Source organism: Triticum urartu, chromosome 3A, assembly GCF_056163025.1.
Source record: "Triticum urartu cultivar PI428250 chromosome 3A, HENAU_Tu73, whole genome shotgun sequence".
Classification (NCBI taxonomy): Eukaryota; Viridiplantae; Streptophyta; class Magnoliopsida; order Poales; family Poaceae; genus Triticum; species Triticum urartu.
Window position 1 is genome coordinate 546728272 of NC_141875.1, and position 60948 is coordinate 546789219.

Sequence of the window (60948 nt, forward strand, 5' to 3'; positions counted from 1 at the left end):
ATCTAAATAAATAAAAAACAGCAAGTTAGCAAATAGTAAACGGGCACAAAAACGGTATTACAATGCTTAAAATGAGGCCTAGGGTCCATACTTTCGCTAGTGCAACCTCTCAACAATGCTAACATAGTTGGATCATATGATTATCCCTCAAAGTGTAATAAAGAATAACTCCCGAGTTCCTATTAGCGGAGAACAAAAGATAGGAATTGTTTGTAGGGTACGAAACTACCTCAAAGCTATTCTTTCCGTTCGATCTATTCAAGAGTTCGTACTAAAATAACACAAAGCTATTTTTTCTGTTCGATCTATCCTAGAGTTCGTACTAGAATATCACCAAAGCAAATTCATATTCGTAATACTCAATCCAACACAAAGAACTTCAAAGAGTGCCCCAAGATTTCTATCGGAGAAACAAAGACAAGAACGTGCATCAACCCCTATGCATAGATTACCCCAATGTCACCTCGGGAATCCGCGAGTTGAGTGCCAAAACATATATCAAGTGAATCAATACGATACCCCATTGTCACCACGAGTATTCAATTGCAAGACATATATCAAGTGTTCTCAAATCCATAAAAGTATTCAATCCGACAACAATGAAATCTCAAAGGGGAAAACTCAATTCATCACAACATGATAGAGAGGGAAAACACCATATGATCCGACTATATTAATAAAGCCCGCGATACATCAAGATCGTGACATCTCAAGAACACAAGAGAGAGAGATTAAACACATAGCTACTGGTACAAACCCTCAGCCCCAAGGGTGGACTACTCCCTCCTCATCATGGTGGCCGTCAGGATGATGAAGATGGCCACTGGTGATGATTCCCCCCTCCGGCAGGGTGCCGAAAAGGGTCTAGATTGGTTTTCGGTGGCTACAGAGCCTTGCGGCGATGGAACTTCTGATCTAGGTTAACCCCGATGGGTTTTGGAATATTTGGGAATTTATAGTGGAAAGAAGGGGTGCAGGAGGCCACCAAGGTGGTCACAACCCACCTGGGTGCGCCAGGTGGGCCTGGCGCGCCCTGGTGGGTTGTGCCCCCCTCGGGGCACCCCCAGGTGATGCTCTAGCCCATTGGTTTCCTTCTAGTCCATAAAAAATCCAAAAAATAGTATCGCGGTTTTAAGCCTACATTTGATATTGATTTTCTACGATGTAAACAACAAGCAAAAACAACAACTGGCACTGGGCACTGGGTTAATAGGTTAGTCCCAAAAAATGATGTAAAGTTGCTATACAATGATTGTAAAACATCCAAGAATGATAAAATAACAGCATGAATACTTCATAAATTATAGATACGTTGGGGACGTATCAAGCCACTTCTTCATCCAGAGATCGTTGCGAAGATCGGGGGCGCGATCGAGTTGCGTCACCCTGGCGTAACAAAGACTACGATCGTGCCCTGATGCCTCCACCACGGGATGTCGCATACAAGCGCCAGCCCTACAACGACAGGCGGACACACGGCGGCGACCGCAGGCCGAGTCCTTCTCGTCCGACGAGAGACACTCGAGACCCCGTGTTCAACGCGAGATCTGTTCTCGCTCATAACCTAGTCGACAGAGGCCGGGCCCTGCGAGAAGGCCAAGATCATGATGCACCGAGTGGTTCCGTACCATCTGGTCCCGTGTGCTTCAGCCGTTACATACGAGCGCCTGAGATTCCCAACAACTTCAGGTTGGCCACGGGGATCAGTAAATTCACTGGCGAGTCCAAGCCTGAGATATGGCTAGAAGATTACCGAGTGGCAGTCCAGATCGACAGCGGCAACGACAATGTGGACATGAAGCATTTCCCACTGATGCTAGAGGGATCCGCTTGAGCTTGGCTTACTCAGCTCCCGACAGGCAGCATATTTTGTTGGGATGACCTGGCGAGGGTATTCATCAAGACTTTTGAAGGCACTTACAAGAGATCGGGTGGCCTAGCCGAGCTGCAACACTGCGTGCAAAAGCAGAGTGAGACTCTCCGAGAGTTTATTCAGCGGTGGACCACCCTACACAATACGGTGGAGAACGTCAACGAGCACCTGACAATCTACGCAGCTATTATCAGGGTGTCGGCACACCAAGAGGTCTTGCTAGACTTGTTTTACCATTATCGAAATGTCTTGTGATCCGGGATTCCGAGTTTGATCGGGTTGTTCCGGGAGGAGGATTTTCCTCCGTTGATCGTGAGAGCTTGTCGTGGGCTAAGTTGGGACACCCCTGCAGGGTTTAAACTTTCGAGAGCCATGCACACGGTTATGTGGCAAATATGAATTTTCAATATCCGGTTGTAGAGAACTTGACACCAGATCCGAATTAAAATACACCAACCGTGTGTGTAACCGTGTTTGTCTCTTTTCAAGTGAGTCGAGAATAGAACACGGTGGCGTTATGTTTGAACGTAAGTAGGTCAGGATCACTTATTGATCATTACTAGTTTGCGACCGTTTTCATAGTTTCTCGTCTTACTCTTGTACTCGTAAGTTAGCCACCATACAATGCTTAGTGTTGCTGCAACCTTACCACTTATCCTTTCCATACCCATCAAGATTTGCTAGTCTTGATACCCCTGGTAATGGGATTGTTGAGTCCTCGTGGCTCACAGTTTACTACAACAACAGTTGCAGGTACAGGTAATGCGATTATCATGACGTGAGAGTGATGTTTGCTTGTTTTGGAATTCATCTTCTGCTTCTTCTTCTTCGATCAAGGATAGGTTCCTGGTCGGCAGCCTGGGTAGCAGGGTGGATGTCGTTTGAGTTTCTGTTTATGTTTCATCCGTAGTCGGATGTTGTCCTCATGTACGATGTTCGACATATTCTCGTGGCCTTTGTATGCCTTTGTATGTATCCCCATCTCTTATGTAATGGTACGATGTAATCATATCCACCTTGCAAAAGCATCTTCAATATGTGGATCTATGCTTGGTAGGACCTTTGAGTTCCTCTCGGATAGGATCGCATATCAGGCGTGACAAATCTCATCCAACTCCTCACCGACCAGCGAGCCTACGAAGGAATTACTCACTCCCGGTGGGAGCATCATGGAATTGGCGATGGAGAAGGGTTGGTGATGACAAAGATCAAAGATCCCCCTCTCCAGAGCGCCAAACGGACTCCACATCTGGCCACCCAATGAAGAACATGAGACGGCGATGGCTCTGTCTCATGAAACGCGATAATTGTTTCTCCCTAATTTTTTCTGGAAAAATAGGATTTTAGATCGTCGATTTCAGGGTCTGCGGGGCCACCAGGTGGGGACAACCCACCTGGGTGCGCCTGGAGGGGGTGGCACACCCTGGTGGGTTGTTCCCACCCAGGTTCCCCCCTCCGGTGGTTCTTGGCTCCAGAAATTATGTTTATTCGTATAAAAATTCCTCGCAAAGTTTTGTTCCAATCCGAGAACTTTTATTTATTCACAAAAACAACACCATGGTAGTTCGGCTGAAAACAACGTCAGTCCGGGTTAGTTTCATTTAAATCATGCAAATTAGAGTCCAAAACAAGAGGAAAAGTAGATACGACGGAGACGTATCAACTCCCCAAGCTTAAACCTTTGCTTGTCCCCGAGCAATTCAGTTGATAAACTGAAAGTGAAAAAGAAAAACTTTTACGAACTCTTTTGCTCTTGTTTGCATAAATAAGCTTAAACAACACCCAGATTTTCAGCCAGGATTATAAGTAACCATGTCAACAATAACTCTTAAAAATTGTATTAACTCATATCAATGACATAATCAGCTAGCGAGTAATAATAAGATATCTGAAACAACAACACGTTGTCAAAACAACCATGATATAATATGACAATAGTGGTATCTTGCTAGCCCTTTCTAAGACCGCAAAACATAAATGTAGAGCACCTCCAAAGTTCAAGCAGCGACTAAACATTGTAATTCATGGTAGAAAAGATCCAGTCATGATGCACCCACCATTAGTTACACACAATGCATGAGCATGACAGCAGTACTCTCAGGTTCTGGCGCTTATTTTGGAAGGTGATGACACAACATAAAAGTAAATAGATAGTCCCTTCACAGAGGGAAGCAGTGATTTGCAGAGGTGCCAGAGCTCAAGTTTTTTAAAAACAGAGGTAAATGAAATTTTTAGAGGTGCACCCTTCTTGTTTACTTCGTGACCATCAGTTATCAATATCTTCCATGCTAAACACATTACCGGTGGTTCCCAAGCGATAAAAGTGAAGTTTATGACTCCGTAGGAGTTTTTGTTTGATTATTTGTAAGCTCTTTTCTGTTTGCAATTTGGGGCTGCAAATTAGAGTCCAAAACAAGAGGAAAAGCGTTAGGAAAAGTAGATATGATGGAGACGTATCAGCCATAGAGATCCTTCTGCTGGACATCAAGTTTGAAGCCAAGAAAGCCATCAAGTCGCAAGCTCTCGTGGATTTCCTTGCTGAGTGGATCGAGCAGGAATAGCCTGTCCCAAGTGTTCCCGAACACTAGATGATGTTCTTCGACGGCTCCAAGATGCTCCATGGCTCCGGTGCCGGAGTAGTCTTGGTGTCTCCTAAAGGCGACCGACTCAGTTATGTACTTCAGATTCACTTCGACTCCTCCAACAACGAAGCTGAGTATGAAGCTCTCCTCTATGGGCTGTGAATGGCAATTTCTCTAGGAATTCACCGACTAATGGTCTATGGCAACTCGAATCTAGTGGTGAACCAAGTCATGAAAGAGTGGGATATCCGCAGCCCTACGATGACCGGCTATTGCAACGCCGTCAGGAAACTGGAGAAACACTTTGAAGGGCTGGAGCTCCATCACGTGCCACACCTCAAGAATCAAGTGGCTTAGCTGCGAACCAGCTTTCACCTAAGTTAAAAAATAATCCGAGTGAGGATCTGCTCCACACTCTAGCTGCGAACCAGTTTTTGCCTAAGTTAAAAAAATAATCCGAGTGAGGATCTGCTCCACACTCGGGGGCTTAGCTGCGAACCAGCTTTCACCTAAGTTAAAAAAATAATCCGAGTGAGGATCTGCTCCACACTCGGGGGCTTAGCTGTGAACCAACTTTCTCCTAAGTTAAAAAATAATCCGAGTGAGGATTTGCTCCACACACGGGAGCTTAGCGGCGAACCAGTTTCCGCCTAAGTTAAAAAAATAATCCGAGTGAGGATCTGCTCCACACTCAGGGGCTTAGTTGCGAACTAGCTTTTGCCTAAGTTAAAAAAATAATCCGAGTGAGGATCTGCTCCACACTCGGGGGCTTAGCTGCGAACTAGCTTTCGCGTAAGTTAAAAAATAATCCGAGTGAGAATCTGCTCCACACTCGGGGGCTTAGTTGCGAACCAGATTTTGCCTAAGTTAAAAAATAATCCGAGTGAGGATCTGCTCCAGACTCGGGGGCTTAGCCGCGAACTAGCTTTCGCCTAAGTTCAAAAACTAGTCAGAGTGGGATCTGCTCCACACTCGGGGACTTAGATACGAACCAGCTTTCGTCTAAAGTCAAACAAAACACGAGAAGCAAATAGAGACTCAAAGGGTTTCACACCAAAGTTTCGATCCGAATGTTTCCAAGACAAAATGAGCCCAAGGCTCGGCAGAGTATTTCATTACATCAACCACCCGACATTCCGGGGCAAATTCAATCAATTGTTTTAGGCCTCGGGCGGAGGGCTAGCGGGGTCAACGAAGGTCTCCAGGTCGATCCCATCGACGATGCAAGTGGCAAGCGAAGGTCTCCATGAAATCCTCAAACTTGAGATTCTTCTCGTTCACCACTTGGAGGTTCTTCAGCTTCTCCTCGTCCACGTTCTTGCAATGAACACGGACGAGTGACAATGCCACATCAGCTCCACTTCGGGCGGCAGACTTCTTCCAAGCTTTCACCCGAGCGGGGACTTCGTTCAGCCTCGTCATCACCGACTCCAGGTCCATCTGAGTCTCTTCGCCTGACAGCAATTCCTTGTCGATCCGACCCAATGCACCTTGGGTCCGAGTGATATAGCCCAACGCGTTCTCCAAACGGTCTTCCAACCGGAGGATAGCGAGGGCTGCCTTGTCGGCGACAAGGGACCTAGCAGGATTCAGGTCACTCTCAAGTCGCTCCAGCTCCAGCTCCTTGTTGTAGCAATGTTCTGGTTGAAAAAAGAGGGTCCATGAGTGAATGAGTGAAGAAGATTTAGTGGCATATGGATCATGTCCACTCGACCAAAGAAGAACTTACCGTGAAGCTTCCCGCTAAACTCCTCACAAACTTCCTCAATGTGTGCCTCCAAAGCATCCTTCTTTTCGGTCAACTGGGTGAATTTCTCCTCCAGAGTCTGCCTCTCCTAGGCGAAGGCACCAGCGGCAGCCTTGAGGTCCTTGATCTCATCCTCCAACTTGCCGACTAAAGCCATCTTCTCCTCAGCACGTTTGGTCTTGGTCTTGGCTTCCTTCTAGGCCAACGCCAGATCTCTGTCTTTGCCTTCCAGAGCCTGCTTCATGGTTTCTAAAGAAATAGAAGTACTGAGCCTCATTACGAGTTGGGTGTTCTCGCTACAAACATCTGTCAGAGTGAAATGATTCGGATCAAAGGGGAAGAACAAAATTTAGACACGAGATGGAGGAAATAGTGTTGGGGATCGTTGCAGAGATTAAAAAATTCTACGCATCACCAAGATAATCTATGGAGAGACTAGCAACGAGAAAGAGGGGAGTGCATCTTCACCTTGAAGATAGCGATGCGGAAGCGTTACAAGAACGCGGATGAAGGAGTCGTACTCGTAGCGATTCAGATCGCGGTTGATTCCGATCTAAGCGCCGAACAACGGCGCCTCCGCGTTCAACACACGTGCATCCCGGTGACGACTCCCATGCCTTGATCTAGCAAGGAGAGAGGGAGAGGTTGGGGAAGACAACTCCAGCACCAGCACGACGACGTGGTGGTGTTGGAGCAGCGTGGTACTCCGGCAGGGCTTCGCCAAGCACCGCGAAAGGAGGAGGAGGTGTTGGAGAGGGAGAGGGCTGCACCTTTGATGTGGTGCGGCTGCCCTCCCTCATCCCCTCTATTTATAGGGTGAAGGGGGAAGGGGGCCGACCCCTCTAGATGAGATCTAGAGGGGGGAGGCGGCCAAGGGGAGGGGGCTTGCCCCCCAAGCCAAGGGCGGCGCCCCCCTTAGGGTCCCCCCAACCCTAGGTGCATGGGCCCTAGGGGGGATGGCGCCCAGCCCACTTAGGGGCTGGTTCCCTTCCACATACAGCCCATAGGGCCCTCCGGGGCAGGTGGACCCTCCCGGTGGACCCCCGAAACCTCTTCGGGGGTCTCGGTACAATACCGGCACACCCCTGAACACTTCCGGTGACCGTATGATGACTTCCCATATATAAATCTTCACCTCCGCACAATTCCGGAACTCCTCGTGACGTCTGGGATCTCATCCGGGACTCCGAACAACATTCGGTAACCACGTACAAACTTTCCCAATAACCCTAGTGTCATCGAACCTTAAGTGTGTAGACCCTACGGGTTCGGGAGGCATGTAGACATGACCGAGACATCTCTCCGGCCAATAACCAACAGCGGGATCTGGATACCCATGTTGGCTCCCACATTCTCCATGATGATCTCATCGGATGAACCACGATGTCGGGGATGCAATCAATCCCGTACACAATTCCCTTTGTCTACCGGTATGATACTTGCCCGAGATTCGATCGTCGGTATCCCTATCCCTTGTTCAATCTCGTTACCGGCAAGTCTCTTTACACGTTCGTAACACATCATCCCGTGATCAACTCCTTGGTCACATTGAGCTCATTATGATGATGTCCTACCGAGTGGGCCCAGAGATACCTCTCCATCAAACGGAGTGACAAATCCCAGTCTCGATTCGTGCCAACCCAACAGACACTTTCGGAGATACCCGTAGTGCACCTTTATAGCCACCCAGTTACGTTGTGACGCTTGGCACACCCAAAGCATTCCTACGGTATCCGGGAGTTGCACAATCTCATGGTCTAAGGAAATGATACTTGACATTAAAAAAGCTTTAGCAGACGAACTACACGATCTTGTGCTATGCTTAGGATTGGGTCTTGTCCATCACATCATTCTCCTAATGATGTGATCCCGTTATCAATGACATCCAATGTCCATGGTCAGGAAACCGTAACCATCTATTGATCAATGAGCTAGTCAACTAGAGGCTCACTAGGGACATGTTGTGGTCTATGTATTCACACATGTATTACGATTTCCGGATAACACAATTATAGCATGAACAATAGACAATTATCATGAACAAGGAAATATAATAATAACCACTTTATTATTGCCTCTAGGGCATATTTCCAACAGTCTCCCACTTGCACTAGAGTCAGTAATCTAGTTACATTGTGATGAATCGAATACCCATAGAGTTCTAGTGTTGATCATGTTTTGCTCGTGGAAGAGGTTTAGTCAACGGATCTGCGACATTCAGATCCGTATGCACTTTACAAATATCTATGTCTCCATCTTGAATATATTCATGAATGGAGTTGAAGCGACGCTTGATATGCCTGGTCTTCTTGTGAAACCTGGGCTCCTTGGCAAGGGCAATAGCTCTAGTGTTGTCACAGAAGAGAGTCATTGGGCCCGACACATTGGGAATAACTCCTAGGTCGGTGATGAACTCCTTCATCCAGACTGCTTCCTGCGCTGCCTCCGAGGCTGCTATGTACTCCACTTTACATGTAGATCCCGCCACGACGCTAGCTTTGCTTGCAACTGCACCAGCTTACTGCCCCTCCATTCAAAATATACACGTATCCGGTTTGCGACTTGGAGTCATCCAGATCTGTGTCGAAGCTAGCATCAACGTAACCCTTTACGACGAGCTCTTCGTCACCTCCATAAACGAGAAACATATCCTTAGTCCTTTTCAGGTACTTCAGGATATTCTTGACCATTGTCCAGTGTTCCATGCCGGGATTACTTTGGTACCTTACTACCAAGATTACGGCAAGGTTCACATCAGGTCTGGTACACAGCATGGCATACATAATAGACCCTATGGCCGAGGCATAGGGGATGACGCTCATCTTTTCTCTATCTTCTGCCGTGGTTGTGCATTGAGCCGTGCTCAATCTCACACCTTGCAATACAAGCAAGACCCCCTTCTTGGACTGATCCATATTGAACTTCTTCAATATCTTGTCAAGGTATGTGCTTTGTGAAAGACCAATGAGGCGTCTCGATCTATCTCTATAGATCTTGATGCCTAATATGTAAGCAGCTTCTCCAAGGTCCTTCATTGAAAAACACTTATTCAAGTAGGCCTTTATGCTTTCCAAGAATTCTATATCATTTCCCATCAATAGTATGTCATCCACATATAATATGAGAAATGCTACAGAGCTCCCACTCACTTTCTTGTAAACACAAACTTCTCCATAAATCTGTGTAAACCCAAACGCTTTGATCATCTCATCAAAGCGAATGTTCCAACTCCGAGATGCTTACACTACCCCATAGATTGAGAGCTGGAGCTTTCATACCTTGTCAGCATTCTTAGGATCGACAAAACCTTCCGGCTGCATCATATACAATTCTTCCTTAAGGAAACCATTAAGGAATGTCGTTTTGACGTCCATTTGCCATATCTCATAATCATAGAATGCGACAATTGCTAACATGATTCGGACGGACTTCAGCTTCGCTACGGGTGAGAAAGTCTCATCGTAGTTGTAACATCCCAAAATTCTAAATTTTGGAATGTTATAATAAATAGATAGATTGATTGATTGTTTGATTGTTGTGTGATTGGTTGAGTGAAATTTGAAACTTTTTGAAAGTTAAATGAGAGGTAATAAAAGGACTTTCCCAAACTTTCATTTTGCATTTAAGATCTCCGGGAATTCAAATTCTTTTCACCATGAAACCCTGGAGAGAAGATGACATGACTTCTTCCATTTATTTAAATGGCAAGGGGTGTTGAAAATATTTGAATTTCATTTGAGAATATTTCCAATTCTGAAACTTTATGCAACTCAATGATTTTCACGAGCGAAGATAAAATGACTTCTTCAAATTATATGAAATATGAGTTGGGAGTTTTAAAGAATTAAATTCAAAGTTCTTTTGAATTTATTTTTCAATTTGGAGTTATTTGAGTTTTATTCAAATTATTTTTCTCCAAAAATAAAATATATGGGAAATAGGGTAACACGATTCCCTACATTAGAAAATTGGAGAAAAATTAATTTGAAATCATTTTGGTATTTTAAAATGATTTTTGTTGGATTTTAATAGACGAGTAGCACTCTTTGAACTATCTGAATTTGGGTGGATTTTATTTGACATTATAAAAATGTTCACGTTGTAGACAATCTTTTTCTGAATATTTTGATATATTATATGCCTATATAATATTTTTATTTCCGTTTGTTTTTATTTGTTTTTTTTGTCTAAAAAATTCTTTAAAAAAAACCTTTCCGTCGAACTGGGCCGGCCCAGCCAACCGGCCAGGCCACGGCCCAGCCCAGCCGCACCGCCTCCCTCCACCCGAGCGGGAGACCACCGCCGCCACGACTGCCGCCACCGACCTCGGCGTCCGTGCCGAGGCAGGGCACCTCTGCCCCCTTGCCCAAGGCGCTCCGCCTCCAATAAATAGGCCGCCCCGTTCCTCTCCTCCCCGCTGCTCGCAGCCACGCCTCGCGCCGCATCTCGCGCCGCCGGCGAACCTCCGAGAACCACAAATAAAACCACCGGTAAAACGCCGACCCGCCGGTTCATCTCGGTTTATTGTTTTTGGTCCGGTTTTCTTTTAAAATCGAACGGTTTTCTTTTAGATGGAATCTATTTAGAGAACGTTCTCTGTTTAGAACTAGTTAGCGAACGTCCGTTAACTAGTCTTTTCTTTTTCTGTTAATTTTAGTCAGGGACCTATTCGTAATTAGTTTCCCTACAGTTTAGTCCCTGAACTTCAAACGATCATTACTTTTCACTCGTTTGTCCAAATCCAACGAAACCAACGCCCACGTCTTCGTTATGATCTCCTCTATCCAGTAATCCAACTCAAACATGTTTTTGAAAAGTTTAAAATTTGAATTAGATCAGATTTGAATTCAAACTTCGTTTGATCATAACTTGAGTTTCGTAGCTCCGTTTGAGTTGATTCTTTTTGCAAATCGAAGCTCTTGACCTAAACTTTCCGGTAAGGACAAATTCACATAATTTTGGTACTGTTAGAAATTGTTTTATGTTGCAAGAGTTATTTGCTTGGTTTTGATGTTTTCCGAATCGTCTTCTTCGTTCTTTCTGATCTTTTGAGTGATTGCTTATGTGTGGTTACCATTGCTTGCTTACGATAGATTGACCGGAGTGTGACAAGTAGAACTATCAGGAGTTATGAGTGCGAATCATCTTCATCAACATTGCAGGAAAGTTCACACTTTGATCATATCCCTTTCATACCCAGTTTTTATTGCATTAGATCAATCCTCAAACATTGCATGGTTAGGATCTAATTAAATTGTGGGATGGGAAGTAGTTGAGGTAGTACCTATTACCTGTTTATTATCCAACCTTGGGAGTTACTATTACATTATGCTTATAGTGCCATGCTATGCTCGTAGACGTGGATTGGGTTTTGAGAGTATTCATGACAGATGTGAGATTGTTAATTAATGGTTTACTTAAGGTGGCAACTTAAACACACATCTGGGTGGATTGAGGTACCTAGGTATTCCAGGATTGCCTGTCTAGGCACCTAGGTAGACCAGGATTGCCTGTTTTTTATGGACCGCCACCCAGGCTCAAAGGGATCATGAGATTATTCATACTAGAAACTTCCGTGTGCAGCCACAAGCTATTATGGGCTCTAGCATAGTTGATTAAGTCGTGCGAACTCTTACAGGGTAGACTAGCAGATGTAGGGGAAAGTAGGTGTAACGGTCTATCCATCGTAAGGTGCTAGCGCTTCTGAAAGACTATGTCTCGGTCATCCGTCTTCTCAAACACCATGAAGTGCGAGAAACCAAACGGAGGCGATCGAGTCTTGTGGGGAAAAGTGCGCAAACCTCTGCAGAGTGTATAAACTAATCATGATTAGCCGTGTCCCCGGTTATGGACGTTTTGAGTATCTAGTACTTGGATTATCATGTGAATCTCATCACGTTACTTTAAATGAATATTGTTGGGTTTTAATGATGATATTTAATTGGGATTGAGAATGATGTCAACCATTCTCAATGTTTAACAACCACCATGATAGTTAAATAAAAATTTATTCCTTTGCAGTAGGGAAAAATTGGCTTTTCGCAAAAACCTTATAACCATAGAGCTTTTCCACCAGCCAAATATGCATGTAGTGATAGCCATTGTTCATCATTCTCTATGGTGTGAATTTGCCAGTACATTCAATGTACTGACCCTTTGTGGCTGCAACGTCTCATGTTGCAGGTTTATCTTACGACGAGTAAGTGATACGTTAGGGTTACGATTTCTACACTCAACTTTGCCGTTGGTGTTGATGGGAATCCACAACCTTGTTACTTCCGCTATTTTGGATTGCGGTAATAGTATTTACGTTACTTTTACATGTGATTTACCTCTATTATAAATCCTCGAGTACTGTGTGTGTCAGCATACCGATCCAGGGATGACACTTAAGCACAGAGACTTGATCCATTCGGGTCGGGTCGCTACAGTAGTCAACCCCTTGAACTTGTCGATAACCCTTAGCGACAAGTCGAGCCTTATAGATGGTCACATTACCATCCGCGTCTGTCTTCTTCTTAAAGATCCATTTGTTCTCTATGGCTTGCCGATCATCGGGCAAGTCTTTCAAAGTCCATACTTCATTTTCATACATGGATCCTATCTTGGATTTCATGGCTTCAAGCCATTTGTTGGAATCCGGGCCTGCCATCGCTTCTTCATAGTTCGAAGGTTCATCATTGTCCAACAACATGATTTCTAGGACAGGGTTATCGTACCACTCTGGTGCGGAACGTGTCCTTGTGGACCTATGAAGTTCAGTAGCAACTTGATCCGAAGTTTCATGATCATCATCATTAACTTCCTCTCTAGTCGGTGCAGGCACCACAGAAACATCTTCCTGATCTGCGCTACTCTCCGGCTCAAGAGGCAATACCTCATCAAGTTCTACTTTCCTCCCACTTACTTCTTTCGAGAGAAACTCTTTCTCTAGAAAGGATCCAATCTTGACAACAAAGATCTTGCCTTCGGATCTGAGGTAGAAATTATACACAATAGTTCCCTTAGGGTATCCTATGAAGACTCATTTTTCTGATTTGGGTTCGAGCTTTTCAGGTTGAAGTTTCTTGACATAAGCATCCCATCCCCAAACTTTCAGAAACGACAGCTTAGGTTTCTTCCCAAACCATAATTCATGCGGTGTCGTCTCAACGGATTTCGACGGAGCCCTATTTAAAGTGAATGCGATAGTCTGTAAAGCATAACCCCAAAATGATAGCGGTAGATCCGTAAGAGACATCATAGATCACACCATATCTAATAGAGTGCGATTACAACGTTCAGACACACCATTACGCTGAGGTGTTCCAGGCGGCGTGAGTTGTGAAACAATTCCACATTTCCTTAAGTGCGTGCCAAATTCGTGACTCAAATATGCCCCTCCATGATTTGATCGTAAGAACTTTATTTTCCTGTCACGTTGATTCTCAACCTCACTCTGAAATTCCTTGAACTTTTCAAAGGTCTCAGACTTGTGTTTCATTAAGTAGACATACCCATATCTACTTAAGTCATCAGTGAGGGTGAGAACATAACGATGACCACCGCGAGCCTCAACACTCATTGGACCGCACACATCAGTATGTATGATTTCCAATAAGTTGGTTGCTCGCTCCATTGTTCCGGAGAACGGAGTCTTGGTCATTTTGCCCATGAGGCATGGTTCGCACGTGTCAAATGATTCATAATCAAGAGACTCCAAAAGTCCATCTGCATGGAGTTTCTTCATGCGTTTGACACCAACGTGACCAAGGCGGCAGTGCCACAAGTATGTGGGACTATCATTATCAACTTTACATCTTTTGGCATTCACACTATGAATATGTGTAACATCACGTTCGAGATTCAACAAGAATAAACCATTGACCAGCAGGGCATGACCATAAAACATATCTCTCATATAAATATAACAACCATTATTCTCAGATTTAAATGAGTAGCCATCTCGCATTAAACGAGATCCAAATACAATGTTCATGCTCAAAGCTGGTACTAAATAACAATTATTGAGGTTTAAAACTAATCCCATAGGTAAATGTAGAGGTAGCGTGCCAACGGCGATCACATCGACCTTGGAACCATTCCCGACGCGCATCGTCACCTCATCCTTCGCCAGTCTCCACTTATTCCACAGCTCCTGTTTTGAGTTACAAATATGAGCAACCGCACCGGTATCAAATACCCAGGAGCTACTACGAGTGCTGGTAAGGTACACATCAATAATATGTATATCATATATACGTTTGGCATTGCCGACCTTCTTATCCGCTAAGTACTTGGGTCAGTTCCGCTTCCAGTGACCGTTTCCCTTATAATAAAAGCACTCAGTATCAGGTTTGGGTCCATGCTTTGGCTTCTTCCCGGCAACTGGCTTACCAGGCGCAGCAACTCCCTTGCCGTCCTTCTTGAAGTTCTTCTTACCCTTGCCTTTCTTGAAACTAGTGGTTTTATTGACCATCAACACTTGATGTTCCTTTTTGATCTCCACCTCCGCTGATTTCAGCATTGAATATACCTCAGGAATGGTTTTCTCCATCCCCTGCATATTGAAATTCATCACAAAGCTCTTGTAGCTAGGTGGAAGCGACTGAAGGATTCTTTCAATGACCGCGTCATCCGGGAGATTAACTCCCAGCTGAGACAAGCGGTTGTGCAACCCAGACATTTTGAGTATGTGCTCGCTGACAGAACTATTCTCCTCCATCTTACAACTGTAGAACTTGTCGGAGACTTCATATCTCTCGACTCGAGCATGAGCTTGGAAAACCATCTGGCGTACACCCGTTGTATTCGAACGTTTGAATCTATCACACGCGATCATCACGTGGTGCTTCGAAACAACGAACCTTCACAATGGTGCATAGTTAGGGGGAACACTTTCTTGAAATTTTAGCGAGGGATCATCTTATTTATGATACTGTCATTCTAAGCAAATAAGATGTAAAAACATGATAAACATCACATGCAATCAAATAGTGACATGATATGGCCAATATCATTTTGCTCCTTTTGATCTCCATCTTCGGGGCGCCATGATCATCATCGTCACCGGCATGACACCATGATCTCCATCATCATGATCTCCATCATCGTGTCTTCATGAAGTTGTCTCGCCAACTATTACTTCTACTACTATGGCTAACGGTTAGCAATAAATTAAAGTAATTACATGGCGTTTTCATTGACACGCAGGTCATACAATAAATTAAGACAACTCATATGGCTCCTGCCGGTTGTCATACTCATCGACATGCAAGTCGTGATTCCTATTACAAGAACATGATCAATCTCATACATCACATATATCATTCATCACATCCTTTTGGCCATATCACATCACACGACATATGCTGCAAGAACAAGTTAGACGTCCTCTAATTGTTGTTGCAAATTTTTACATGGCTGCTATAGGTTTCTAGCAAGAACGTTTCTTACCTACACCAAAACCACAACGTGATATGCCAATTTCTATTTACCCTTCATCAGGACCCTTTTCATCGAATCCGATCCGACTAAAGTGGGAGAGACAGACACCCGCTAGCCACCTTATGCAACTAGTGCATGTCAGTCGGTGGAACCTGTCTCACGTAAGCGTACGTGTAAGGTCGGTCTGGGCCGCTTCATCCCACGATGCCACCGAATCAAGATAAGACTAGTAACGGCAAGTAAATTGACAAAATCGTCACCCATAACAACTTGTTTTCTACTCGTGCATAGAAACTACGCATAGACCTAGCTCATGATGCCACTGTTAGGGATTGTTGTAGAAATTTAAAAAATTTCTACGCATCACCAAGATCAATCTATGGAAATACTAGCAACGAGAAAGAGGGGAGTGCATCTTCATACCCTTGAAGATCGCGATGCGGAAGTGTACAAGAACGCGGATGAAGGAGTCATACTCGTAGCGATTCAGATCGCGGTTGATTCCGATCTAAGCGACGAACAACGGCGCCTTCGTGTTCAACACACATGCAGCCCGGTGACGTCTCCCACGCCTTGATCCAGCAAGGAGAGAGGGAGAGGTTGGGGAAGATAACTCCAGCAGTAGCACGACGGCGTGGTGGTGTTGGAGCAGCGTGGTACTCTGGCAGGGCTTCGCCAAGCACCGCGGAAGGAGGAGGAGGTGTTGGAGAGGGGGAGGGCTGCGCCTTGGATGTGGTGCGGCTGCCCTCCCTCCTCCCCAATATTTATAGGGAGAAGGGGGAAGGGGCCGGCCCCTCTATATGAGATCTAGAGGGGGCGGCGGCCAAGGGGAGGGGGCTTGCCCCCCAAGCCAAGGGGGGCGCCCCCCTTAGGGGTCCCCCCCCAACCCTAGGCGCATGGGCCCTAGGGGGGATGGCTCCCAGCCCACTTAGGGGCTGGTTCCCTTCCACATATAGCCCATAGGGCCCTCCAGGGCAGGTGGACCCTCCCGGTGGACCCCCGGAACCCCTTCGGTGGTCCCGGTACAATACTGGCACACCCCCGAACACTTCCGGTGACCGCATGATGACTTCCCATATATAAATCTTCACCTCCGGACAATTCCGGAACTCCTCGTGACGTCCGGGATCTCATCCGGGACCCCTAACAACATTCGGTAACCACGTACAAACTTTCCCAATAACCCCAGCGTCATCGAACCAAGTTTGTAGACCCTACGGGTTCGGGAGGCATGTAGACATGACCGAGACATCTCTCCGGCCAATAACCAACAGCGGGATATGGATACCCATGTTGGCTCCCACATGCTCCACGATGATCTCATCGGATGAACCACGATGTCGGGGATTCAATCAATCCCGTACACAATTCCCTTTGTCTACCGGTATGATACTTGCCCGAGATTCGATCGTCGGTATCCCTATACCTTGTTCAATCTTGTTACCGGCAAGTCTCTTTACTCATTCGTAACACATCATCCCGTGATCAACTCCTTGGTCACATTGAGCTCATTATGATGATGTCCTACCGAGTGGGCCTAGAGATACCTCTCCGTCACATGGAGTGACAAATCCCAGTCTCGATTCATGCCAACCCAACAGACACTTTCGGATATACCCGTAGTGCACCTTTATAGCCACCCAGTTAAGTTGTGACATTTGGTACACCCAAAGCATTCCTACGGTATCCGGGAGTTGCCCAATCTCATGGTCTAAGGAAATGATACTTGACATTAGAAAAGCTTTAGCAGATGAACTACACGATCTTGTGCTATGCTTAGGATTGGGTCTTGTCCATCACATCATTCTCCTAATGATGTGCTCCCGTTATCAACGACATCCAATGTCCATGGTCAGGAAACCGTAACCACCTATTGATCAACGAGCTAGTCAACTAGAGGCTCACTAGGGACATGTTGTGGTCTATGTATTCACACATGTATTATGATTTCCGGATAACACAATTATAGCATGAACAATAGACAATTATCATGAACAAGGAAATATAATAATAACCACTTTATTATTGCCTCTAGGGCATATTTCCAACAAATAGCTTACCTCCCAGGGCTTTCTTATCTTGCTCCATTTGGGCTCTCTTGAGCTTCTCAGCCTCCAGATCAAGTCAAAGGGATGTCACCTCCTTATCCATTGCAATATAGTGGGATACCATCTCACAGGTCCTCTGTGACACGCAAAAAACAGTCAGTGGAAGACCCAAAAGAGAAACCGAAACATTGGCTCATGAGCATCCGTACGGACACCAACGGAAGAGAAAGATCGTGGATGTCACCTAGAGGGGGGTGAATAGGCGCTTTAAAATAATTACGGTTTAGGCTTGAACAAATGCGGATTAAAACTAGCATTTAATTTGCCAAGCACAAAACCTAAAACAACTAGGCTCACCTATGTGCACCGACAACTTATGCTAAGTAAGATAAACAACTAAGTGATAGCAAGATATATAACAATGAACAATATGGCTATCACAAAGTAAAAGTGCATAAGTAAAGGGCTCAGGTAAGAGATAATTGAGGCACGCGGAGACGATGATGTATCCTGAAGTTCACACCCTTGCGGACGCTAATCACCGTTTGGAGCGGTGTGGAGGCACAATGCTCCCCAAGAAGCCACTAGGGCCACCGTAATCTCCTCACGCCCTCGCACAATGCAAGATTCCGTGATTCCACTAAGGGACCCTTGAGGGCGGTCACCGAATCCGTACACTTTGGCAACCCTTGGAGGTAGTCACCGAACCCGTACACTTTGGCAACCCTTGGGGGCGGTCACCGATACCCGTCAAAATGCTCGGGGCGATCTCTGCAACCTAATTGGAGAACCCGACGCTTGCCCAGAGCTTTACACCACAATGATTGAGCTTCGAAGCACCACCAACCGTCTAGGGCGCCCAAGCACCCAAGAGGAACAAGCTCAAGGGTACCAAGCACCCAAGAGTAATAAGCTTCTCAACTTGTAACTTCCATGTATCACCGTGGAGAACTCACACATATGCACCAAATGTAATGGTAAGGGCACACGGAGTGCCCAAGTCCCTCACTCTCAAATCCCACCAAAGTAGCGAAAGCTATGGAGGAAAATGATAGGAAGAACAAGAAGGATAACACCAAGAACTCCAAGATCTAGATCCAAGGGATTCCCCTCACATAGAGGAGAAAGTGATTGGTGGAAATGTAGATCTAGATCTCCTCTCTCATTTCCCCCAAAACTAGCAAGAATCCATGGAGGGATTAAGAGATAGCAAGCTCGAAGAAGGTCAACAATGGGGGAAGAACACGAGCTCAAGAAATAAGGTTCGATGGGGAAGAAGAGCCCCTTTTATAGGTGGGAAAAAATCCAACCGTTATGTGCTCAGCCCGCACACGAGCGGTACTACCGCTCCACCGAGCGATACTGCCACTCGGGTGGTAGAAACAAGAAACCAGAGCAACGGCCAAGAACCTTGGGGGCGGTAGTGCCGCCGGAGCGGTATTACCGCTCAAAGGAGCGGTACTACCGCTTGCTACAGCGATAGTGCCGCTTTCCCCAGCGGTATTACCGCTGGGGTCAGTGCACACAGGGGAGAGATGGAGGAAGGAAAACCACGAGAGGAAGTGGCAGCGGTGGTGGCCGCAGTACTACCGCTTACAAGCCAAGCGGTACTACCGCCCTATTGCCGTTGCTACTGTCGCTGCTCGATTGGATCTATCTGGGGTCAGTGGCAGTATGCCGGCGGGACCACCACTAGACTACCGCTGAACCCAACACGAGAAATGCAAACCCAAATCGAGGCGGTAGTAGAGCAGAACTGAAGCGGTACTACAGCCTGTCGCTCCAGGCGGTACTACCTCTACCGACCACGGTACTATCGCAGGCTTCATCCGAGCCACTCCCAAGCAAAACAGATGCACCAGGAAAACCAGAACTGCCACAACTTCCGCATATGAGCTCGAATTGAGCAAACTCAAGCTTGTTGGATAGATGACGACGAGTAAGAAGAGGCAGGGGAGATATGCCTAAGATATAGAAGAGTGAAACCTCCAATAGAGAAGAACTGGCATAACCTCCAACATCAAAAACATCATAGAAGATGCATGTGAACTCCGTTTTCGATGAACTCGAGCTTGTCATGAAGATGACCATAAGCTCCAAATCTCACAAGGAGAAGAACCAAACAAGAACCAAGAAATATGATGCAAGGATGCAATGGTTTGAGCTCTCTACAAATGATACGATCAAGCTACCAATTTGAGAGCCCCCCTTGATAGTACGATAATCGATCCTATAACCCGGTCTCCCAACTACCACCATGAGACTGGTAAAATAAAAAACCTATCAAGGGCAAACCTTTGCCTTGCACATAATCCACTTGAGCTAGATGATGACAATCTTGTCCTCCTCAAGATGGACCACCTTTCTTGATTGCGTTGGGTCGATGAAGACTAGTTGATTGCTCCCCCATTCTCCACTATGGGTGAGCCACTCTTTGGCACATCTTCACAAGTCCATTGTCACCACAATGGATGGCAAGCTTCAAGCATGATCTCTTCATGATGCTCCACTTGAACTTGCACACCGCAATCTTGATGACAATCACCACTTGATGGCATCCTCCATGGGTTGTATGATATCTTATTCTTGATGCAAGCCCATGGACACATACCTAATCCCAGTTAGAACTCTCACATAGACCACGGGATAGTACACAAAGCATAATGGACAATGCTTACCATACCATGAGATCACTCGATCCCACTTTATTGTGGATTTGTCACAACAGATGTCCTTAGTGTGATGACTTGTCGTGAGGCCAACGCAACTAGGTAGTAGCCTGAACGGGATTGATCGGAATTGAGAGACGTGTGGCGGATTAACACACAAGACAAGGGTTTAGACAGCTTCGGGCCCCGGGAAACATCATCCAGTAATAGCCCTACATGTTGTTTGAGGCTAGGTTTCATTATGCTCATGAGGGAGTCGCTGCATAAGCCAGCTCTCCTCTAGTTGTGTCTAGCCTTTAAGATTATCTCTCCTCTCTTGAGGTGCCCCGCCCCTCCTTATATAAGTTGGAGGGGTGGGTTACATGTAGAGTCCTAGTCGGATTAAGACTTAAACTATTCTGACTTCTCATCACGGGCTTCTCTCCATGGGCTTCTTAATGTCTCGGGCTTATTAACCCCAGGCGACTCTGTCTGCCGGGTTATAACTGTCTGCCGGGTCATAACCATCTTCCGGGTTATAACTATCTGTCGGCTTACAACTGTCCGCCGGGTTAAAGACTATCTACCGACTTACAACTGTCTGCCGGGTCAGAGACTATCTGTCGGCTTACAACTGTCTGCCAGGTCAGAGACTATCTACCGGCTTACAACTATTTGCCGGGTCTCACCAGCCGGGTTAGCATCTGAGATAACTTAAGCCTCATGGCGGCTTATCCTTATGAGTCGAGTCTTGGTCGTGGGGTATATCCCCAACATTAGCCCCCAGTTTAGCTTTGAATTTATTCATGTTAAACTCTTAAAATAAGAATATGTAAAGGGACCGGCTCACTCAATAAATACCAGTTAACCAGCTCATGAAAATTCCGAATCTCTGTCATATCGATAAACTGACGTTGGCTCCTTAGAGAAAAAATAACCCTTATTATCTTCAACTTCCTTGACTTGATAAAATTCGTTTGTCGTTGTGCCAATTTTCAATACTTCTTCCTCATATCCATATTACCTATAGCCCCCAAGTCTTAAGAGGGGAGTGTAGTAACACTTAAGACTTGCTTCAATATAAATGTTGCAGCCTTGAAGAAATCCAGGTTGTTCATCTCAATCACTAGTTAAAACTGAATATCCCACATATGTTGCCCCCAAGTGCCGGGTTGTCATGCTTGCAGCAACCTAGGACTTGTAATTTCCTTATGCTCATAAAAACTTCAATCAGTGTAGCCCCCAAGGGTCGGGCCATTATGCAATAATGGGCAAGGACTTTGTAGATATGATCATGTAGACTTGAACACCAATGTGTAGCCCCCAAGGGCCGGCTCAGCAAGACAATACTGAGCAAAAACTTTATATATACTTCACTGGAAATATCATCTATGATGTAGCCTCCATCGTAGGGCTTGAACCCACGACCACAAGGTTAAGAGCCTTGTGCTCTACCAACTGAGCAATGGACCCTACAATAGAATGGATTAAAGCTTGTGTACTTTGAATGTTTTACACAAGCAATTAGTAGCCCCCAAGGGCCGGCTCATTACGATGTGATGAGTCCGGTCTTTAATAAAGCGAGCAAAAAAATGACTTTGCATTAGCCCCCAAGTGCCATGGCGCATGCTGGATGTGACATGGGACTTGCATATTTGATGTAATCTCAACTTGAATAATGTAGCCCCCAAGTGCCGGGGTGTAAGCCTGCAGCGACTCGGGACTATTCCTTCCATTGTAGAATAAATCATATCCATTGATAAAATAATAGCCATTGCGCTGAAGCGACCTTGAAAACCTCAATCATAATACTGGTTATTGATAACCATAATAAAAATCTAGCCATGTTGGCTATTCAAGATTTGAATAATGTAATCTGGTATGAAAATCTTAATCATTCAATATCATTATGACAATCCAGCCAAGTTTGGCTATAAAATTTGAATACCTTATCAGTTGATAAGTAAATCCGGAGTTTAAGTACTCAGTGGCTCTTGGCCAATGGCGACTTAATACGCATCCATTATAATCCGGGATCTTTGTAACCCGATGGCTTATAGCCTTTGTGAAAATCAATAATTGATAACCCTTTTGAAACACCAATTTCAATTCTTGATGATGGGCTTGAACTTAATCATTTATGTAAATCATATCTCTGCAAATCCTGCACAGAGTTTAAACAACATATGCCCTGGCGACTTAACATCAAAAGACAGGGCGGGTAACAACCCAAACATAATATAGTCTTATGCAATTATGGAAAAGACTAGCATTAAGGCCATTCAAGCCTAAACATACTGATGACTTAAAGTTAAAAGCCAGGCGGGTTATCAAACCTCGCATATTCACCCAACAATTTAGAACATACCTGGAGAATTGGCTCAAATTGCCGGCTTGCAGCGCCACATCCAGTGAGGGTAATAATCCAATGATTTATAAGCGCATAATCCCAATTGCGCAATCCAAATTATACTGGAAACTTAAAGTCCATAGCCAGGGCCGGTTTAGAAAAACCTCATATAATCATAACAAAATAAATATCATACTTGTGATATTTCTTAACACTGCCGACTCATCATATGTCGTGCAGTAAGGGTTACAACCCAAATATTGAGAGCACAACGCCCTATTCAATTTGTTTATACCGCCGTCTTACAACGCCAAAGGTAGTAAGGGGTAACATCCCAAAGCTTAGAGCCAGAACTCCAAGTGCATAATCATCATACACTGGCGACTTTAACGTCCAAAGTCAGGCCGGGTTAATAAACTTCGGATAGATTCATATATGAACCATAAGGCAACATAGCCCTCATCGGTTTTCAACCATGTATTAACATGTCACAAGAGATGAACCTTGTCGGTGTCAAAACCGGCGGATCTCGGGTAGGGGGTCCCAAACTGTGCGTCTAGGCGGATGGTAACAGGAGACAAGGGACACGATGTTTTTACCCAGGTTCGGGCCCTCTCGATGGAGGTAAAACCCTACTCCTGCTTGATTAATATTGATGATATGGGTAGTACAAGAGTTGATCTACCACGAGATCAGAGAAGCTAAACCCTAGAAGCTAGCCTATGGTATGATTGTTGTTGTGTCCTACGGACTAAACCCTCCGGTTTATATAGACACCGGAGGGGGCTAGGGTTACACGGAGTCGGTTACAAGGAAGGAGATCTACATATCCGTATTGCCAAGCTTGCCTTCCACGCCAAGGAGAGTCCCATCCGGACACGGGACGAAGTCTTCAATCTTGTATCTTCATAGTCCAACAGTCCGGCCAAAGGTTATAATCCGGCTATTCGGATACCCCCTAATCCAGGACTCCGTCAAACCTCAAAAAGTGTTCAAATCAAATATAAATCAAAAGACAAAACAAGGCTTTCACAGGCTGCCAAACCTTCAAGTCAAGTGCTTTCAAAGGGCCGCACAGTCGCTGAGTTAAACCTTCACACAACCTTATAAGTCGGGCCTCACATGACCAATCGTCGTTTTAACTTTAACAAGTTCAGGGTCTGTATAAGATTGACTGTCAAAAGTACGGCGAGTCATTCCAGTCAATCTGGGCGGAGTGGCAGACTTAAAAAGGCAGGATAACCCGGGTTTTTAGGTGAATACACCTGGCTTCCAAGCCTATTACAAGGGTCATAAAAACTCTTGTCCGTTGAACAAAGAGCCTCCAAGTAATATTTCATTCCAGGCGTACAAGCCGGATCAATAGGGTAATCATAGTTATGCTCAATGAGCAGGAAACCCCCAAGTATTTTGTAATCATGGCATACAAGCTGGATCAAGAGGGTAGTCATAGCTATGCTCAATGAGCAGGAAGCCCCCAAGTGATCATAATAAGATGAGCCCATAAGGCAGGATACCCATGTTTGAACCGCACATCATGGCACCAAGTTCTCTTTGGCAACCTTTAATTTTTCTAAGAACTCAAACTTGCGAGAGATGAATTATTTTTGAACCGGAATTCTAAACCGGATATTGAGAGCTTCAAAGCTTTGTGAGAGACAAATTTCTCTTGAGCCGGATTTTAAACCAGGATCCTTCATTTTAAGCCGGAAATTCTCTAACGGCCCTTTAATTTTCATCAATATAGCAATAACCTCTGGGACTGGGTTATCTACCCTCCAATGACCCGGAGTTCTTGAATCCACTCAAACTAGCAACATTTACTGGGTCATGTCATCATAGCCCCCGAGTCTTAAGACTACTCGAGGAGTGGGCTTGAGACTCTCCATACTTGACCGTGATATGAACCAACATATAGTTGAATAGCGGATTGCTGAAATATGTTGAATCTTGACGGGTTATAAATGACCCTATCCATTGATCCATCCGATGTAGGCAAGGGCCATAGTTTGATGGTCTCCTTTGCAATGATGAATTCTGCATAAGGATTTGCACAAACGAGAGTAATTGTTCTCGAAGAAAAATAATATGTACTAATAAAATAAACTTAGAGGGATATCACCTGATTTGTCCGGACGACAGATGATCCATATGTAATGTCCATAGATAACCTTTCAGTACTGTTACTGAATTCCCTTTGAGGAGGCGGATTTGTGGACTATGGGGACATCTACACCCTATATGAGAAAAAAATAGTAATTCAACAAAAAGTCAAAAATCCCTGAAAATAGTTTTGAAATAAACTTGACCTTCTATTGTACTCGTGAGAAAAAATCCACAAAAAAATTCTTCCTTTGACTTCTTTTCAAAAAAGACAAATTTTTGGCTAAAATAGTGTGAATAGTGACCTACAATAGCAAATAGATCAACTTTTGCTTTTTTGTAAAAATTTATATACTAGTGCAAAAGTAAGTCAAGTGTTTTCCCAAAATAGTTCAAACCTATTTTGACTTTTTATTAAAGTATTTTATAAAAATCCCCATATAGGGTGCATATACAACTAGGAACACAAGTGTATTTCCCTTCCCTTTGATCCATATGAATCGAGATTATTTTTACGTTGACCCGCTAGAGGATCCTGCCAGATACTGCCACAGCTCCTTTTTACCCACTGGGTCAACTCCTCCTCCTTTATTTTTCTTGTCTACACAAGATGAGCAGCGCAGAGCATAGAGCAGAGCAGCGTGGGCAAAACCGGCAACGGGGAGGCAGCTGAACATGTGAGTAGTAAAGTAGCTTGGCGGCTCGGGACCACATGCACGGCGACTTGGCAGCGGCAAGGTGACTTAACGGGGCGGGGCAAAGATCGGTGAAGGATCCCAGCGATTTTGTGCAGAGGCAAGGCTGACTCAACACGCAGGCGGCTCGAAACAGCCACAACGGAAGCCGGCGTCGGAGGCAGCGACTTGGGCCTGCGAGGTTTGAAGGCGGCCGTAGCGGAGGCAACCCGGAGCGGCACTAAACGAGGCGCAACAGCGGCTTGGCCAGGGTGGCTTGACGGCTCAGCAGCGGCGGCTCTCCTGCTGCAGAGACGGAGGCAGGGGAGGCCCAAAGGCGACTCAGACAGACGGCGAGCGCGAAGCAGATCAGCAGTGGCGAAACTCAGCAGTGGTGGAGGAATTAGGACCGCAGCGGCGGGTGGCTCACAGTACTGGGCGACTCGACCGGGCGCCTCAGGTAGCAGCAAGGGAGACCAACCGCAGGCGGAGCAGCACGAGGCCAAGCAATAGCTACGGAAGGCAGTAACCCGCCATCAGCGGAGATTTGAGGTAGGCGGCGGCTCGGGGCTGGAGCGGCTCGGAGTGGAGCAAAACAGAGGCCCGGCGAAGAGAAGCGGCGACTCGGTTGCCATACCCGGCATAGATGGAACGAGAGGCTAGCAACGGTGACTCAAAAGCGCGATGGCGCGGGTCCAGGGCGGCTCGACAGGCGACTCTGTGGCAGAGGAGGTGCTCGAGGGCGTGAACCAGCGGCGGCCCTCGGACGGCGGCGGCTTACGCAAATAAGCGAGCCGGCAGTGCGCAGGGGGGCGGCCGGCGGCTCAGCAAGGCCGAGCAAAAGGGCCGCTCAAGGCCGTGAAGGCGAACCAGTGAAGCAATAGCAAGGCCATGGTGGCTCCAGGCGGGCGGCTGTTGCAGACGTGACCCGCCCAAGCGAGTGAGGTAGGGCCGCGACGAAGGCGGCTCGAGATAGATGAGGTGACCCAGAGGTCGAGTCAGCGCCAGGGCACAGCCGTCCGGGTCAAGCTCGGAGGAGAAGCCTGAGACGAGTGATTTGCCCGAGGCGGCTCAGAACCGCGTGAGGGCGAATTCAAGGCCGATTTGGGAGCCGGCGGAGTCCCGCGGATTGATGCCTTGACGAAAACGGAATCTAAAAACTGAGTCCGGCGGGTTGACGCAAAATCAGATGCGAGCACCAGCAGCTCAGGAGTGCACTGGCGGCTCACGGACGAGCTACGACGGCGGTTTAGGCAAGCAGCAACTCGGAGGCGACTTAGCGCGAGACCGGATCGAATCCGCGTCAGCAGGTACGGGCAGAACCAACGGGCATGACCCGGCGGAGCAGAGAACAGAATCCGCGGGCGAAGCAGAGTGTGTACCACTGGCGAGACCAAAACAGAGCCGGCATGAGGCGGCGCCGAAAATTAATACGGACGTGGCTGATTTTTGTCTCAGCTCGCAAGGCGACCGGTGTAGCAGATGTCGATTCGTCCTCGGATTCGACGGATCGCCGGGTCATCTTTGAGAGCAACCCTAATTTTTCTTTTAACGCAGATCTCGCAGATTGCAAACGCAGACCCTTCCAAACCGGTTCCTCTTCATCCGAAAATTCATGAACTTCTTGAAACCCTGGGAAAGATCCCTCCAAAAACTCAACACCACCATGCGCAAGCCCCACGGTGGGCACCAACTGTCGTGGATTTGTCACGACAAATGTCCTTAGTGTGAGGACTTGTCGTGAGGCCAATGCAACTAGGTAGTAGCCTGAACGGATCAGAATCGGGAGACGTGTGGTGGATTAACACACAAGACAAGGGTTTAGACAGCTTCGGGCCCCGGGAAACATCATCTGTTACAGCCCTACATGTTGTTTGAGGCTAGGTCTCATTATGCTCATGAGGGAGTCGCCGCATAAACCGGCTCTCCTCTAGTTGTGTCTAGCCTTTAAGATTATCTCTCCTCTCTTGAGGTGCCCCGCCCCTCCTTATATAAGTTGGAGGGGTGGGTTATATGTAGAGTCCTAGTCGGATTAAGACTTAAACTATTCTGACTTCTCATCACGGGCTTCTCTCCATGGGCTTCTTAACGTCATGGGCTTCTTAACGTCTCAGGCATATTAACCCCAGGCGACTCTTTCTGCCGGGTTATAACTGTCTGTCGGGTCATAACTGTCTGCCGGGTCATAGCCATCTGCCAGGTTATAACTATTTGCCGGCTTACAACTGTCCGTCGGGTTAAAGACTATCTGCCGGCTTACAACTGTGTGTCGGGTCAGAGACTATCTGCTGGTTTACAACTATCTGCCGGGTCAGAGACTATCTGCCGGCTTACAACTATCTGTCGGGTCTCACCAGCCGGGTTAGCATCTGAGATGACTTAAGCCTCAGGGCGGCTTATCCTTATGAGCCGGGTCTTGGTCGTGGGGTATATCCCCAACACACTTGGTACATCTTCTACGCTTTGTGTGCTGATCAACTTGAATCACTCTTTGTACGTAGTTTTGATCAACCTTGAATCTTTCCAACTCTCTCCATTAAGATGATGTCTTGAAGGAGAACATGAATGTTCACACAATCTTCTTCTTCAAGACATGCTTGCAATAAGCTCAACTCACACATGATCAATCTTTGGATAAATCCTTAATAGAACCTTGGTCAACGCATAAACTTCTTGAAACCAACAGATGGACTTCAAGAAAAACCTATGGACAAATCCTTCAAATATAGCTGAAGGCAACCATTAGTCCATAGAGGATGTCATCAATTACCATAACCAAACATGGGGGCACCACGTGTCCTTTCAGGAAGGAACAAGCTAGACCAATACCAGATCTTGAAGTACTCTCTGGCTACACACTTGGTCTTACCCCTCCGAGAGGAACAAGCTTGAACAGTACCAAATGCTCAGGTGCACTCGGGTCACACAAGCACCCCCAGGAGGAACAAGCTTGACCAGTACCAAATGCTCAGGTGCACTCGGGTCGATGGGTCAGACAAGCACCCCCAGGAAGAACAAGCTTGACCAATACCAAATATTGAAGTACCCCTGACCTATCCTCACTCGGTTGACCCATGAGTCAACAATGAAGAAGATAAAGGACAACAACACAAGATGGCCGCTTCATTCAGCTGACTTCTGAGTCAGCAATGAAGAAGGCTCTACCTATCATCTCGCCAATACACGAGTGTCGTCGAGCGACAATTCTAAAGACTACCATCAGTCGCCCGCAATCGACGGCGGTCTCGGGGACTACACCCAGTGGGTGCACTCAGCGTGCCCCCACTGGAAAGTGACTCGTTGATGGAGCTAAAAAAACAGCCTAAGGGCGAAACGACCAATAAGTTCTAAGACTACTGATGCGGCTTGAACTACGTCGGAATTTCCCAAAAGAGGAAGGGATGATGCAGCACATCGACGGTAGGTATTTCCATCAGTGACGAGGCCAAGGTTATCGAACCAGTAGGAGAATCATGCAACGCTATGTAAACGGTACCTGCACACAAAGAACAAATACTTGCAACCCGACATGTTAAAGGGGCTGTCAATCCCTTTCGGGTAACGGTGCCAGAAATTGTCACATGGACGGGAGAAATTTGTAATAAATTGGTAGATGCAAATAAAATTCAGCGAGGTATTTTTGGGTTTTTGATAATATAGATCTGAAAATAAAAGTTGTAAATAAATAAAGAGGCAAATAGCAAAATAGATCTGGAAGTAAATGATGAGAAAATAGACCTGAGGGCCGTAGATTTCACTAGTGGCTTCTCTCAAGAAAAATAGCATACGGTAGGTAAACAAATTACTGTTGGGCAATTGATAGAACTTCAAATAATTATGACGATATCCAGGCAATGATCATTATGTAGGCATCACGTCTAAGATTAGTAGACCGACTCCTGCCTGCATCTACTACTATTACTCCACACATCAACCGCTATCTTGCATGCATCTAGTGTATTAAGTTCATGGAAAAACGGAGTAATGCAATAGAACGATGACATGATGTAGACAAAATATATTCATGTAGGAATTAGACCCCATCTTGTTATCCTTAATGGCAACGATACATACGTGTCGTTCCCCTTCTGTCACTGGGATCAAGCACCGTAAGATCGAACCCATCACCAAGCACCTCTTCCCATGGTAAGAAAAATCGATCTAGTTGACCTAACTAAACCAAAGATTCAAAGAAGAAATACGAGGCTATAAGTAATCATGCATATAAGAGATCAAAGACTCAAATAACTTTCATGGATAAAAACAAAGATCTGATCATAAACTCAAAGTTCAACGGATCCCAACAACCACACCGCAAAAAGAGTTACATCAAATAGATCTCCAAGAGACCATTGTATTGAAAATCAAAAGAGAGAGAGGAAGCCATCTAGCTACTAACTACAGACCTGTAGGTTTACAATGAACTACTCATGCATCATCGGAGAGACACCAATGAGGATGATGAACCCCTCTATGATGGTGTCAAGATTGGATCTGTGGTTTCTGGAACTTACGGCGGCTGGAATTGATTTTCGTTGCCTCCCCTAGGGTTTCTGGAATATTAGGGTATTTATAGAGCAAAGAGGCGGTGCAGGAGGCGGCCGAGGTGGGCACAACCCACCTGGGCGCGCCTGGGCCCCTGGGCGCGCCCTGGTGGGTTGTGCTCCCCTCGGAGGCCCCCTTAGGTACTTTCTTGGCCCATCGTGTGTCTTTTGGTCTAGAAAAAATCACCAAAAAATTTTGCTGCGTTTGGACTCCATTTGGTATTGATTTTCTGCGAAGTAAAAAACAAGCAAAAAACAGCAACTGGCACTGGGCACTATGTCAATAGGTTAGTCCCAAAAAATGATATAAAGTTGCTATAAAATGGTTGTAAAACATCCAAGAATGGTAATATAACAACATGGAACAATAAAAAATTATAGATACATTGGAGACGTATCAGCATCCCCAAGCTTAATTCCTGCTCACCCTCGAGTTGGTAAATGATAAAAACAGAATTTTTGATGTGGAATGCTGCCTAACATGTTCATTACATATTCTTTTCTTTGTAGCATGGACATTTGGAATTTTATATGATTCAAAGCAATAGTCTAGTTTTGACATGAAGATTTCAATACTCAAGCATATCAACAAACAACCATGTCTTTCAAAATATCAACACTAAAGCAAGTTATCGCTAGCCCATTTATGCATAATCATTGATCCATTCATGAAACACACTCGCATATTAGCTATACCCAATGCTCAAGTACGATCATAGTGCCCCTTAGCTGGTGCTTTGTAAGAGAAGATGGAGACTCAAATAAAAATAAAATTGCATAAAGTAAAATAGAAAGGCCCTTCGCAGAAGAAAGTAGGGATTTGTAGCGGTGCCAGAGCTCAAAGCGAAAAAGATAGAGATAAAACATTTTGGGTAGCATGCCTTTCCTGTCAACAAAAAAGATTGAGTAGTTCCCAATACTTTCCATGCTAGATATATCATAGGCGGTTCCCAAACAGCAAATAAAGTTTATTCCTTTTTCCATCATACTTTCACATTCCACGGCTAACCGAATCCACGGGTGCCGTCCATACCAACACTTTCCAAGGAGTTTATTATTTGACAACATAAAGTTAATTTGTTTTTCATTTCAGGACTGGGCATCCCTAATACCTTTGTCGTACTCTCGTGCAATGACAAGTGAATAAACACTCATCTTGAGAATAACACATCTAGAATGGGAAAAATATCAGCCACCCACTACCGTTTCATTAGTGATACGAGCACACAAAAGTGAAATTTATTTTGTAATTTAGAGATGGCACATACAAATTTTCTTAGAACGACAAAAAAATACCACATATGGGTAGGTATAGTGGACTCATGTGGCAAAACTGGGTTTAAGGATTTGGATGCACAAGTAGTAATCATACGTAGTGCAAGTGAAGGCTAGCAAAAGATTGAGAAGCATCCAACCAAGAAACAAAAAATCTCATAAGAGAGCATTAAGCATAACTAACACCGAATAATGCACCACAAGCAGGATGTAATTTCATTGCATAACTATTGACTTTCGTGCTTGCATAGGGAATCACAAACCTTAACACCAATATTCTTAATAAAACATAATTACTCATTAACATGGCTCACATATCACTATAAACATATCGCAAAACTATTACAAAGAATCAAGTTTATTTTGTCCAATGATCTTCATGAAAGTTTTTATTATATCCCTCTTGAATATCTATCACTTTGGGACTAATTTCATATGTTGCTTTTGATAGCTCAAACAAATCTAAGTGAAGAACATGAGCATAAAAAAATTCTTCTCTCAAAATAATTTAAGTGGAGCAAGAGAGAATTTCTTAAAATTTTTGCTAACTCTCAAATAAATCTAAGTGAAGCATGAGAGCATTTCTTCAAAAATAATAAAGCACACCGTGCTCAAAAAGATATAAGTGAAGCACTAGAGCAATTCCATAGCTCATAAAGATTTAAGTGAAGCATAGAGAGCAATTCTAACAAGTCATAGCAAATTTTGGCTCCCTCAAATAGGTGTGTCCAGCAAGGATAGGTGACACAAAATAAAAATAAAAACAAGCAAAGACTCATATCATACAAGACGCTCCAAGCAAAACTCATGATATGTGACGAATAAAAATATAGTTCCAAGTAAAATACCGATGGTCGTTAGAAGAAAGAGGGGATGCAACTCGGGCATCCCCAAGCTTAGTTGCTTTCTTCTCTTTTAGATAGTATCTTGGGATGCCATAGGCTTTTCTTACTCCTCATTCCTTCATCCATCATGGATCTCACCCAAAACTTGAAAACTTCAATCACACAAAACTCAACAAAACTTTCGTGAGATCCATTAGTATAACAAAGCAAATCACTATTATAAGTACTGTTTCAAACCCATTCATATTTTATTCTTGCATTATATCTAATGTATTCCAACTTTACTATAGCTTATACCCTCCAATACAAACCATAGATTCATCGAAATAAGCACACAACGCAAAGAAAACAGAATCTGTCAAAAACAGAACAGTCTGTAGTAATCAGGTAACTTCGTACACTTCTGTAACTCTAAAAATTCTGAAAAATTAAGACAATGTGAGAAAATTGTATATCAATGTTGTGTAAAAAATTCAGAGCAAAATCATGTTTCTATGATTTATGAAAATTATTTTACTGGGTGCAAAAGTTTCTGTTTTTCAACAAGATCAAAGCAACTATCACCCAACATGATCCTAAAGGCTTCGCTTGGCACAAACACTAATTAAAACACAAAATACACAATCATAACAGAGGCATAATTGTGCAAACACTCAAGAACAGAAAGAGACGACAAAATAAATTTTATTCATTGGGTTGCCTCCCAACAAGCGCTATCGTTTTACGCCCCTAGCTAGGCATAATGCAAAGATCTAAGTGTTGTCATCTTTGTTTCCACTTCCCTTAGAAGTGTTTTTGTCAGGTGGTTTTGCAAAGACAACATAAAACACCTCATCCATAGAGACTTTAACACTATTAAGTTGCTTATCATCGTATCCCCTTTGATTTCCGGCAACAATCCAAGAATAGTGTTGATTAACATTATTGAAAACTTGCTGGATTATGTCTAAAACAGAGACTTCCTTTTAAAATTCTCATAAAAAAATTGATTATTTCCAAGCAAGTGTCTTAACATATAATCACTATTACAAAGGATCTCATCTATTACCCTTTTTTCACGGTTCATACCATAAAAATCAAAGATCTCCCTAGCTTCTCGTATTATATAGTCAAATTTATTCATAAGAACAAGGGTAGCCAACTTTTTAGCTTTGGGATTCTTTGTAACACGTAACTCATAAAACAATCTTTGCAAGGTAGGATGAGTACGGATGAACTTGTTCTCAAGTTTCAGAACTAGTGCTGAAATAGCTTCTGCGTGTGATTTTGTTCTTTTAAGTATAATAGCATCATCAAGAGTTAAATTTCTGACACAATTGAAAAATTCTTGGATATGTTCTTTTCCCATAATATTCTCTTGCCCCAAAACAAAAGTTTTAGCATCCAGATTGCTAGATCGTCCAATTTTAGGAGTTAGGCCATCATCAGTTTCTGCCATGCCAAAGTGACTCATGGTGATAAATTCAAGCAAATATGAGATATGACGAGAAAACGGCGAACGAAAAAGAGGGCGAATAAAACGGCAAAATTTTATGAAGTGGGGGAGAGGAAAATGAGAGGCAAATGGCAAATAATGTAAATTGCAAGGAGATGAGATTTGTGATTAGGAACCTGGTATATGTTAATGATGTCTCCCCGGCAACGGTGCCAGAAATTGGCGAGTGGCCGGGAGATTATCTTGACTTGATCCTCCCCGGCAACGGCGCCAGAAATTCCTTTTGATGCGGCTTGAACTACGTCGGTATTTCCCCAAAGAGGAAGGGATGATGCAGCATAGCGACGGTAGGTATTTCCCTCTGTGATGAGACCAAGGTTATCGAACCAGTAGGAGAATCACGCAACGCTACGTAAATGGTACCTCACACAAAGAACAAATACTTGCAACCCGGCGTGTTAAAGGGGTTGTCAATCCCTTTCGGGTAACGGTGCCAGAAACTGTCACGTGGATGGAAGAAAGTTGTAATAAATTGATAGATGCAAATAAAATTCAACGAGGTATTTTTGGGTTTTTGATAATATAGATCTGAAAATAAAAGTTGCAAATAAATAAAGAGGAAAATAGCAAAATAGATCTGAAAGTAAAGGATGAGAAAATAGACCCGGGGCCGTAGATTTCACTAGTGACTTCTCTCAAGAAAAATAGCATATGGTGGGTAAACAAATTACTGATGGGCAATTGATGGAACTTCAAATAATTATGAAGATATCGAGGCAATGATCATGATATAGGCATCACGTCCAAGATTAGTAGACCGACTCCTGCCTGCATCTACTACTATTACTCCACACATCGACCGCTATCCAGCATGCATCTAGTGTATTAAGTTCATGGAAAAATAGAGTAATGCAATAATAACGATGACATGATGTAGACAAGATCTATTCATGTGGGAACTAGACCCCATCTTGTTATCCTTAATGGCAACGATACATACGTGTTGTTTCCCCTTCTGTCACTGGGATGAAGCACCGTAAGATCGAACCCATCACAAATCACCTCTTCCCATGGCAAGAAAAATTGATCTAGTTAGCCTAACTAAACCAAAGATTCGAAGAAGAAATACGAGGCTATAAGTAATCATGCATATAAGAGATCAAAAGACTCAAATAACTTTCATGGATAAAAACAAATATTTGATCATAAACTCAAAGTTCATCGGATCCTAACAAACACACCGCAAAAAGAGTTACATCAAATAGATCTCCAAGAGACCACTGTACTGAGAATCAAAAGAGAGAGAGGGAGAGAGAGAGAGAGAGAGGAAGCCATCTAGCTACGAACTACGAACCCGTAGGTCTACAATGAACTACTCATGCATCATTGGAGAAGCACCAATGAGGATGATGAACCCCTCGTGATGGTGTCTAGGTTGAATATGTGGTTTCTGGAACTTGCGGCGGCTGGAATTGATTTTTGTTGCCTCCCCTAGGGTTTCTGGAATATTGGGGTATTCATAGAGCAAAGAGGCGGTGGGGGAGGCGGCCGAGGTGGGCACAACCCACCTGGGCGCGCCCTGGTGGGTTGTGCTCCCCTCGAAGCCCCCCTCATGTACTTTCTTGGCCCATCGTGTGTCTTTTGGTCCAGAAAAATCACCAAAAAGTTTCGCTGCGTTTGGACTCCGTTTGGTATTGATTTTTTGCGAAGTAAAAAACAAGCAAAAAACAGCAACTGACACTGGGCACTATGTCAATAGGTTAGTCCCCAAAAATGATATAAAGTTGCTATAAAATGATTGTAAAACATCCAAGAATGATAATATAACAACATGGAACAATCAAAAATTATAGATAGGTTGGAGACGTATCAACTACCGCCGACTGTTCCAGTCAACGGTAGCCTCGGGGACTACACCCAGTGTGTGTACTTAGCGTGCCCCTACTGGATCTTGTCCACTTGGCTACGCTCCGGCTAGACTCCGAGTGAATACAAAAAGAAAAGCACACGAAAAAGGTTCAAAGACGCATGCCAACAGGAGCCTCGGGGACCACACCCAGTGGGTGCACTCAGTGTGCCCCCACTAGATCCTGAACACCCAGCGGGTTTGCCCTGCACCAACCCACTGACAGAAATCTTACCCAATGAGAAAAGAAAAACTTCGACTAGAAATCATACTCACAATGGTACTTACTCGGACGTTGGTCTGCAGCGGCCGCACTGGCGTCATAAGCCTCCTTCGGTCGGTCGCACATCAGCCCCACATGGATCAGCGCCTCCTTGCTCGCCCCCACCTGATCTTTAGGGACATGGTATAGGGGGAAGGAGGTAGCTGGGGTCGATGGAGCCGCAGGCGTCGGCCTCGGGGCCGGAATCACCGCTGCCTCACTCAGAGGGGTTTGGGTAGACCCTGCAGGCGGCACCACCGCTGGCGAAGACGCCGAGCCACCTTGAGCCAAAGGACTCAGCCTCACAGTCTTGGTAGCAACCTTCGACGGAGAGGTACGGGCCACTCGGCTAGGGGAGGCGTCCAACATGGGTGTGTCGGCACTCGGTGCTCCCTCCTTGACGGCATCTGGATTGGGCAGTTCGGCCCTCCCATCATCGTCCAGCTGGATGACATCGGGTGGAGCTACACGAATTTACGAACCAAGAGATCATTAGAATTCTGTCGGAGAAGGCCTGGCTTGCGGGCGTAACATACCTTTGGAAGTGGCAGCTTCCGCCGCATTAGCGTCATTCGGGCCTGGCTTGCGGGTGTGCGGGTCCGCTAAAGTCGTCGAGGTGTCATTGCTGCGGAAGTCAGAGAACACTTGGTCAGCAACCGAACCAACACAAAAATAAAAAAGGGATTGACTAGGGCACTCACGTCGAGCCCACGGGCACTGCCACCTTGATCCGAGGCACCGTGACCTTTCGAGGCTTGGAGGAGATCTTCTTGGGCAACTTGGACTTCTTCTCCGCCGAGCTCTCAGCCTCGGCACGAGCGTGCTTCGAGCTCCGTGTCGATCGACCAGAGGCAGTCGGTTGCTGAGCTGCACTCGTCTTCCCCTTGGGGTCATGCAATGCCTTGGAGCGGGGTTCCTTGGGAGCCTCATAGGACGGAGAGTGACTCCGCCTCCTCTCCCTCCTCAGAGCTCTCCTCATCACTCTCCTCCTCGTCATCACTCTCGTCATTGTTGGATTCCTCTGAGTACCGTTGCTTGGTGTCACTCGTCAAGTCTTCGGGTGACCGGTCCACCTCTGGGATCTTGGAGATCATCTTCAGGAAGTCCTGAAGGGTAAGTTCATCACAACAATAAAGTCAGGTACACATAAAATGACGCACGCATGGACCGACTGAGCATCACGTACATACCTCTAGGGGTTGCAAGTCTTTGGAATATGGAGGCACCCTCCTAGTCCCCCTTGGGTTGTCTCGGGCGCAGGTGATGGCCTTGATCTTGGACCCCACGTCTGTCTCGGCAAGCTCTTCAGGATGCACTCGGGTGGGATCACTCGGCCCCTCATACACCCACATCGGATGAGCCCTGGCCTGCAATGGCTGGATTCGCCAAGTGAGAAATGCCTCTAGCAAGTCCATCACGTTGACACCGGTGTTCATGATGCTAATGAGGGCAGTGGACAAGATGTCGACCTCCGCCTTATCCTCCTTCGCCACAGAGACTGATGGGGAGCCCTCACTCTCTCTGAGGAGTATGGTGGAAGACCTGACCGGGTGCTGATGCTGGGGACATCCCTGCAGTAGAACTAGGCGCCCTGCCATCCCTTGACGGAGTCAGGAAAACTCATTTTTGGGAAAGATCTCCCTCCACGAACCTGGATGCCCAGACCCCCGCACAACTAGGTGGCGTTGGTCTTCTCACCAATCGGCGAGTCTTTCTTGACGGTCATCGATCGGCAAGTGAAGATATACTTGAAGAGGCCCCAGTGGGGTGGCAAACCCAAGAAGTTCTCGCAGAGAGAGACAAAGGCCGAGAGGTAGATAATGGCGCTGGGAGGAAGATGATGAAGTTGCGCTCCGAAATAATCAAGAAACGCCTGAAGAAAGGGTGGGGAGGCATGGAAAAACCCCGCTCAACGTGGGTGCAGAGCAGGACGCGCTCATCCTCCTGAGGCACTGGCTTGACCTCCCCCGCGCCCGAATGACGCCACCTTTCATGTGGGATCAAACCCTCTTCCGCAAGCTCCTCCAGTCGCCGGGCCGAGACGTGTGACGGGATCCAGTCTCCCGCCTGCGCCGCCGCGCCGGAGCTAGAGGAGGAAGACTTCCCCGCCTTCTTCGCTTTCTCTGCCTTGGCCGTGGAATCCCTCGCCATCGCTGCACACTCGAGAGGAGGAAGGAGGCGGAGGAGTCGGAGTGAGGAGAAGGGGATCTGGGGCCCGGAGCTCTGCCCCCAAATCTTTTATACCTCCAGACAAAATCTTCAGCCATATCTCCCACCGCGAATCCCCGGATCAACGGCCCACACGGCAAGGCTTTGCACAGGGCAGACGTGACACGTGGCAGGGATCGTGTGCACAAATCGAGGAGCCACGCCCCCACTTTCCCACTAACGCATGACGTTACCGCTTCAGCGCGAACACGTAAATTCAAATCCCGAGTTTTCCAGACGAATCAATCCGATTGATCACCAGCGGTTCCTTTCCTAAAAGGACGCGTGTTAGTCCGACTGACTACCCTCTGCGGGGACCCGTGCACTCGGCCACGTTACGCACCCGACTGAAGTCTTCATCAGGATCGTTATGTGACGAGCTTGACGCCCCTCCGTGGGTTCACTTGGCCCTCTAAGTAGGCTCCAAGGCGCATGACTCGTAAACCTGGACTCATAGGAGGCCTGCGCTGGCGTTCCCCTGGGATAAGGAGTGCCATCTCTCCGGAGAGTCAAACCACGCGCCGGCATTGCCACTCGAGTTGTGATGGCATGCCCTCACTCGGGCCCCTAGTCTATCTCCTCCGAGAGACAAAACGAATGCCGCCGGGTTTTTTCTCGATGATCAACAACACCCAGTCATCTGGGTAAACCTAAAGTCCAGAATCCGTTTTGTTTTCATCTAAGGAAAAAACAAACCACGGTACAGAAACATATTCCGAGTGCCCCTGCAGCACTCGGACTCAACCGAAGGGTCGGTCTGTTTGTCCTACGAAATCCCAACCGATTTAGGCGGCTAATGACGTGGTCACCTATTACAGGTAGGGTCAAGGACCCATCATTTGGGACCCACATAGGGCCCATCACCATCATAGGTAGGTCCCTGGACCATCCCAACATTCGGATGCATACATCAGGAGGTTCACTCAGACGGCTCTGTGGCACTCGGACGATCACGTGTCACTCGGCTGATGGACCACCACTCGGACGTAGAGGACATGATGGCGTTGTAGGAGCTGCAACGGTCGAGGAATGCTAAGTCATCCACTAAATAGAGTTATAGCTACCGTTACCTGTAACTGTTGTAGTAGAGACTCATTACACTAGTAATTGTCTCATTCAATGACATTAATTGCCTCGGCGGCGTGGGAGACATGGGGCTGCAGCGCACTCTATATAAGCCGCACCCCTCTACATAGCCGGGCACGTTCAATCTCTGTAACCATATCCATCAAATCAAAGCAAGCCTCAAGGCATGAGACGTATGGATTTTACCTCCGCCGAGAGGGGCCTAAACTCGTTAAACACCGAGTGTTACACTTACGCTGTAGCTAGTCTCTACCCCTTATTCGTGACCCTAGTACTCATCGTCAGGATCATAACTCCGACACGTGCCGCCTTGACCGGGCATGGATTCACGCGCGGCGTCGATTCACACAGCGATCGCTTGCTTGTGCACGGCACGCGGGCCGCCATCAATCGATGTTCACATAACTCCCCCTACTCGCTGCTATAAAACCGCCCTACGTCGGTGCGCCGCAACAGTCGCCTTCCATCCCCAATCCTTGCCCTCCCTCGCTCTCCGGTGTTATCCCCCTGTCAACGGTGCTACTTGTGAGCTGCGTTGGGATTTCCCCGAAGAGGAAAGGATGATGCAGTATAGTAGAGATAAGTATTTCCCTTAGTTAAGAGTCAATGTTATCAATCCTGTAGGAGAACCACGTGAAACCTCGTTAGCAGCACCTACACACAAAAGAGCAAATACTTGCATCCAACGCGATCAAGGGGGTTGTCAATCCCCTTGGCGGTTGTTTGCTAGAATCAAATCTGATAGTGATAGATAGGTAAAATAAAACACAAAAAAATAACGGTAAATAAATTGCAGCAAGGTATTTTTGGATTTAATACATGATAAAGGTAGACCCGGGGACCATAGTTTTCACTAGAGGCTCAATTGATAGAAACGCGCATATTTATGACGATATTCAAGTCAATGATCATGTATATAGGCATCACGTTCGAGACAAGTAGACCGACTTCTGCCTGCATCTACTACTATTACTCCACCCATCGACCGCTATCCAACATGCATCTAGGTTATTAAGTTCATGAAAAACGGAGTAACGCCTTAACCAAGATGACATGATGTAGATAAAGTAAACCCAAGCAATATGAATAAACCCCATCATTTTCCCCTTAATGAAAACAATACAAATACATGTCATGTCCCCTTCTGTCACTGGATTGAGCACCGCAAGATTGAACCCATTACAAAGCACCTCTCCCATTGCAAGATAAATCAATCTAGTTGACCAAACCAAACGGATAGATCAGAGAGGAATACAAAACTATAATAAACATGCATAAAAGAATTCAGAGAAGACTCAATTAATATTCATGAATAATCTGATCATAAACCCACAATTCATCGGATCCCAACAAACACACCACAAAAAAAATTACATCGAATAGATCTCCAAGAACATCGAGGAGAACATTGTATTGAAGATCAAAAAGAGAGAAGAAGTCATCTAACTACTAGCTATGGACTCGTAGGTATGTGGTAAACAATTCACACATCATCGGAAGGGCAGCAAGGTTGATGTAGAAGGCCCTTCATGATTGATCCCCCCTCCGGCAGAGTACCGAAAAAGGCCTCCAGATGGGATCGCGGAAGAACAGAAACTTGCGGCGACGTATTTTGGGTGGCTCTCTGATATGTTGGGAATATTTGAGAATTTATAGAGGTGGAATTATGTCAAGAGGTGCCACGAGGGGTCCACAAGGGCGCGCCTACCCCCTGGGGCACGCCTCCCGAGCTTGTCGCTCCCTCGTGGCTCTTCAGGTCTTCTTCCGAACTTTCTATGATCCCTTCTAGTCCAGGAAAAATTAATCCACAGACTCTATTTGATATTGATTTTCCGAAAAGCCAAAAACAAGCAAAAGACAACAAGTGACACTGGGCACTAGGTTAATAGGTTAGTCCCAAAAAAATGGTATATAATCACATATAAAACATCCAAGATTGATAATATAATAGCATGGAACAATAAAAAATTATAGATACGTTGCAGGCGTATTAGACGGGGATGGCATGCCTCAACCTCACGCTCGAGGAGGCGGACGAGCCCGTCCACTACCGCATCCCCGCCGCGCCGAACGTGCGGCTGCCGTCGAGGTGACGCCTCAGCGTCGACGACGTGCTAGTGCCGCCGGTGGGCACCCACCTCTTCACGCGTGATATTGGGCTGTACCGGGCGGGACTGTCGGCGGAGATGCTGCAGGACCCCTGGTATGCCATCAACATCCTGCACTGGCCAGACCTGCTCGCCAAGGAGCACGAGCTGCGGCCGCCGATGAAGCACAACCGACGGTGCCGCCACGAGCTTTGGGACGGCCGCACCTTTGAGGAGGTGGTCGCCCCGTACCGCGCACAGGCGGCCGCGGGCGCCCTGCCAGCCCCGCCCGGACCCGACTACCAACTCTTCTGCCGTGACAATGATAATGGGCAACGGGTTTTCTCCTGGGGGCGGTGGCTGGGCAAGCGCTCTATTTTTTTAGTTGTATTGGGTGGGCGGGCGTACGGCTGGCGGGTATTCTATACGACTTGTGAAATGACCCCTTGCCCTTTATACGTTTTTTTTGTGTGTGTGTGGGGGGAGGGGTTTGTACCAGAGCGCGTCTCATACGTATATTGGTGAAACTGTTGAGTATCATTGTTATTATGAAAACATAGGATAGCGTAGAATTTATTCCACCTTGCCTTGTACTCCAAGACGACCTTGTACTCCTATATATATGCCCACGAGGCTCAAACAATACAACAACGATTTTCACCAAACCCCTCTCTCCCTTCTAACAGAAACCAACTCTTTTACGTGCAGTTTGCATACAGCCGGAAAGTACTCATAGGATAGCGTAGAATTTATTCCACCTTGCCTTGTACTCCAAGACGACCTTGTACTCCTATATATATGTCCACGAGGCTCAAACAATACAACAACGATTTCCACCAAACCCCTCTCTCCCTTCTAACAGAAACCAACTCTTTTACGTGCAGTTTGCGTACAGCCGGAAAGTACTCGGCCGGCTCGACAACAGCAGAAGTGCTCTCGACAGAAAGAACTCGTTTAACGAGGGACCTGGGCCAACAACCACAGCCGATGAGCTCCAAAGTAAAGTCCTGCCAAAGGAATGAAGAAGCAAGGTACATGTGAATTTGCCATCGAAACTTGATTCACAAATGATCTGATTGCTCTTTGTTCGAAAAACAAACATGTTCTGATTGCTCTTTGTTAGAAAGGAGAGAGGGATTTGGTGAATAGTTTGATGTATTGCTTGAGCCTCGTGGGCATATATATAGGAGTACATGATCTACTTGGAGTACAAGGCAAGCCAAAATAGTTACTAGTCTAACCCATGTTTTCTAATATAATCACGTTACTCAACACTCTTTGTCGGAAAATAAACATTTTCTGATTGCTGGCCATGAGGGTTAACTTGTCGTATAAACTATAAAGAAACATCATTCATATCATCAGATGTTAAATTAGTCAACCACTTCCTGTTTATATCAATTAATTAAAGAGACTTGAATCTGAGAAGGAGCATTGATTACCGAATTATCGTTTCAGATAACAATGACTATTTTTTTGTTGTAATTTTACATTGCGAGTCACGCCTGCTTTCGACATATTTCTCTTTCGGTTTGAAAAAATCTTGCCCCCTAGTTGCTGGTCACGCCCCGCCACTGCCAACATGGGAGACCGGGATAAGAGCATCTTCCCCGTATTCTATTCCGGACCCGCCATTTCCCCAGCAGTGCGCCATGCCTTGGAACGCCTTGCAAGCAACGACAAGCAGGCAAGGCTCGGGCTCTCCCCACGTCCACGCACCCCCACCTCCCGTGCACGTCTCCCTCCCGCTCACCCCCCACTCCCGTCTCCCGGCGCGCGACCCGCCGCACCCACTCGCACCGCCCCCCTCGCCGCGAACCGCCACTGACGCCGGGGCCCGCCAGACGAGACAAAACAATGGGCCCCGCGCGCAGCGCCAGCCTTTTCCCAGCTAAAGGGCGAGGCGAGTCCAGATTTCGTTCGCAGCGCCCGAGCCCGGCACCCGCAGCAACGGAAACAACGGCCCTGGGGGAGAGACAGAGAACCGGCCGGAGAAATATAAAGAAAACAGGCCGCGCGACGGGAGCCACCACGCCATTACTTCGGCGCCCCGCCCCGCCCCGCCCTCCTCCAACCGCCACCCCCCCTCCCCCCGATCTCGCCGCGCGATCTCCGACCGCCCGCCGAGCCCCCGCGGGAGGAGCTTCGAGCCCGCGCCCCCGGCGTCCCATGGTGGGTCCGGCACATCGGGGCCGCGAGATCTAGGGTTTTCGCGCCGCGGCGGGAGCGATGGGGCGCCGGAAGGCCACGGCGGCGGGGCCGGCTCGGGGCTCCTCGAGGGCCGACCACGGCGTAATCTCCGGTGAGATCCGCGCCTCCGTTTTTTCTCTTTGCGTGTGTCGTGGTGCCAATGCGTTGCCATTCTTCTGGATCGAAGCTAGCTGCTACCGGCCGTAATCGTAGTTGGATTTGGAATGGGGCTGTAGCTGTCCGGCTGAGCTGGGGCGGGGATGCCCGCGGAGGGCAAGTGCTAGACGTCAGCTATTTGTCAGTGTTAGCATGGTGATGTCATTTATTAGCAGGATGCCAATTTGCTCGGATTTAAATGTGGCCTGCGCACTGTCACATAGCGTGTACGTGGTACATCATGATTTTGTTTTATCAGCGTTTGTGAGCGCAGAGTTTCAGTATGAACCTGCACATTATGTGTGCACATGCGCTATTATAGCTGCATATATTTGAGTAATGAGGTAGAAGTGTTAAAAGAAAAATCACACTCGTATTTTATGGAAAGTTAGTATATATACTCTGATTGGATGTCTGTTTCCTTCAGTACTTGATACATCAAGTTTGTATCTGAGGCGAAGCATTAATTTAGGATCACGGGAACGGGAGTCAGTGATTTACAGGCGGCTGGCAGCCCACCTAGGCACTAGGAGCCACCCTCTCGCATTGCCGCCTAGGTGCCCGTGGCCTTAGCTCACATACGTGCTAAGCGGGGTACCATGCAGCATCATTTCACTTGTGATAAAACCTGGTTGCACTGCAAATGACTTTGTTACAACTCAAACCAATGTGTTCATAATTTGACAACCATTTTGTGGTTTCTTCGATTCAGTGACGTCTAGCAGGGAATGCTGGATATCTAAGTTGGTTCTGAATTCCATACCATTAAATTTTTTGAACTTGGCTGCATTGCAAATACTCAAACCAGAGAAAAGCTAATCAAGTCCTTCCAATTTACTATTTGGTTGCATGTGACTACTATATCATGTTAAAGAGCTTTGCCATGTCTACTTCTCAACTGCTGTGCCTGTATCGTTCCTCCTTACATAGCAAATCAACTTGTGAGTTCAAAATAAAGTTTACATTCCATTTATCTAATGACTGGCTAGACAAATAATTTTCTGTCTGGTTAATGAAAAAACCGTTTACATTCCATTTATCTTCTTTGTTGACTCAAAATCTGCCAGCTTGGTATCTTCTACCCGATACATGTTGCTTTAGTTAGATCCGTCATAGTAACACGGCTTCTTAAAGTTGGGTATTGTATTTAACAAATTTGAAGTTGACATACTGTGTTTTGTATCCTAACTGTTTGTTTATTTTCAGAAATCCGGGAGAAACATAAATTGGAATTGGAGAATTTGACGCTGACAAAGCACCCATTCAGGACATTGCACTTCTTCAATTTAGCTATGTTGCAATACTTGAAAAGATCAGTAGCATATATCCTGAGTAAAAGAGCTTTGTTTGTTCTCCTAATTGTTATGGTGGTAATTCCTGGAGTTGCACTTCTGGTTACCGATGGTCTGCACAAAAAGGTGTGGGCAACTTTACTACATTTGTGGAGTATACTGACATAATAACAGTTGATAGTGCATTTTGTAAACTACATGAGTGCTAACGTTTGTTTTCTGATTTCTATGCAGCATGTGCAGGAGTTCCTTAATTATGCTAGATTTGTGTTGTGGTGGGTTTCATTAGGTGTGGCCTCTTCAATCGGACTAGGCAAGTGTCATTAACTTCTCTCAAGATTATGTAGTGTGATCACATATAATAAAGGAGGCGCAAATGAATCATGTGTTAACATAGTTAATTTATCCTTTTTGTCCTACAAATACTTTACCTTTTATAGCTAAACAGTTAAACCATACCGTCTGGTGGCTGAAGCATCTAGTGAACATGAACCAGCTCGCTAGAAACTATTTTTTAAAGTTGGCACATCCTTTATTTTTAGTTATAATATCATTAGTTATTTCTGTGTTAGTAAAAAGTAAATACCAGCAGCAAAATTATAATATATGGACCTTATTTGACCTTGAGAAAAAAAGGCTAAAGGTCCGCGAAAATTGGAGAGCTGTATTGCCAAGTTGTATAGTAGAAGTTAGAAGTTCTGACATTTTAGGGTGTTGGGTTTAAGTTTTTGCAGTGACTGTGCGTGGCACTAAGACATCTTGGAGGTTGACTACCTCATGATATATCACTAATATCGTGCTCTTTTGCACCCAAAGAAAGACACTGTTACCATATTCATGTTTCTAGCAGAATATGTGGATATTTGGAATTGTCAGATGGTTTGAGACATTATTTAGGCAAAATGTCAGAACAATATTTGGTCATCTTAGAGACTTAGGCATGATAAACCAACTATAAGTTACTTTTGTATACTTTCTTAGTTAGCAGTTGTCTTGTGCTGTAGTACATGATAGGTTCCCCTTTATCATATGCCAAGACATGTAACAATGAATGCTGCCAAGTGTTAAATTTGGAAAATAGAACTTTGAAGTTTATTTGTTTGCCTGGAGTAAGGAGTTCGTTTTTGAAAATTGATGGATTAGTATTTGAAATGCAGGTTCAGGTTTGCATACCTTTGTGCTGTATCTTGGGCCCCACATTGCTCTCTTCACTATTAAGGCTGTTCAATGTGGCCGTGTTGATTTGAAGACCGCTCCATATGATACCATACTGCTTAAACAGGCGCCATCATGGCTTGACAAGAAGTGTTCGGAATTTGGATCGCCCATGTACCCTTCATCAGATCATTCAGTGATGATCCCAGTTATTGATTTACTCCCTCAGGTTCAGCTGGAAGCTGTTCTTTGGGGTATCGGGACAGCACTTGGCGAGCTCCCTCCTTATTTTATATCACGAGCTGGTAATTGTTGAATGCATTTTGTTCTGAAGTAATTGTGATATTCTGTTAGATACTTTACAGCTGTACAGTATATTATATTCAATCTATGTGCAGATAATATTAGTTCTTTCTGTATTGTTTCTTAACTGATTTCCCTTGAACACTACCTGTAGCGCCTACTTTTTACTGTACTATGTAACATGTGTGTGTGCCATCAGCCCATCATTATTATATCCATTTAGCTTTTGTCCCTACAAACATCATAAAAACATTCATCGACATTGTCAATCTGCAAACATCATAAAAACATCATTGTCTCACATAGAGAACGGGCCGAGCGGCGTAACAAAAATAAAAAAGGACAGCTCCATGTAGAAAAGTTGTGCTGCTGTGGAAGCTAATCAGCACGAAACTATAACATTCATATATAATTAGCTTCATTGGGGAGTGGTTGTTACAGACACTCATCGACACTGACTGATGCTGACGAAACTGAACAAAACACTAGTTCAACAGGGATAAGATGCAACAGGGGGTGAGTACAAAAACTCAATCTGCATCTGGTGGACTCCTAACGATAACACACGCTCCCAGATCCTACACACACTTTTGTCTACTGGGTGTTCGCACCCAGGTACATTAGCAGCACAATACTAGTATGGTGGCCATCAGGTTGGTGCACGCTATCAGTAGACTAGCAGCAGCCATGACTTGGGATGATCGGCCTAGAACGTGATCTGTGTGCAGATCTGCTGGCATGTGCGCGGCAAGCCTGCTGGTTGACGTGTGGTGCTGAGTGGCATTGGGGGCTGTAGCCCTTGTGATCTGGACAGCGGGATCCAGGCGTGTGGGCGTGCGTTGGGAGTACCGCCGGCGCTGGGAATCTTGCTCGGCATCCTCTGACGAGAGCACGAGCGACTGCGGGGACGGCTAGACAGAGGAGTGGCGGGGTGGGGCAGAGCAGAGGGAGGCGGGGGAGGAACGCGTCTACCCAGCACCAACAGGATCCATGTCGTTGTCGCCGGAGTAGGGCGGCGTCGGAAGGCGGGGGAGGAACGCGTCTACCCAGCACCAACAGGATCCATGTCGTAGCCGGAGTAGGGTGGCGTCGGGAGGCGCGGGCGGCGGTGACGGGGAAACCCTATTTCACAGGAGGAGAGGGCCGAGAGGATCGTTCGGGTTGATACGTGGGGGGATAAGGGCAGTGGTTCCTTCGTAATTGTGCGCAAGTGGGAGGACAAGGGGATATACCGGTTTGTTTTTAAGTGACTGCTCGCAGGAAGCTGCTAAATTTGACAATAAGCTGCTAAAAGCCACAAAATAACTGGCCCTTTATTGTTGGTAAACAGTACTGGTTTCATTCTCAGTAGTGAGATACAATACAACTTCTGAGACTGTTTGTTACTATAGTCGTGTCTTATGAAACTCTCTTTATTCTTGTTTGTTCTCTTTCCTTGCATGCTGGAGTTGATTATTTAAGGGCTATTTATATGGTCGAATGTTAAACTCTAGAAATTATTTTGTAGCAAACCATAGCTTGCGCGTTCTTGAAATCTGCAACCTTCTTATCTCAAGGTTCATTTTTTAAGCTGTCCATACTGAGCAAATGATCTCTCATGTTGCAGCTCGTTTGTCAGGAAGTGAGTTAGAAGCTGTCAAGGAGCTAGATGTTGCTCCTTCGTCAGAAGATGGTCCAATAGCATCCACTGTGAATCGTACAAAACGCTGGCTGCTTTCTCACTCACAACATCTCAACTTCTTCACTATCTTGATACTTGCTTCGGTTAGTCTTTGTCCTGTCTGAATCTTTGAATAACGATTTCTTACACAAAAAAGTAGATGCAGAATTTTGCTTTGGCAGTATATCGTTAATGCAGCTCTTGCAGGCTTCGGCCCTAATTTTTCTATTTGGTGCCAAAATATGCTAATTGGACATTTTTTATACCAAAATGAACACATGTAACTAGTTCCAAGTATGGATATATAATGCATCATGTAACTTATATTCTTTGTGTTTACTAGGTTCCAAACCCTCTGTTTGACCTTGCTGGTATTATGTGTGGTCAATTTGGTATACCCTTCTGGGAATTCTTCTTTGCAACGTTGATCGGGAAGGCCATCATCAAGACTCATATTCAGGTTTGTGATCTATACATTTTATTGAAAATCCTGGCATTAATTTGTGTTTCTGTTGGTACCACATGCTTATTTTTTCTCTTGGTCTGCTAGTGATTTGGTATGCCAGTCTGCTTTCAGATCCTATGAGATAATCATGTATTAACTTCATCATTTTAATATATTCTTAGGCATACTTTATGTGATCTGTCTTTTCGGTTCTGTCCAGTTAGAACCAAAATCTTGAAATCTTACAAGCTACCCTTACTACCCATGCAAAATCGTAGTTGCAACCTACATGGCTACATTGATTATTCTGTGTCAAATAATAATGTCATTAATGCTTGCATCAAAAGTACATGATGTACCTGCCATACCAATTGCTGTTTCTTTTTAAATTTTGATTTTTATTCTTACCTTGTTTTATTCTTTCCTCACAACAGAACAAACAAACTATGAGTGATACAATTTTGCTTCTTTTTGTGCTCCTATTCTTCCTGAAAATCAAACAAACTTAGGTGGAAAACTATCAATTTTCTACTATGTTGAACTGAGCTTCTTATCATTTTGGTTTATTGTCAGTTTGACACCTTATTTATCTGGTTGGATTGAAATGAATATTTGCAGTCTCTCTGTACTGACACATGAGTTGTACCCTCTCACTTCTGCAGACACTGTTTATCATCTCGTTATGCAACAACCAACTCTTGTATTTTCTGGAAAAGGAGTTGATCTGGATATTTGATCACATACCTGGGTTTTCAGCAACCCTGCCATCTGTAATTGCCAAACTCCACAGTGCTAAGGAGAAGTATTTATCACCACCTGTGTCAGTCTCACCTTCTTCACAAATGGAGGTTGGTATCTTCATTTTCATGTCATTTGAGCTCTCCAGACTTATTGTTTGTGTCTCCATTAATCAACGTTCGTACTTTAATCTTCAGTTTTTTCTTGCCTGTTCATTGATGTTCTGTAACTGTCATGTGTACAGGATAAACAGTGGAATTTCTCTTTTGCGTTGGTCTGGAACACTGTAGTCTGGCTTGTGCTTGTGAACTTCTTCATTAAGATCGTCACATCAACAGCTCAGGATTATCGCAAAAGGCAGCAGGACATAGAGATGGAGCTCATTACTGATTCCTCACCCCAGAATCATTCTAAAACTAACTAACAGCAAACATGGTTGTATTTATTCAGCTGCACATTGCGAATATTCTCCTTAGTAGCCTTTGCGCCTGGCTAAGCCCTTGCGGATGATCCCAATGCTGGTAGAAGTTGTGTTCTTCTGTACAGTGAACAGAAACATGGGCCTCTCCAACCCGCCACAAAAGTGATGGCTGCGACTTTTTGTCATTGCGCCTCTACTGGCAGTTCCTGGAGGAGAATCAGTCCTGTTATTTTTCAGGCGCCAAGTTGGATGAACTTTAGGGATTGTTTGTTTGTTTAGCACGATTTCATTACTAAGATGTAATTTACCAGTACCTTTTTTACCTTCTTATGTTGGAAATACGGTAGCTGATAGGGCACCCGAGAGGATTCAAAGGTGATATGTTTTATTGTTACATTCACAATGCAAATGCATATTCTCAATTGGAGCCAGCTAGATTTAACGGAGCACTTCAACTACAAGTTCACCCTGGCAAATAATAAAGCCGCTGATACCAAGATTGCCTTTGTTTTTTTTTTGGGCGGGGATCTGCATCACGTCGTCGATTCGAAAACTGTGTCAGAAGTTGTTACCTTGTGACTAGCTCAGGCTGGGAAACTTGTGATTCTCAGCAATCACGTTATCTTTTGCAAGCTCCTTGGCTTGTAGCTTTGTGGTTATTAAGCAAAGCGGACGCATCTGAAGGTCAGTCAGGGAGGTGAAGGGCGAGGTGCGATTACACATCATCAGCAGATAAAAATGCTACTGTACTGCAACCTCTTTACACCCGCCCAAGTGTTGCCAATGCAACAGAGATGGTCGTGGGCAGTTGTCCGAGTTCGCTTGGGCGTGCTCGCTAGTGGAATCCAGCGAGCGCCGTGCACCACGTAAGTTGGAGCACACGCGGGGCAAATTCCGTAGATACTCGAGCACGCGACTCCAAGGCGCGTCCTCGTGTACATTGCCTTTCACAAAGACGATCTCTACTGCCACGAGATGAGAGAGCAGCGATTTCTAAGATGGAGGAGACAAAAGCCAGACTACTCGCACGGCACGATTAATTGTCATGCCTACCTCTACGTTTCTTCCAAATTTGTTGCTATTTATATGCCTATACGACCCGGCTAGGGACCGCCGAGCGCCGAGGAGTACTCAGAACCGGGGAGGGACCCCCTCGCCGTCGCGGGCACGTCATTCGCCGGTGGAAAAAAGGCGTTCGTCATCTAGCACCATCGCAACCGCGCAACAGACGTCTCCCATCCGGCCATCCCATCATCAAAGTGAAGTTCACCTCGGTTCGGACTTGAGAGTTCAGACTCCTCCCGGCTCCCGCAGCCGCAAGCGAAGCCGAAGGCCGAGGCCACCCACCCCCCTGCCCTGCCCTCCATATATTAACGGGACGGCGGCAACGACAAAGCATAGTATACTAGCGCCCCCACTAGCCTAAGCCCCGAGCCTCCAATCCGCCACCGGAGACCGGAGCAAGCGCGGCTAGCGAGCGAGGAGGAGAGCCCGGCGCGCATGGCGGCGGCGGCGGGCAATGTGGAGTTCATCCGCGCGCGCAGCGACAAGCGGGAGTACCGCCGCCTGCTGCTCCCCAACGCGCTCGAGTGCCTCCTCATCAGCGACGCCGACACCGACAAGGTCCGCCCCGGCCCGCCCTCTCTCGCTCGCTGAATGCTCGCCGGTTGGTCGACGTTTTACCGCGCGTGATTCATCCGGCGTTGTTGTTGTTTGTGCGCAGGCGGCGGCGTGTATGGAGGTCGGCGTGGGCTCGTTCAGCGACCCGGAGGGGCTCGAGGGCCTCGCGCACTTCCTCGGTGAGTCCATTCACTCCCCTCCCCTCTCCGTCCACTCTCCTCGCCGTCGGCCATCTCCACACCGTGGCTCCGATTCCGGTTCGTTGCGCGGGCGCGCGTGATCTAACAAACCCACCGGATTCCTGGGGCGAGTACTAGTACTTTCTGGCCAGGCAGTGGTTGGTTGGATGGGGGTTGTTCGCTGGACCCAGCGCAGCGCTCCTGCTCTCCGACTGCGCAACGGCGTCGGCGTCAGATGAATCTCCTCCCCCTTTTGGGATCCGGCTGGGGTCTCCTCCAGTTTTGTCTCCATGGAATCGAGTGACGGAGGAATGCTTCCTTCCTTGGCCACTTTTCCCCCATTGGGCAGTGCCTTGCTGCTTTAGGCGTTCCTGAGCACCAATGATGGCGTTGCAGATTTGCGGCCAGGTCAATGGATGTTTTTCCCTTTTCCAATCGAAAAGCTGATTGAATGAATCGGCCCATTGATTTGGTCCAGTCAGTGTCGCCCGGCGTGTTTTCACCGTCGGATCACGCCATTGACTGACGGTTCGGACTAAAGTTCAGAGCATCCATGATTGATCTCAGTGGTGCGGGCATCGGGCCGTACATGTTCTGCCTTCGCCGGTAGCAGAGTACGAGTGTACGACTGCCGGCTAGCTGAATGTCTTTCTTAAATGCTTCTCAGGTTTCCAGCCAAGAATCATTGATAACGTCAGTACCATGTGTTGCACATAATTCTGCATTTCTGCGTTTATTGAGCGATCCAAGAGTTTCATGCGAGACACGAATTTGGTTGGGCGGGCTCCACCGCTCCTGCAGGATATGGGAACCTGTCGCTCTCTAGATTAGCAGCCTGCTCTGCTCAACGTCCCATACACGTTGTTGCCTAGTAGGATCCCTGCAGCTTGCTGGATGCTCTCACTCCACGAGTCCGTGTTGGTATTTTCTCTGGCGTGTGAAATTCTACCCGTGGTAACAGCACAAGATAATTCTACTCGACACAGGCCCTCCGTACAACACGCAGGACAGTGCCAGTTTATTATAGAGAGAGTGGGCCATTTTTGCTTCACAACTTTTAAATTCGACGAGTGTAAGTATAGAGTAGTAAACCATTTGTATGGAGGAGACGATTAGCACGATGAATGTTGGTCGCATCAAATCAAAACTGATTTTCTCTTTAGCATTTTTCTTCTTCTGTTTTCTGTTTGTTTTGATTTATCACCATGGACTTGCTTGCAGAGCATATGCTGTTTTATGCCAGCGAGAAATACCCTGGAGAACAAGATTATACAAAATATATCTCGGAGGTACCTCTTCTCATTTTGCATATGTTTGCTTGCAATTACTACTCACGTTAATTCCAGGTTTGTAAGAGTTTGAACCAGGTTTACCCTCTCCGCGTGCATCATATTAGATGATTCTGGGCCAATAAAAAAATTACACATTAGAGAACAGGTGAAAGGAATATGCATGTTAGACTATGGTAGGTGCCAGTGTGCCAGTAGCTTATGACTGATATCAGCGCTTTACAATTTACATTGTGCAAGGAAATTTACGCTTGTACAATAGGCCACCTCCTATTCCATTGTGATGACCAAATGATACCTACTTGCCATAAACTGTGGTTATGCGTAGGCCGAGCTGTTAACTGCCACACTCTTAATCAAATACACCTAACTCTGAAGGCTTAAGCTTAAGTGCATGCTATTGCCAGTTGCCAATATGCACTATGGTGTTGTGGTGCCAATACATGGCAGGACGAATGCTATGCATAAAATATCACTAATATTCCGACTGGGAACAACTTTGTGGTCCTATCATAAGCTTGTAAAGGGTTCAATGATTTTATTTCTGGGATCCGTCAATATAATTATTTGATACCAGCTTAAATATTCTATTTCGTGTGCTTTGGAAGTTACATTGAGTGTACTTGGATTATAAGTTTTTTTGAGTATTTGGCATGTCGTGAAAAATATCAGCACGGTGGTTCTTCCAACGCCTTTACATCCTCCGAGACAACGAATTTCTATTTTGATGTTAACGCGGACAATTTCGAAGAAGCCTTAGATAGGTAACTTTCTTAGTAGTATTTTCTTCAGTTAATGCATGCACATTGAATCAGGTTGTGATTTCTGTTGTGCAGATTTGCATGATTCTTTATAAAACAATAAATAAGTAGGTGATTTGTGTTGCGCAGATTTGCCCAGTTCTTCATTAAGCCACTGATGTCGCAGGATGCTGTTCTTAGAGAGATCAAGGCTGTTGATTCTGGTGAGCAGTTGCTTTATACATTCTAGTGCTATTTGCTTCTAACATAACTTTTAGCTTATCACAATTACTTTATGTTTATGTTTTATTTGGAGTAGTAAGAACTAAGAAACACATTGTGGATAATGTTATATTTCATTGTTCTCACAGAACACAAGAAAAATCTGTTGTCAGATGGCTGGAGAATGCATCAGGTACTTCAGAGTCTCAACCTTCTTAGTTAGATACATGTGATATTCTTTCGTGCAATAATGTCATATCTGCATCAGAAACTGCGTTATGAATATTTGTTCTTTTCATACAATCATATTTGGCATGATATACCAAAAAAGACTTTCGCCCTGCTTTATATATAAAGCCAATTTGGCATTATATAAGCCGGGCTTATACTCACTTACTCAGAATGCCAGTTTATTTTCAAATTAACCATATTTGGCATGATCTTAGCCTGATTTATCATCATCCTGTATATCCCGTTAGCCCTGCTGCACTGTTAGTCTGTTACTTCATTTTTGAGTATTTTTTTTCACAGCTTCAAAAGCATCTGGCCTCAAAGGATCATCCTTACCATAAATTCAGTACGGGTAAGCAATTGTTGGTATTCAGACATTGCTAATACTCATCCAGCTAATTATGGTTGTTGTTTTGTATTACTGTATAAGCGAGTATGCAAATCAATATGACGTCTGAGTATTCCTGTGTTCTAACCCTTAATATGTTTCTACCAGATTCAGAGATCACGCTTTTTTAATTCACATACAAATGCTAACAAAAATCATGTATATTTTTTAAAAATCTTGTTGTGCATGCCTAATATACAATCTCCTTCCGGAATTTGCATCTTATTTGAAATTATGTTATTTAATGCATTAGGAAGTTGGGAAACACTGGAAACTAAACCAAAAGAGAGGGGTTTGGACATCAGGCTTGAGCTTCTCAAGTTTTACGAGAATTATTCAGCAAATCTGATGCATCTTGTTGTTTATGGAAAAGGTAAGTAGTACAGGTTCGTCAATTTTGGCATACCTGAACTTATTTGTTACTGATAAAATGATTTTGTAGAGAGTCTCGATTGCATTCAAAGCTTAGTTGAAAGCCTGTTTAGTCACGTCAAAAACACGGACCAGAGAAGCTTCAAATGTCCAAGTCAGCCCCTTTCAGCTGAACATTTACAGGTAACTTGAAACAACACCAGCCACACTAAAAGTAAATACAGGAATGGCAAAGGATATGTAATTTCGCGTACTTTCTTATGTCCTTGTCATGCAGCTTCTTGTCAAAGCAATCCCAATAATAGAAGGCGACTACCTAAAAATATCATGGCCAGTTACACCTAACATCCAGTTCTACAAAGAAGGTCCTTGCCGTTATCTCAGTCATCTTATTGGGCATGAAGGCGAGGGATCCATCTTCCATATTATAAAGGAATTAGGCAAGTTAACTTCAGCAGTATATTGTTGTAAATATTCTTTTGCCAGCTTATGTACTCTTTTACTGGTCATTTTTTTGTTTCTTGTGTCAACTTGTGTGACCTGTGACAGTTCTATTTTTATTACATCAGGATGGGCCATGGATTTGGTGGCTGGTGCCGGCAGTGACAGCAATGAATACTCTTTTTTCTCAGTAGGCATGAGGCTCACTGATGCTGGTCATGGTAAGATCTCATCTTCATTATGCTCTCTTATAACATTTCCTTTTTTTTTAAGTTTTAAGCACACCTTGAAGTACAGTTTAGTAAGCTATGTGCATATCCAACGATTTCAGACCACATGGAGGATATTATTGGGATGGTCTTCAAATACATCCACCTATTAAAAGAAGATGGAATCCATGAATGGATATTTGATGAGGTAACTGACAGACACATCGTTTAATCATGTATGTAGTTATTTGATGATTTATGCTCCTAATGTGCAGTTACTTTGATTATGAACATTGCACCCATGGACTCTGATGTGTTCTTTTAATAAAACGATCTCATTGAGTTTAAATTTTATTACCCAAGGTTGTTTGCTGAAGCAATTCATAGTTCAAAATTTTACAACTCATAAGCAGAGTGAGGAGAAACTATGATTTCATTTAATTACATAAATATACATACTAATCGTGTTCGTTGTTTTCTAGCTTGCGTCAATAAATGAAACAGAATTCCACTATCAAGACAACGTCCATCCAATCAGCTATGTCACAGCCACTGTCTCAAGCATGCGGGTATGTTTCTGTAGAGCTCTAATTTTTCAGCTTTTACAGTTCCTTGTGATCAATAATTTGTGAACTCTGAATCTCTGATGTATATCTCTTTGTACTTCAGTAGTATCTTTTTTCTTCTAACTGATATGCTTATGAACTGACTTGCAGTTGTTCCCACCAGAGGAATGGCTGGTTGGAGAATCATTGCCGTCAAAGTATGCGCCAAATAGAATAAATATGATACTTGATGAATTGTCACCCGAAAGAGTTAGGTAAGCATCCACCGTTCACATGACAACCTTGATTGTTCCTGCTTCTATATGCATATTCTCTCTGTATGCCAACATATGAATGTATATGCAGAAGTCTGCCATTGCTTAATTACTACAACCTCTGTAACTTAATATACTGCAAAAACGTCTTACATTAAGTTACAGAGGGAGGAACTGATACTGGGACTCATCAATAAAGAATTATTACTGGCCATGGCCTTACTTCATATCTTGAACTTCAATTTTGCTGATAAGCTTGTGTCAAATGATCCGCGGTTATGCACATAAACTAGCATACAATGCGGAATATCATGCCTTCATTCTTTCTTTGATGCAATACTTCTCTATGTCTGTAGAATACTCTGTGAATCTAAAAAGTTTGAAGGATCTACCAATTGTGCTGAGCCCTGGTACAATACATCATATTCTATTGAAAATGTCACTCCATACATGATAAAGGTTTGCACCCCACCCCCAACCCCCACCCTTACCCACACACGCACCAGCAATATCATCTTCCAATTATTATTTTCTCATCTTATGTCTCTATTTGGCAGCAATGGATTCAAAAAGCTCCTACTGAGAAGCTTTATCTCCCAAAGCCTAACATTTTCGTTCCAAAGGATTTATCTCTTAAAGAAGTGCCAGACAAGGTAAAATTTGGAGCGGCTTGTTTGTTGTGTGTTCACATTAGCACACTTTGTATGAATTATCAAAATTTATATATACTCACAAAGTATATATACTTTATCGAACATAGTATATTACGTTTGACAAAAGTAGAACTGTTTCACCAGGTTACATTTCCGACAATATTAAGGAAGACGCCACTTTCACGGCTGTGGTATAAGCCCGACATGCTGTTCTTCACTCCGAAGGTTTACATTATAATTGATTTCCACTGCCCATTGTCAAGCCACTCCCCCGAAGCAGCCGTATCTACAAGTCTCTTTGTCGATTTGTTAGTCGATTACTTGAATGCTTATGGTAAGCAACAATTCTGAAATTATGTGAATAATTGCATATTTACCATATTGAACAGACTATCTGGGGATTGTTCCCTCCAACTTTATGTATAAATATACACTGACAATTAGTTTCTGCCTTTTGTAGCTTATGATGCTCAAATTGCGGGTTTATTCTTTTCGATATATCTTACTTCTACTGGATTCCAGGTTTAGTTCTGTTGCTGCATTCTTTCTGTTTCCTATGAGTGTTCCGGACAGCTAAATTGCTCTTCATGCATTATGATGTTGCTGGTTTTTACCCAGTTTTAAATTCGAACTCAAACAATTGCCTGATTTTTTTTTTGTGAAGGTGTCTGTAGGTGGTTACAATGACAAGATGAGAGTTCTGCTACATGCCATAATGAAGCAAATAGTGAACTTTGTAGTTAAACCAAACAGGTTTTCTGCCCTGAAGGTCAGATGTGGATTCTTAGTTTTCCTTGTCAACTGTCATAATTTAGCTCGGACACATTTGTATATTTATCTAGTGTCTTCTTCATCAACTTGTGTGGATCAACTTAAAAGGTGTTGAATTTTTCTTTCACTGAACACTGTTTATCCTGTGGATTGCAACTGGTAGATGATCAAAACTGAGGTATTTCAGATTTTAAGTTGCGGACACGATATTGCTAGAACCAAATTCATAAAGGGTTCCTGAACACTCTGCATACATAATTATGATTCATTATTTTGCATCTTTTGTAACATACTTCTGTGAAATTTATCGCAACCTTCTTTAAATATGAATAACAAAGGTTTTGGAGACTACATATTCATTTACACAAGCACATCAATTTAGACACTATATAAAATTAACAACTTCTTAAGATCCATTGTAGCAGATTTGTGGTGAGGGTGTTACAACACAGTACTTATTTAGTTGCAGTTATAGTACGGATTCTCACCATTGTTGATTTTTAGACTGGGAATATTCTTTCCCTTCAGATTCTTAGTGGTGCTTTTTGAAGCTGTGACTATTTCTTTCATGCCTACTTTTTTTTAACCAACATCTTGCTACCACAGGAAACTTCTGTCAAGGACTACCAAAATTTTAACTTCAGCCAACCATACTCTCAAGCTTCGTATTATCTCTCATTAATATTGGAAGAGAAAAAATGGCCTTTGGTAGAGAAACTTCAAGCTCTTTCTAAGCTTGAGTCAGATTCTCTTGCGAAGTTTGTGCCGCACTTGCTATCGAAGACATACTTGGAATGCTATGTTCAAGGTTTGGTAAACTTCCATGTTAATACTCTACTAAATGTTAAGGACAGGACTGAAATGCAATCCTGACTGTGCTTAATAATAATTAAGAACTCTTCTTGTAGGAAACATTGAGCCAGGTGAGGCTGAGTCTATTGTCCAGGAGATTGAAGATACTATATTTAATACCCCCAATTCTGTATTCAAACCCATGTCTCCATCACAATACCTGGTCAAGAGGGTTATCATGCTTGAAAAAGAGATAAAATGCTGCTACCAAATTGAAGGATTAAATCAGAAGAATGAGAATTCATCGGTTGTCCAATATATTCAGGTATAGGCTTCTTCTAAACTTTGAAGCAGTTCATGTTATCGAAGGCGATTACTTGTTGGTGATCAGTACCTTCTAATATTTGTAGCCAAACTAATGGCTGGTCATCAAGCCTGTTCCCAGATAATTACTGGTTATGATCAATCCAGTAGTAATTTTTATAGGTAAAAACCCAGTAGTAGTTCGAACAATGTGGAGTGGACTATGGCACGACTGAACATGCATAAGAGGCATGTTCATAGGGGACAGATAATTAGTGCTACATTATTTTTGACCTGTCTGTGAGGAGAGCAATGGCATGCTTGAACCACTAAGTGAGGCCCTACTGACTCAATAACATGTCGAATCGATAAAATACAGTGATGCGACTGAGTGTGACATGACGAGGTATATAAAATACGCTGAAGGTTTTGCTCTATTAACTTCCTTTAAGAATTATTGTTCCACAGGGAGTTTTTTTTATCTTTTTCGAGAAGGGGAGGCCCCGGCCTCTGCATCATCATGATGCACACAGCCAAATTTATTAGAAGTGGTTCAAGTAGTTCAAAGTACTAAAATACAAAGTGAGAATTGTTCTACAGGGAGTTGTGTAATATCCTAAGAAGTAGAAGAACTGTCTCATGTCAAATGCGTTCTATAACAAGCAGCATGCCAGGTTACTAATATAAGCATATTCAATGCATCCAGGTCCATCAGGACGACGCCCTCTCAAATATCAAACTCGAGTTGTTCTCTCTAATTTCTAGTCAGCCTGCTTTCAACCAGCTGCGGACTGTTGAGCAACTTGGGTATATAACATATCTTTCTCTGAGGTACGTCTTTTCAAGAGAAACATACACATTTTGTTTGCACTGTTCATTTATAATCCTAACTTACTTTGATCCCTCAGATCTGATCGTGGAGTCTGGGCACTCGAGGTTGTTATTCAATCCACAGTGAAGGTACATGTTGAAAGATTGAGTAACAAATATGACATACTTTTTTGCCACTTTCTCCTACTGACCTTATTACGGAATCCTAGGATCCTTCATATCTTGATTCTAGAATTGATGAATTCTTTAAGACATTCGAAAGCAAAATCCATGAACTGTCCGACAAGGATTTCAAGGTTAGTGGCTTCAGAACTAATTGATGTACCATGCCAAATTGCGCATCTCTTTCATACTCAATTACTCATGATATGATCTGTTCCACATATTGGACTACATTAGCTCATTAGTGTCTTCTTCGTCGAAAGACAAAAGGTTTTGGCATTGATGAAGCATTTTGACATTGCCGTGTTTTTCTTATGACAGAGAAATGTCAAATCACTTATTGATTCGAAACTGGAGAAATTTAAAAACTTGTGGGAGGAATCTGGGTTCTACTGGGGAGAGATTGAAGCCGGAACTCTCAAGTTTGATAGGGTTGAGTCTGAGGTAAGTGCTTTTGTTCGGGCAACAATACACGCTGTGATATACTCCCTCCAGTCCCAAAATAAGTGACTCAACTTTGTATTAACTTTAATACAAAGTTAGTACAAAATTGAGTCACTTATTTTGAGACAGTGGGGGTATGAGAGAAAATTGCATAATAAAACAAAAGGCAAGCCGGAAAAGGGGGCCAAAACTAGTGCAATTTTCAAAAGTTCCGTTTCAAGAAAACACACCACTCTTTTCCGAAGGGAAAAAGGGCTGTTTCCAGGATCCGCAAGATATATGACCTCGAAAATCATTTGCAGGTTGCTCTCCTAAGAGAGCTCAAGAAAGAAGAATTCATCGAATTCTTCGACGAGTACATAAAGGTGGACGCCCCTCAAAGGAGGACAGTAAGCGTGCAGGTCTTCAGTGGCAACCATTTGGCAGAGTTCAAGAAGGCGATTGCCGAGGCTGATCCGCCCAAAACCTGCCGGATTACCGACATATTCGGCTTCAAGCGATCAAGGCCTCTGCACCGCTCGCTGAAGGGAGGTCCAGGCCTGATCACAATGGACTGACATACTACATGTTCTTTGTTTGCTGTAGTGTAGTACATAGTCTGTCACCACACTCATGAACCCAATTTTGATTGATTTCTCAATGGTCGCACACGATTGCACAATGCTGTTCTTCATGTATGGAGTAACCATGTGATGCTATTTTCAGAACAAATGTACCAGCTTATAGAAATTAAACATGCATTGCTACTTTGTCTGCATCTACTTCTTCTGACAGGTATGTACATTGACATGAGCTGACGATCACAGCGGACAAGAAGGCGCCATGCATAAGCCGAGAACACGTACAACATTGTGCGCGGCACGTGCCCGCCGTAGGTGTCATGTCACCATCCTCGCACGCGTCACCGGCCGCCTCGGCTACGGCACGGCCCCGATCGCCGCCGCCCTCCCGCGGCCGCTGCCCCACGCGTAGCTGGCGCGATGCCAGCGGCAGCGGAACGAGCCCCGGTGCGCCGTGGGCGA

At 44.9% G+C, this 60948-nt stretch overlaps 2 protein-coding genes across 5 annotated transcripts; both read left to right on the forward strand.

The window, feature by feature from the left end:
- Positions 1 to 43026: 43026 nt before the first annotated feature.
- KMS1 (SNARE associated Golgi protein family) lies at positions 43027 to 49894 on the forward strand. The gene is made up of 8 exons (XM_048708813.2): positions 43027 to 43401; positions 44652 to 44863; positions 44972 to 45050; positions 45895 to 46197; positions 47802 to 47959; positions 48199 to 48315; positions 48963 to 49148; positions 49283 to 49894. Exons 1-8 carry the CDS (start codon positions 43329 to 43331, stop codon positions 49460 to 49462), a joined length of 1308 nt encoding a protein of 435 aa, XP_048564770.1. The 5' UTR covers positions 43027 to 43328; the 3' UTR covers positions 49463 to 49894.
- A 718-nt stretch (positions 49895 to 50612) lies between these two features.
- LOC125544991 (insulin-degrading enzyme-like 1, peroxisomal) lies at positions 50613 to 60683 on the forward strand. 4 transcript variants are annotated; one of them, XM_048708809.2, is made up of 26 exons: positions 50613 to 51082; positions 51183 to 51258; positions 52480 to 52547; positions 53220 to 53311; positions 53438 to 53511; positions 53659 to 53702; positions 54041 to 54092; positions 54382 to 54501; positions 54571 to 54683; positions 54778 to 54940; positions 55070 to 55162; positions 55273 to 55358; positions 55633 to 55719; positions 55867 to 55970; positions 56327 to 56429; positions 56528 to 56623; positions 56768 to 56957; positions 57084 to 57145; positions 57288 to 57392; positions 58001 to 58202; positions 58303 to 58511; positions 59187 to 59320; positions 59398 to 59449; positions 59530 to 59616; positions 59804 to 59926; positions 60229 to 60683. In XM_048708809.2, exons 1-26 carry the CDS (start codon positions 50960 to 50962, stop codon positions 60481 to 60483), a joined length of 2913 nt encoding a protein of 970 aa, XP_048564766.2. In that variant the 5' UTR covers positions 50613 to 50959; the 3' UTR covers positions 60484 to 60683. The 4 variants fall into 4 exon arrangements, with proteins under 4 accessions (XP_048564766.2, XP_048564767.2, XP_048564768.1 ...); XM_048708810.2 differs by having other exon boundaries at positions 50616 to 51082; positions 59196 to 59320; XM_048708811.2 differs by lacking the exon at positions 53220 to 53311 and having other exon boundaries at positions 50620 to 51082.
- The last annotated feature ends 265 nt before the right edge of the window (positions 60684 to 60948 follow it).

Bases quoted from the DNA above. Each gene is read 5' to 3' on its own strand.
- LOC125544991 (XM_048708809.2), top strand. From the start codon at position 50,960: ATGGCGGCGGCGGCGGGCAATGTGGAGTTCATCCGCGCGCGCAGCGAC. The intron at 54,502-54,570 runs GTAAGTAGTACA...ATGATTTTGTAG, and splicing joins TCTTGTTGTTTATGGAAAAG to AGAGTCTCGATTGCATTCAA. The intron at 57,146-57,287 runs GTTTAGTTCTGT...TTTTTTGTGAAG, and splicing joins TTACTTCTACTGGATTCCAG to GTGTCTGTAGGTGGTTACAA.
- KMS1 (XM_048708813.2), top strand. From the start codon at position 43,329: ATGGGGCGCCGGAAGGCCACGGCGGCGGGGCCGGCTCGGGGCTCCTCG. The intron at 45,051-45,894 runs GCAAGTGTCATT...TTTGAAATGCAG, and splicing joins GGCCTCTTCAATCGGACTAG to GTTCAGGTTTGCATACCTTT. The intron at 48,316-48,962 runs GTTTGTGATCTA...TCACTTCTGCAG, and splicing joins TCATCAAGACTCATATTCAG to ACACTGTTTATCATCTCGTT.